Genomic DNA, 72,089 nt, shown 5'->3' with positions numbered 1-72,089 from the left:
TATAACCAGAAAATGAACAATTTTTTTAAGTGAATGAAAACAATTCCTCACATTTTTTTCATTTATGGAAAAAAAAAAAAAAAAAAAAACCTGGGAGAGAGACCCAGGAAAGAGCTAGCAAACATTGCCAACAGGTCAAAGTCTCTACATCTTTAACAGGAAGAGGTCATTTGACCTTTTCTCCACACCACTGCGTGCGTGGATTTCTGACCTCACTCCTACTTTCTTTATTTGCTGTCTGTGGAACATCAAGTTGTAAATCACCACCCCACTGCACTCTGACCCTGCTGGAAAAGTGTCCCCAACTTTATAAAACACACTGGGAGGGAGTTCCCTTGTGATGCAGCAGGTTAAGGATCTGGCATTGTCACTTCAGCAGCTCAGGTTGCTGCTGTAGCTCAGGTTCAATCCCTGGCCTGGAATCTTCCACATGCTGCAGGTCCAGCCAAGATAAATAAATAGAAATCAGGAGTTCCTGTCGTGGCGCAGTGGTTAACGAATCCGACTAGGAACCATGAGGTTGGGGGTTCGGTCCCTGCCCTTGCTCAGTGGGTTAACGATCCAGCGTTGCCGTGAGCTGTGGTGTAGGTTGCAGACGCGGCTCGGATCCCGCGTTGCTGTGGCTCTGGCATAGGCCGGTGGCTACAGCTCGGATTCAACCCCTAGCCTGGGAACCTCCATATGCTGCGGGAGCGGCCCAAGAAATAGCAACAACAACAACAACAAAAAAAAAGACAAAAGACAAAAAAAATAAATAAATAAAATAAAATAAATAGAAATCAAAATATAGGAGTTCTCGTGGCACAGGAGAAACAAAGCTGACTAGGAACCATGAGGTTGTGGGTTAGATCCCTGGCCTCCCTCAGTGGGTAAATGATCCGGTGCTACAGTAAGCTGTGGTGTAGGCTGGCAGCTGTAACACCGATTAGACCCCTAACCTGGGAACCTCCATATGCTACAGGTTGGGCCCTAAAAAAAAAAAAAAAGAAGAAGAAAGAAAGAAAACTATAAAGCACATTGTAGGTGGCTATTGAATTAAAGGCATGGAGTCTGCAGGGGAAAGATCTGGAAGTGGGATCCGTGTCCATCAGGTACTCAATATATAACCTCAAGCAGCATTAATTACACCAGCTAAGCCTGATTCCTTATCTGAAAAATGGACTAACAGCCGTGCCAACTGCAGTTTCCTCATCTATAAAATGATACCATTATGTATCTCCCTGGATTATGGTGAAGAGTAAATAAAGAACTAAGGTGCATACACCTAGAGGGCATTTAAAAAATGGTAGTTACGAGGATGATAACCATATGAGGATGGCACCTTGAAAATGACATTCAGTTTAGGTTGGGACATAACACCAGCACAGATCGTGAAGCATTCTCCTCTGGCCAGAATGCAGGACCTTTTGAAAAATGCTTAAAAAGGCCTTGCTGCAGTTAGTCTAAACTAAGTTTTTCCTGCTCTAACTGCCCACTAGTTATCTTTACACCTTTAAGTCCAATAGCAGGCAGCTCAAACTTGATATATTCAAATTTAGGCATCTTTTTGACTCTCACATCACCATGTCCTCTTTGCTGTGTATTTTGCCTATGTGTCCTATAAGCCAGCAGCCTGAGAGTCACCCTGAGGCCTTCCCCCACTCTCTGCCTCCCTAATATTTCACCTCCTGAATATGCCCTGAATCCTTCACCTCAGCACTTCCTGGCCACCATTGCCTTATCCAAAGCCTCGCCCCCTCTCCCCTGCACTATTGCAATCACCTCCTAGCACCCTTACTCTCTGATCTTTTACTCTCTGCTCCACCCTCCAGACATTCTTACCACACTCTTGATCATTCTAAGAAGCAATTTGATTATGCCACTTCTCTGACTAAGCCTTGCAAGGTACTGCCTATCAATAAACGGATTATCTCCAAACTCCCAGGCCAGGAGTACAGGTTCTCAACACTCTAACCCAATGATGAGAAACTCCTGTCATCTCAAGAATATTGTGGGAGCCAGACTCCAAGATGGTCCACTGTGATCCCCACCTCCTGATGGTCATGGCCTTTGGCAGGCTTCTCCCACATTGTACCAGGGTTGGTCTGGGTGACCAACAGAATGATAATAACATAGTCACTTCTGAGATTAGGTTATAAATGACTAAGGCTTCTATCTGGGACTGTCTCCCTTTCTCTTGAATTACTCGCCCTCCAGGAAGCCAGCTGCCATGTCATGTAAGTAACCCTATGGAGAGGTATGGTGAGGAAGTGAAACATCCTGCTAGTCACAAGAGTGAGCTTGGATATTGCTTCTCCCACCCCTTCAGATGACTGCAATCCAAGAAAACACTTGAGAACAATTTCATGAGGCACCATGAGGAAGAACCATCCAGTGAAGACTCTCCCAGATCCATGATGCTCAGAAACTATGTGAGATCTCAGACATTTATTACTGTAAGCGGCTGTTTCAGAGTAATTTGTTATGCAGCAATAGATAATTAATAGGAAAAACATCTTTCTCTTGTACATTCCTTTATACGTGGTACCTGCTTGTCCATTGCCACCATGCAAGCCTCAGCTTAAAGAGTCACTTAAGAAAGCTACTCCTCCTCCCCGCCCTTCCTGCTCTGTCATTTGTGTTCACATAACACCTGGTACTTAATGCCGCTGTGGCACATGTCACATTTCCCTCTATGGTAGTCCGAATAATGGTCCCCCAAAGATGTTAATGTCCAGAACATAGCAATGTTACCTTACATGGGAAAAAATGGACTTTGTAAGTGGATTAAGTTAAGAATCTTGAGATGGGGAGTTTTCCTGGATTATCTGGGTGAGCCAATCATCATAGAGCCCCATGTAAGAGGGACCCAGTAGAAAACAGAGTAAGGGGAGAGGGTGACATGGTCTTGGAAGCAGACACTGGAGTGATGTATCCTGAAGATGGAGGAGGGGGACACAAGCCAAGAATACAGACAGCCACTAAAAGCTAAAAAAAAAAAAAAAAAAAAGGCAAAAAAACAGATACTTCTCTAGAGGCTCCGGAAGGATGTGGCCTCCTGACACCTTGATTTTAGACAAATAAGATCCATTTTGGATTTCTGGTCTCCAGAACTATAAAAGCACAAATGTACAAATGTATATTATTTTAAGCCACTGAATTTGTGGTCATTTGTTACAGCAGCTATAGAAAACGAATACATCCTGTATTTATCCCGTCCCCACCCACCACATTACACTAGACAGTCAATTCCTTGAAGATCATGTCACATTAATCTGTTCTCAGGACCTAAAACAATGCCTGCCACACATTAACACTCAATAAATATGTGTTGGTTAGTCAAATAAATGAACTAGTTTAAACTTTTTAGGTTATAACTCAAATATTCCACTGTATAGTCACCCCTCAGCAGAGGATTGGTTGCAGGACCCTTGCAGATATCAAAATCCTCAGAAGCTCAAGTCCCTTATATAAAATGGTGCAATATAGTCGCCCTCTGTATCCACAGATTCCTCATTTGTGGATACAAAAGCCAACTGTGTAATTAAATGTAATGTCTTCCTTCAAGCAAATTTGTTTTCCTGGTAAAAAGCCATTAATTTTCACAGATCCAGACAGGAATATAATTCTGTCTAGAAAAAAAATTCTCAAAGGTTTATTCTTGGAGCAAAATTGAATGTCAGAGGTTTTCCCTCAGGTGTGATGACTGAGGTGGTATATATTTCTGCAGTACATCCTTCTTTCTTTAAGTGCTAGTACTAAAAGAGGTATGAAACTGTGGGCAGAGGCCAATGAAGTAACTCAAATATAAGTAAAGAGCTGGGATCTAGGTGGTAGCACCTGCATTTCTGGTCATTAGCATTTGATCTACAGAGATTGCCTCCACTCTGCCCTTAACTCTCCATGAGACCCAGAAAAAGCCACTTATTCTCAGTTTTTTTCACCTGTATGGTTAAGTGGTTGATTAAAGTTCATTCAGTATTTCATTTAAAAAATATTTATTGAGCACCTACTACATTCCAAGTATAGTTCTAGATGTTGAGAACATAGCTTTAAACAAAATTCCCTGCCCTCATGGATTCTAAAGGGGAAGCTAGACAATAAATAAAGTAAATGCAAAAATACACAGTATGTTGTGTGGTGGCAAATGCCTTGAAGGAAAATAAATAAGGAAAGGGATTCAGCAAATATAGGAGTGGAGGTGGATGAGGAATTTAATTTTAGCAGGGTGGTCAGAAAGCTTTGTTAGAAAGGTGAAGTTTGAATAAGTCCGTAGAAGGTTAAAGAACAAATCATCCAAATAATTGGAAAGTTTTCTAGGAGTGGAAACAGCAAGTGCAAAGGCCCTGAGGCAGAAGGATGCCTGGTATGCATCTATGTTCAAAGAATAGTAAGGGAGCCACATACATGGAATGTGACAATGGAATATTACTCTGACATAAAAAGAATGAAATTCTGCTATTTAAAACAAGGTGGGAGTTCCCATCGTGGCGCAGTGGTTAACGAATCCGACTAGGAACCATGAGGTTGCGGGTTCAGTCCCTGCCCTTGCTCAGTGGGTTAACGATCCGGCATTGCCGTGAGCTGTGGTGTAGGTTGCAGACGCGGCTCAGATCCCGAGTTGCTGTGGCTCTGGCGTAGGCTGGCAGCTACAGCTCCAATTAGACCCCTAGCCTGGGAACCTCCATATGCTGCGGGAGTGGCCCAAGAAATAGCAAAAAGACAAAAAAATTAAAAAATTAAAAAAAAAAAAGAAACAAGGTGGATGGAACATCCATGTGCCACACCTGTGGCCCTAAAAAATCCAAAAATAATAAAAAGAAAGAAAGACAGGGAGGGAGGAAGGAAGAAATGGGAGCTGAGTCACAAAGTAAGGTAGGTACCATGTTGCTCTTTCTCCAATTTCAGAGAATATAGGGCATAACAAACTCACCAACCAAGCCTATGCCACTGTGTTGTGGTTAAAAGCTCAGCTCCAGTCTCTTCTAGGTCAAAATAGTCTATTTTCTATGGGGTTTTTCCCCTTCTCATTCCATCTGACATACATGGAAGGCTTAGACAATGTTCGCAAGGGTGTTCTTTCAATTTGCTCCAGAAGGAGAAAGCTGTTTAGAGGCAGAACTGCTGTTCAGGTGATGAAGTTTAAGCTTTGGGGTTTTTCACATGCGTAAGCCTCTTCCAAGGCTCTATATTTAATTTTGTATTTGTACTTTGATTTTCCTTTCCTCAAAGAGGGATTCTTCAAATTGCACAAACTTTAGGACCAACCAAAGCTAGATCTCCCTGTATTTAGGAAGACAATTTCATCGTAGACCTCTCTTTGGAATAAAAATAACTGATTTGGGAGGAGAGAATTGGACACACCTGTCTGTTAAGCACACCTGGAGAGAGCTGGTCATTTATGCTGCAGAAAAGGAGCTGACCCTGCCCAGCTGCCACTCTGGAAACGTAACATTATACAAAGAGAATTACGCAAGAAGGGTTTTATGTTTGTCCTTCCCAAATCTGTTTGGTCATAAAATCAGATGTGTTGCTTTTTAAATGGATAGATTCTTGGGCCTCACCCTAGATCTACTGATTCAGTCTCAGGCAGAGGGCCCAGGAATCTTTATTTTAAGAAAACTCCACCTGTGGAATGGTTTCTGAAGCATAATTTTGAAACAATTCTGGTAGGAAGAGCAGCCTCAGCCACAGAATTTCTGAGCTGTTTGTAGTGGAGAGAGACACTCCATCAAGGATTTATATAGTCTGGGTATCTCTTCTGCTACCCTCAAAAAGCTATCCAGTAAAATGAAGGCCCAGCATTGCCTTCCTAAGACCAGGCCCAGGTAAGAGGAGATAGACTTCAAGATGCTGCCTTCAGGTGGTCTCCAAGGATGAGCTCTTGCTCCTCTTCCAGGAAGAGTACCACCTTCCGCACCTGCAGGGACCTGCATTGGAGCAGTGGGAAGCTTTGCTTCCTGGACTCCCAGCTTTCACACCTGGCATGATTCTGGGGGCCACCAGGAGAGGCTGAGGAGAGTGAGCAAGGGCATCTACCTATAGGACAGAGCTGCAGTTTAAAGAGGCAGGGTGATGGGCTCAGGGTTACCCAACCAGAAGATTGGTAGATCAGGGATGATGCAAGCCTCAAAGCATCAGGGAGAAATAGGCTTAGTTCCACACAACTAAGAGAGTTTGTGTCACAGGGAATTAAATGCACAGAGTCTAACCAACTGAAATGAAAAAAGAGCTGAAGGCACTCATTTCTGATTAAGCGTCACACTCTGGTGGGGAGGAAGGTGATGGGGGATGGGGAAGCAAAATCCTACTCAGGACCTCTCTGCAGAGCTGCAGAGTGGAGGGTGCAGGGATGCAGAGGGAGCCTGTGCAGTTGCTGAGAACTCGTGGCATTACCACTTCCAGTCACGTGGGCCCCAAGAAAGCCTCCTTAAGCAGTCCATGAAAGGGAAGTCATTAAAGGAGAGAGGGTTGGGTGCTTCCTGGTGGCCTATAGGACTAGGTGCTTTCACCCCTACTGCCTGGATTCAGTCCCTGGTCTGGGAACTGAGATCTCACATCAAGCTGCGGCATGCCTCTACCAAAAAACAAAAGAAAAAATGAAGGAGAGAAGGTGAAGGGGAAGCCTTGGAGAGGGGGTTAAGAGAGGGCAGCAAGCCACAGTGAGTTAAGGAGGCTAATCCAGAGGCAGAACCTCACTCCCCGCTGACTGTGGTGGGATGGACCCCAAGGGAACCACTTTGATAAACTCTGTTACCTTATTCAAAGGACTCAGCATATATGGAGCCCCATGACCTTGTTTATCATTAAAGAGGTAACATAAGGAAGAAATATATCTCTTCTGATTCACATGGCACCAATTTACAGGGATTAATAAAACAGTTTAAATCTCTCAGTAATACCTCGCAAATTTTGCAAATCTAGAATGTAGCAAGGAATCAGAGATGGGTTAATACTTGGAGGACAAATGTACCAGAAGGAACATGAGGTGAAAGGACTGAGTCAGAGGCACTATCATCTTCTATTTTCAGAAAACAGCAGCCTTGGATACAAACCAAAAGGCAGGCAGTGTGCAGGCACTGGCCCTGAGACCAAGCCCACATCAATCTCTGGTCACAGCTGCACACAGAGATAGTAAATCGCTCCTTCCCCATCTGAGGAACTAAGATAAAGACTGCATGACACCATAGTTCTTCCACAAAGAAAACTTGCACCAGTGGGCACTCTGCCTCTGGATTGAGACGCTTTCTGTCCTCCTTGTTGATCTGCAGCCTCTAATGCTAAATTCTTTCCCAGCCAGAAGCCTGCTTGCCATACTAATTGCCTCTGGAGGTGCTCATCATTCGAGAACTCTCCTAACTTGGCTCAGTGGAGGCAGAGGCATAACCCAAGCAAGAGCCTTCACTCTCTGACTTCAAATTTGGCTTTGTTTTTCTTTCTTCTAAACCTGGATCCATGGCAACCCTGGCCATCCATCCATCCACATTCGTCTAAGCAGAAAGTGTCAGCACTAATGCCATGTGCTGGGTAGAAAGTGTCCAAGACACTGATGAAACAGATGTGAGTGTAGTGCTACCACTATAATGGTAGAACCATGAACTTGATACCTCACTCTCTAAACCTCAGTGTCCTCAACTTTAAAATGCAGCTGAAGCTAGGTACCTTTTAGAGTTATTTGGGGAATTAGAAATAATATATAAATTACCTACAAAAGCTTCATAAGTGATATTTATTACCATTATTAGAGACTGTTAAAGGAGTTACTCAGATGACCCAGCAATCCCACTCTTGGGCAAAACTTTCCTTAAAAAGGACACATGCACCCGCATGTTCATTGCAGCACTATTCACAATAGCCAAGACATGGAAACAACCCAAATGTCCATCAACAGATGATTGGATTAGGAAGATGTGATATATATCCACAATGGAATACTACTCAGCCATTAAAAAGAACAAAATAATGCCATTTGCAGCAACATGGATGGAACTAGAGACTCTCATCCAGAGTGAAATGAGTCAGAAAAAGACAAATACCATATGATATCACTTATATCTGGAATCTAATATATGGCACAAATGAACCTCTCCACAGAAAAGAAAATTAAGGACTTGGAGAAGAGACTTGTGGTTGCCTAAGGGGTGGGGGAGAGAGTGGGATGGATTTGGAGCTTGGGGTTAATAGATGCAAACTATTGATTTTGGAATGGATTAGCAATGAGATCCTGCTGTGTAGCACTGAGAACTATGTCTAGTCACTTATGATGGAGCATGATAATGGGAGAAAAAACAATGTATTCATATATGTGTAACTGGGTCATCATGCTGTACAGTAGAAAAAAAATTGTATTGGGGAAATAACAATAAAAAAATTTTTTAATAAAAATAAATAAATAGAACAGGGTAATTTAAAAAAGGAGTTACTCAGTGTACCTGAATACACTGAAGTTTACAGTGTAGTGCTATTAGCACTCTAATATAAAAAAACAGGGGGGGTTATGGAAGAGCAGAGGGGAGGCTTCTAAACCAATACTGGGTGAAGATGCAAAGTGAAGTTTCAGGAGTTCCCGTCGTGGCGCAGTGGTTAACGAATCCAACTAGGAACCATGAGGTTGCGGGTTCAGTCCCTGCCCTTGCTCAGTGGGTTAATGATCCGGCGTTGCCGTGAGCTGTGGTGTAGGTTGCAGATGCGGCTCGGATCCCGTGTTGCTGTGGCTCTGGCGTAGGCCAGCGGCTGCAGCTCCAATTTGACCCCTAGCCTGGGAACTTCCATATGCTGCGGGAGCGGCCCAAAGAAATAGTAAAAAGACAAAAAAATATATATAATAATAAATAAACAAAGTGAAGTTTCAGAACTTTGAAGGATAGGTAGGTGTTAACTAGGTGAAAAGGTAGGCAGCGTGTTTCTGGGCAGGAAAGCAGCATGTACCAAGGCATGGAGGCATGAAATGCCATCAAGCACGATTTTGGAAGAAGGTCCATATAATGGAAATAAAGGAGGGGTTAAGGGGAATAGATGGTGGGAATGGATAGCCATGGCACAGAGGGATGCTCAGGGGCCAGAGCATGAAGGGCCTGTGTGCTAACCTGCATTTTAAAATTTAGTGCCTCAGTATAAATCTTCAGAGTAAATGTGAAGAATAATTTGAGGAACAATTTTGAGTAATAAGAGTATGGGCTCTGGACTCAAACTGTCCATCTTTGAAACAAGTTCCTGCCACTTCCCAGCCAAGTGATCTTGGGCAAAGTATTTAACCACTGTGGGCCTCAGTTTGCCCATCTGTAAAGTAGGAATAATAGTAGTCCCTGCCTCAAATAGAAGCTGTGAGGATTGTTTAGTGCCTGGGGAGATCCCGTGGTGGCTCAGGACACAGGTTCAGTTCCTCCACTCGGTAAGTGGTTTAAGGATCCAGCATTGCTGTGAGCTGTGGTGTAGGTCGAAGACATGGCTCGGATCTGGCGTTGCTGTGGCTGTGGTGTGAGCTGGCAGCTGCAGCTCCAAATCGACCCCTAGCCTGGGAACTACATTATGTCATGGGTGCGGCTCTAAAGAATAAAAAAGACAAAAAAAGACAAAAAAAAAAAAAGAACAGTGCCTGGACAGAGTAAGCACTCGTTAGTAGTGACCAGTAATTAAGGGTGCAGTTGGTATGGGAAGGCCGTTTGGCTTCCAAGTCACTCTCCATGAGATGGTCACTTTCACTGACTTCTTGGCTCTGACCCTATGGACAAGGATCAGCTGTCAGTTAAGCCACGTGAGTCACAATCACTCCCAGTTACTCAGTTTATGTAAAAATAGCATTTGCAATACTCACTTGAGCATCAAGGTTGATTGTTAAGCCACAAACAGCACAATTATTTTAAGCACCATGGGCCAAATCTATATTCTGTCATACTTAGGGTTTTTTTTTTCTTTTTTCTTTTTTTATGCCCATCCATTTCTTAAAATATAAGACATTCAGTGCTTGCAAAATAACATACGCAATACGTATGCAAAGTATGGTGACAGAGCCATGAAATCACTCTTCTGGAGCATAGCCAATACCACTGAAGCTCCCTGTGGGCTTGCTATGGTCCGAATGTTTGTGCCCCCCCCCCCAAATTCGTATGTGGAACTCCTAACGCCCAAAGTGATGCTATTTGGGAGCTGATTAGGTCATGAAAGTGGAACCTTCTCGAAAGGGATTAGGCTCTTTATAAAGACCCTTCTGTCATGTGAGGACATAATGAAAAGAACCAGGAATGAGCTCTTACCAGACACCAAATCTGCCAGCACATTGATTATGGACTTCCAGCATCCAGAACTATGAGAAATAAATGTATGTTGTTTATAAGGTACCCAATTTGTGGTACTTTGTTATAGCAGCCCAAATATCTAAGCCAGTGAGGCTTGTTAATCGGCATGTCTCACCCTCCCCACCAGAGGCAACCACAAGGCTGAATTGTGCTTGTTGTTCCTTTACTTTTATTTATATGTTATTTTTATGCATCTTTAAGCATCATATTGGACTTTTAATTTTTTTGAATTTTATATCAATAACACTCCATACTCAGTACTGTGTAATAACCTATATAAGAATTTGAAAAGGCGTGGATATACGTATGTGTGTAACTGATTTACTTTGCTGTACACCTGAAACTAACACAACTTTCTAAGTCAACTTGACTCCAATGAAATTTATTTTTGAAATAAATAAATGATTTGCAATGTATGAATTTGTCTGCCACTTGCTTTCTCGCTCAATATCATGTTGATCCATGTGCCTGTGGTTTGTTCATTTCACTGATAGATATTATTCTGCAGTACCATGAGGATTTGGGTTATTTTCAGGGTTGTGTGTGTGTGAGTGTGTGTGTGTATGTGACTTTGAACAACACTGCTATTATGCAAGTGTTTCTCTAGTGTATTATATAAGTTTTCTATTGCTGTTTTAAAACATCACCTCAAAATTAGATATTTCAGTGGCTTAGAACAACAGAAATGTATTACCTTAAAAGATCTGGAGGTCAGAAGTCTGGAATGGGTCTCACTGTGATAAAATCAGGGCGTTGGTGGGGCCATGTTCCTTTCTGGAAGCTCTAGGGGAGCATTGTTTTCTCCCATTTTCTAACTTCTAGAGAATGCCTGCATTCTTTGGTTTGTAGTCTCTTCAATCTCCAAAGCCAACCATGGCTGGTAACATCTTTCTTATGTGTTATCTCTATGGTTTTGCCTCTCCTGCCTCCATCTTCTGCTGTCACGGTTCATTGCAATTATTGGGCCCACCTGGATAATCTAGGATATGCTCCTCATTTTATGATGAACTGATTGGCAACCTGAAATGTACCTGCAAACTTAATTCTCCTTTGCCATGTAACCTAACATATGCACAGGTTCTGGGGATCAGGTCATAGATGGATATCCTGGGGTAGCAGATATTAGTCTGTCTATCACAGTATAAACCTAACTGTGCAACTGCTGAATAACAGAGTATGTAGAGCTTCAACTTGATATGATAATGTTGACTTATCTTCCAAAATAATCATACTAATTTATACTCACACCAACAAAATAAGAGTTCTGATTGCTCCTCCCCTCACCAACACATCCTGCTCAGACTATTAAAATTTTGTCAATCTGGTGGGTGTAAAAACTGTATCTCAGAGTTTTAATTTCTATTTTCCTAATATTGAGCCTGAATATTTTAACATGTTGGTTTGGCCATATGGGTTCCTTTTTCCGTGAAATGCCTGCTTTTCCATTTGGTTGCAAGCTTTTTTCGTGAAGTTTGTAGAGATTCTTTATTTTTCCAGATGTTAATATTTTAGTCAGTTAAATGTGCAACAAATACCTTTATTTGTGGTGTGTTCTGATGAAAGTTTCTAATATTATTGTGCTCAAATTTCTCAAATATTTTTCTTTACCAATTACATTCTTGCTTTTTTTTTTTTGGTCTTTTTGCCTTTTCTAGGGCCACATCTGTGCCATATGGAGGTTCCCAGGCTAGGGGTACAATCAGAGCTGCAGCCACCCGCCTACACCAGAGCCACAGCAACTCAGGATCCGAACCACGTCTGCAACCTACATCACAGCTCACAGCAATGCCGGATCCTTAACCCACTGAGTGAGGCCAGGGATCGAACCCACAACCTTATGGTTCCTAGTCAGATTCATTAACCACTGAGCCACAACAGGAACTCCTCTTGTGTCTTATTTAGAAAATTCTTTCTGATCTTGTTGTCATAAAGAAAGTCTCCTGGAGTTCCCGTCATGGCGCAGTGGTTAACGAATCCGACTAGGAACCATGAGGTTGGGGGTTCGGTCCCTGCCCTTGCTCAGTGGGTTAACGATCTGGCGTTGCCGTGAGCTGTGGTGTAGGTTGCAGACGCGGCTCGGATCCTGCGTTGCTGTGGCTCTGGCGTAGGCCAGTGGCTACAGCTCCCATTCGACCCCTAGCCTGGGAACCTCCATATGCCGTGGGAGCGGCCCAAAGAAATGGCAAAAAGACAAAAAAAAAAAAAAAAAGAAAGTCTCCTATATTTTCTTGCAAAAACTTTAAAGTTTTTCCTTTCATAGTTACGACTTTAGGAGTTCCCGCTGTGGCACAACCAAATCGGCAGTGTCTCTGGAGCACCAGAAAGTAGGTTCAATCCCCAGCTCACACAGTGGTTTAAAGGAGCTGGTGTTGCTGCAGCTGGGGAGTAGGTTACAGCTGTAGATTGGATCTGATCCCTGACCTTTGAACTCCATATGTGATGGGGTGGCCAAAAAAGAAAAAGACAAACAAACAAACAAAAAAAACATAGTTATGACTTTAATCCACCTGAAGTAGATGATTTTTGGCATAATTAAGGCAAAGATCCAATTGCATTGTATTTTTCTCCCATGAGGATAACCAATTGTCCCAGTGTCAAGGATACTTATCTGTAATGCCATTTCCATCATATATTAAGTTCCTTCATATGCCAAGCCTCATATTCAGGGCTTGCTGTTATATTCTTTCGGCCCATTTATCTCTCCCTATGCCAGTTTCATAGTGTGCTCAGTAGAATACCTTTGTAATACATCTCACCGTTTGATAAGACAAATTTCTACGACCTTTGGTCTTCTTTCAGGGTGCCTTAGCTATTACTCACCATTTATATTTACCCAAAGTTTGCTTTTTTCCTACTCAACTTTAGAATTATTTTGGGGTTTTTTTGTGCTCAGATTTTCTTTCTCAGATCACTTTCCTTCTTGATGCCATCCATAGAAATTCCTTTATGAAGAGTTTATTGAGGGAGTTCCCATTGCGGCTCAGCAGAAACAAATCTGACTAGCATCTATGAGTATGCAGGTTCGATCCCTGGCATGGCTCAGTGGGTTAAGGATCTGGCATTACAGTGAGCTGTGGTGTAGCTCACAGAGGTGGCTCAGATCTGGCATTACTGTGGCTGTGGCATAGGCAGACAGCTACAGCTCTGATTCAACCCCTAGCCTGGGAACCTCCATATGCCGAGGGTGCAGTCCTAAAAAGACAAACAAACAAAGAGTTTATCGAGGAGTTATCGCCGTGGAGCAGTGGGTTAAGAATCTGACTGAAGCGGCTCATGTTCAAAGGTGCAGGTTCAATCCCCACCTGACACAATTGCATAAAGGATCCAGCATTGCTGTAGCTGCATCATAGATTGAAGCTGTGGCTCGGATTCAAGGATTCAATCCCTGTCCCGGGAACTTCCATATATTCAACTTGTTCAAGTGTTTATCTAAACTACCTCCATTTTGTCCCCATTTTGAAAAGTAGTTGTGGCAGAGAATGTACTTATCAAATAGCCACATGGTTCTCTTCATTTCTCAATCTCTTTTGCAGTTAGCTTAGGACTTTGTGACTCATTCTGACCAAAGGACTGCCTGGAAGTGACATGTTTCACTTCCAGACAAAGGCAGTTAGAGCATGTGCTTCTCAATGTCTCTGTCTCTCCTGAAATGAATGATCTCATAGGTCCTACAGCTGAGTAATGCTGCTGCAGAGCAGAGCCACTTTTCAGCCTGAGAGCCTGAGTGAGTGTGTGGAACAGAGAATCCACCGAGCTTTACTGGATGCATAATATGAGAGGTAAAAAATTCTATGTGAGGGTTACTATCCTTTGACACATTAAAAATATTCTCCCACAATCTTTTGTCTTCCATTTTTGTTGCTGAGAATTCAGCTGTCTCATTATCATCCTTTTGCCGGTAACCTCTATTTTTTTCTTTGGCTAATTTTAATATCTTTTCTTTGTCTTTGGCATTCTGAAGTTTTACAACCGTGTGTTTAGGGGGGTGTGCGTCAGTTTACATTTACCTCACTGGGGATCCTTTGGGTTTTAGAATCTGAGGTTGCTATCTTTCATAATTCTAAAAATGTCTCACTCATTGTCTCTTCAAATATTGCTTTAACTCCTCCCCTGTCGTGTTCTTTTGAAATTCTAGTGGGAGGCATATTGAATCGTCTCATTCTGTCCTCCGTAACTCTTAATCTCTGTGCCATGTTTTCCAGCAATTCTTTCTCTAAACTATGTTTTGTGTAAGGTCCTCCATTTAAGCTTACAACTCCCCACTTCTCTCCTCGGCTACAGGATCCTCTGCTGTTAATTCTTCCACTGGGTTTTTAATTTCAATCATCTCCTTTTTCACGTCTAAAATTTTTATTTTGTTTTTTCTAAAATTCTTAATATTTTTAAATAGCCTCTTTCTCCTTGCTCACATTTTTCTTTAACATGTTAAATACACTTGTTTACTTTTAAATTCATCCAAGCATTTGAAAGGTGACACGTATTTTATCACTCATGTTAAGCACTTCAGAGGAGTCCTCTGTATTTGTTTTTTTGTTTGTTTGTTTGTTTGTTTGCTTGCTTTTTAGGGCTGTACCCACAGTATATGGAAGTTCCCAGGCTAGGGGTCAAATTGGAGCTACAGCTGCAGGCCTATGCCATAGTCACAGCAACTCGAGATCCAAGCCACATCTGCAAACTACACCACAGCTCACGGCAACACTGGAGGCCAGGGATCAAACCTGCATCCTTATGGATACCAGTCAGATTCATTTCCACTGCTCCACAATGGGAATTCCCAGTCCTCTGTATATTTTAACTTAATATTTTTATTGCTTCTCATTGCTTATATATTAGGATACAAAAAACTTACCACTGGATGCTCCCCTGCCCTAGGTGTCTGACCCTGCATCCAGTTTCATTATGGGTACAGCTTTTACTATTCAAGATCCATTATTGCAGATAAACTGGTATCACCCTATGGCTACTATTTACTGTTTTTCTCCTGCTGCTGAGTCTACCTCTAATGGGCCATATTTCTACAGCAAACGTCATGAATTTAACTCGGTGGTCTACAATTATTTCTAACTCTTGGAGACTTACCTTCTCCTTTTCATATCTCTGGACAGCTGCTGTGTTTTGGAGAATGTCCAAAAGTTTGACCTTTGGATAAGGGGATGAGACTGTACAAACTTCTGCTTCTTAATACCATCTGCCTGGGAATAAAAATCTCTGGATGGGAAGAAATAAAGGAAGGATGAAGATAGGTTTTGGGAAATTGGTGTATATGTACATCCCCCTCTAGAGAACGTGAGGGCAGGTATCTTGTATTCCAATGATGAGTTTTCAATGATTAGGGGCAGTTTCAACAGATAGTAGAGCTTTTATCTACTTATTGCTATAAATCCTGGCTTATCAACTATATTAATATTATCGTGCATTTTCTAACTGATTTATGGCTTATAATCAGGTGTCAGTAAAAGACACCACCACTCTTGCAAACTCTCTAGACTAGATCATTGCAGCAGTGTTCATTTCATGTGACAAAACAGACCCCATGCTTTTAAAAACAAACAAACAAAAAAGCCCTAGATTTGTTTTCAGGTATACACTTGGCACTTTCTATAGGTGTGATGGCCAACAGTACGGGGGGTATGAATCTTAGGTACAGCAATGTTCGCAAGGAATGTTTACCAATAGTTACAAGTTTTTCATTTAAAGATATGGATCTGTCTTCAGTATCTGCACATCAAACTTACATTAGTCTCTTATCAAACTTTCTACTGTCCAACTGTTGGATTGCAGCCCACAGGCCTGCAAGTCCTGTACTTGCCCAGCCTTGAAGAGAGAGCCTGGAGTCAGCAACAAAGACTCCCATGGTTTAATGGATAGATAATCTTCCATATCTTAAGCCAGGTCCTAGAGCGACACCCCACTGTGTGTGGTGGAAGGCTGCAGGGAAAGGGAGGTTACAGGTTATAGGTTGGCTCATCAGTTACCAGGGAAACCAGCAGAGGAGCAGCCCCACCCATCACCACCCCTTTGATAAACTATCACAGTGGAGAGACAGTTCTAATCTAAAGGTAGAACAGTCTCTTGCTGGGGCAGGCGGCAAGTTCTTAGGCTTTTACTGATTAGGCTCTGATTAAGAGGGAAGTTCAGTCAGGTGAGTAGCGTAGAAGTGGGGACATACAGAGAGCAAGAGAAAAGCCATCTTGGGGGTTTGACACTACACTCACCCATAGCAAATCTTGATTGAGAGAACTAACAGTTACAAAACATTGTTGAAAGAAATCCAGTGTATCTGTAGTAGTTTCTTAAGGCTGCCATATTAAAGTACCACACACTATTAAAACAACAGAAATGTATTCTCTCATAATCTAGAGGCCAGAAGACTGAAATCAAGCGTTGGCAGAGCCAAGTTTCCTCTGGTGTGTCTTCCTTGCCTCTTGAAGCTGCATGTGGCCCCAGGTGTTCGTAGCTTGAGGCAGCACAACTCCAGCCTACACCTCCCTCTTCCTGTAACCCAGCAGGACCCTATGGGGCCCTCCTGGGGCAGCCCTTCCCCCATACCCTCTGCTTTAGCTCCTCTCTGAAGTATCTAGATAACAGTCTCTGATGCTAACAGTTTGTGATGCACACTTCCTGAGCTGTTTCACAAATGTGAAAATCTGCTCCTCCCCCCATGGAAGATTTTTTAACTGCTTGAAGACCTAGAGCACAGAGCACTCAGGCCTCCTGGAGCCTAAGGACTGCTGCCTCGCCATCAGCCAATCAGGGAATTGTGCACTCTTACCTCCCTCACTTCACTTTTAAAAATGCTTTTTATGTGATAATCTATGTGGACAAAGAATCCAAACGAGAATGGATATATGCATATGTATAAATGAATCACTATTGTACAGCAGAAATTATCACAACCTTGTAAATCAACTCTACTTCAATAAAACTTAAAAAATTTTTTAAAGGTGGGAGATCCCATTGTGGCTCAGTGGTAACGAACCAGACCAATATCTGTGAGGCCTCGCTCAGGGGGTCAGGGATCCCGTGTTGCTGTGGCTGTGGTATAGGCCAGCAGCTGCAGCTCTGATTCAACTCCTAGCCTGAGAACTTCCATATGCCACAGGTGTGGCCCTAAAAAGCAAAACAAATAAAAAATAATAAATAAATAAATAAAATTTTAAAAATGGTTTACGATTTTGGTTTGGGGAGTTTGGGCTTTTGCGGGGGCACGAGCCACCCACCTCCTTGCTTGGCCCTGCAATAAACCTTTCTCTGCTCCAAACTCTGATGATTTGTTTGTTTGGCCTCACTGGGCTGTGCATACTCACTGTGCACACAAACTTGTGCTGACACCTGTGCCAATTCTGTTTCCATTTAAGTTGCATTCTAAGGTACTCAGATTAGGGCTTCAACATGTCTTTTGTGGGGATACAATTCAACCCAATAACCGCATTTATTTCTCCAAAGAGAGGAGTTTATCTTCCAAAAGGGCTTAGATCATACTGTCTTAGAACCACAGGAATCTGTTTTTTCTGGACTACTTTGGATGCTAGCTTTTCACTTTTTTTGTTTTGTTTTTTTCTTTTTAGGGCTGCACCTATGGCATACGGAAGTTCCCAGGCTAGGGGCCTAATCAAGGCTACAGCTGCCGGCCTACACCACAGCCACAGCAATGCCAGGTCCTTAACCCACTGAGTGAGGCCAGGAAGCAAACCTGCATCCTCGTGGACACTAGTTGGATTTGTTTCTGCTGCACCACAATGGGAACTCATGCTTTTCACTTTTCATTAAGCAGTGCTAGGAGAAATAGCTTAATGAGTGCCACAAATGTATTTACTAATAAAATTCATTAAGAACTTTGCCCCATTTGGTTTTTTTTTTTTTAGAACTCGGTGTTACAAAAAATGTCCCTCTGACTAACTTATAGATTTTTTGCTTAGAGTCAATGAGAACCATTTATCTGATTATGTGGGTTTGTTTTTTTTTCTCTTGTTTCGGTTGCCAGGAAGCTCAAAAATTCAGCCAAAACTTAATTGTAATAATTTTGTAGGATACTGCAGCTACATATCTGTATTTTTATTTCTTCTCTAGTGTTCATATTTTATTTTTATTTGGATGTTAAATAATTTTTAACATTGCTTCTTATATTATTAAAGTCACAAGTACTTTGTTGAAAAAATGTAGGTAATAGCCGACTTCCCATGTGGCTCACAACAAATGGAGGTAACAGGTAGAAAAAAAAAAGAAATAAGTAAATCTCCATCTCTCTCCCTCTGTCTCTCTCACTTTCTTTCTCTCTTTTTCATTCACAGCAGATTTTCCTCTTGTCCCAGCTTATCCATCACTGAATGACTGACCCATGATTATGAGCCATCAACATTCTATACTCCAGTTTACATTTTAAGCAAATGATTCAAACAGTACCCAGGTAAACAGAGAGGGGGAGGCAAGACAATGACTCACTTTATGTATGTATTTATTTTTTTATTTATTTAGTCTTTTCTTGAGCCACTCCCACGGCATATGGAGGTTCCCAGGCTAGGGGTCAAATCAGAGCTGTAGCCACTGGCCTGTGCCAGAGCCTCAGCAAGGTGGGATCCAAGCCGCATCTACAACCAACACCACAGCTCATGGCAACACTAGATCCTTAACCCACTGAGCAAGGCCAGGGATTGAACCCGCAACCTCATGGTTCCTCATCAGATTTGTTAACCACTGCGCCATGACGGGAACTCCAACAATGATTCACTTTATGCCCGAGCAAACCAGTTAGATCTCAGTGACTTCTTTCAAAGATTAAAAAAAGAAGCCCCACTCCCACCCCAAATAGCATGGGACCCACGCAACAGTAAAAGGGAAAAGAAATCTGGAAAAGCTGAGGAAATAAACAAGGAAAAGAAAAATAAATCACTGAAAATCACACTAAGAGCACCAAGGAATAGAACTTAAGTGGAAGAAAATTCAACATGGAGGACAACATATTGAAAAAAATGCCACAGAATTTAGCAGAGCATGACAGAGAATGAAGGCGATCACAGAGAAGATGAAAGACATGGACAACAGACGATGGAGAAGTGACCTATGAACAACTGCTGTCTTTGAAGATGTGAATGGATAAGTGGAACTGAAAACATTTACATAATAGAATTTTCTGAAATAAAGCAGATCTTAAAATTACACATCAAAAGAGCTTACCTCATTCCATGAAAATTTAATAAGAGCTTTTTCCTAGAACTTCAAGGATTGGGGAAAAAAAAACCTACAGTTATCTAGGCAGAGGGGAAAAGGTAATCTTCAGAAACAAAGAAATTAGACATATTCCAAGCACTGTTAGATGCTAGAAGAAAATGGAACAGCGGTTAATGAATATGAAGGGGAAAAATATTCTATACCTGGTCTAACCACCTTTCATGTGTAAAAATTCCCAAATATGTAAGAATTCAAGAAATATAACATTTATGCACTTTTGAAAAATATATCAGGAAAAAACTTCAAGACAATGAATAGATGAGTAACAGTAATGAATTCATGAATGAGAAAATCATGGGGTACAAAATGTCCAAATCTATTTATGCATAAATTATGTTTAAATAATCAGGATTCTAGGTCATAAAAATTAAATATTGTTATAATGCTCAAAACAAAAATTACATAATGCAAAGAATATTTTGATGATAACAGGATGAAACAATAATCATATTTGCTCTCCAAACTAAATAAAAAGGAAAGAGAAGAAGACAGCCTAAGAGAATTAATTTTGTCTTTCATCACCACCCCATTTCTAAGGTAAATTGAGCAATATAAATCTAGCATGTTTAGTACACTTTACCACTACCAACTGCCAGAGTGTGGTAGGTGACCTTCTAACAGGGCTCCCAGTGGTCCTCACCTCCTGGTATTCATGCCCATATAAAGACTGGATGTAATGACTTGCCAGTAACAAAAAAATGTGGCAAAATGATGAATTCATTCAGTAATTTTGAAATTAGGCTATAAAAGACTTCTGTCTTGCTTGCAGCCTCTCTCTGATTCTTCTCACCTAAGTGCTTTGATAAAACTGGCTGCCGTGTTGTGAACTGCCCTATGGAGAAGCCACATGGCAGGAAACTGATGCTGTCAAGGGCCCATAAAGAACTCATCCTATCAACAACCTCAAGGGTCAGCTTGAAAGCAGATCCACCCCATGTCAAGCCTTCAGAATGAAGCTCAGATAAACATCTGTGAAAATTGGAGTAGTGAAAACCCTGAAGCAGAGGACTTCTGCTTAAGCCATACCAGGCTTCCTGACCCACAGAAAGTCCAAGATTTAAAAAAAAAAAAAAAAAAAAAAAGCGTGCTGTTTTAAGTTGTTTAGTTTGGGGATAGATAACTAATACACAGAGGAAGATAAAAATAAAAACAAAAACACGGGTCATAAAGCAAAAACAAAGAAACAGTAAGGATTCAAAATAGTAACCAGACAACAGATAAGATTAAACATATCTAATTAAACTAATTTCAAATGGATAAACTATTTTGAAAAATAGTAAATCACTTTATAATAGCAAAGGATACAGCTCAAAATTGTCCCCAATCCCAGAATTTTCCCATGTCAAATAACAGCATTAAAATGCATAAAGCAAAACTTCAAAAAATAAAAGAACAAAATGAAATGTTAGATTTCAGTGAATTTTTTAAAAATCTTGAAAAATCAAGAAAAAATATGTGTAGATATAAAGGATGTGAATAACATGATCAAAAGATTGATGATAATATCTGCTATATAAATGATAAATACTTATAAGTTCAATAGTTTGCAAAGAAAAAATACCAATATTTTAGATATTCATGTAACAAAGAGAATCCTATGCACAGGAGAAAAAATACAGACCAAACATTTAATAGGAATTATTCTGAGAATAGATTTATTTATTTTTTACTTTCTATTACTTCTAATTGCTTTAATTTTTTACTACATGCTTCATTTGTTTTCATAATAAATAAATAAATTTTTTAAAAGTTGCTTCTTGGAGTTCTCTTTTGCGTTACAGGTAAGCATCTAGCATTTTCATTGCAGTGGCCTAGGTCGTTGCTGTGGTGCAGGTTCTATCTCTGGTCTGGGAAATTCCACATCCTGAGGGCGTGGCTCCAAAAAAATGTTCCTTCTCCTCTTTAGAATGTTCCTGAATAATTCCATTATCTTTCTTCCCTTTCTTGTGGGAAGAACTGTTTCATTTTCCTTCCAGGAATAAACAACTCAAAGTTTCATCTTCTCTGCAATGTTATTCCATCAATTATCCCCTCTGTTTTAAACTTCCATGTTTCTGCTTCTAATGGCTTCTGCACTTCACACTATAAACATAGCTGTTTCTTGTCCCCAATCCCAGAGCAACGCTTTACATTAAGGGCCCCACTTCCTCCTGGTCTTCTTTGCCAAAATTTTCTCCTGCATCCTCCCTTTCTGCAATTACAAATCAATCTCTTCTAGACATATATTTTATTGAATCAATATTATTTATGAGGCTTTGTGCTTAGAGTAATTACCATTCTTGCCCCAAAAGCCTCAACTCCAATAAGGGTTAACTCCATCAAGAAGATCAAGGGCAGAGGGAGAGAAAATTGTGCCCTCTAAGTAAGTCAGAGCTTCTCTGGCAAGAGCCATGCGTGGACACAGTCCAGGGCTGAGCCTTCCCCTCCCAAGGGCTTCAACATTCCACCAACATGGATCAAGAGTCCACATAGTTCTCAGACCTCTTTGCCTCCATCCAGAGTCAAGGAGCCCAAACACTCATTACTAGTCTCTGTACTCATAGCCTTCCCATCACTTTATTTTTTGACTGCTCGGGGACCGATCTCAATATTCTCCTTATCCCTGTCTATGCAGGTCACCACAAGAAGCCCCAGACTCCCAGGTCCCACCTGAAATATTTTTCCCACAAGGCTCCAATATCCCCTAATCTGTCTTCACCTTCTAGCTTCCCCAACCCTTAAACACTTCAACGGTTCCCTCCGGAATTCACCAGTCCTCTTCCGCATCACTTTTCATTGCCCACTTTAGTTCAAGCCACTGTTATTTCTTGCCTCAATTACTGCAATAGCTTCTAGCCTATTTGGCTTCCATCACTCTTCTCCATGATATATCCTAGAGAGAGCAGCCAGAATAATCCTTTATAAATATGCCTGACCATATGCACATTGAAGTATATGGAACCCCTGGCCATTGAGGACCTGCGGTATAGGACAGAGAATTCTCCTCAATATTCTTGAGCATATATGTGGGAAAGGAATCTGAAAGAGAATGGATGTGTGTTCATGTATAACTGAATCACTTTGTTGTACAGCAGAAATGATCATAACCTTATAAAACAACTATAATAAAACTTTTAAAAAGGAAAAAAAAATTAATACGCCTGACCACGTTATTACTCTGCTCAAAACTCTCCAGCAGCCACCCGTTTTATTAGGCATAAAACCCTCTAAGCCCTGCCTCCCCTGTTCCAAGCCTGCTCTTCTCATTCCTCCTGCTTCTCACCCCAGTTCTCTCCAAACCAGCCACACTGGCATCCTGGCTGTTTCTTGAAAACTCCAGGTATACACTTACCCTGTGACCTATGCCTAACTCTTCTCTCTCCCTTGAAATATTCTTCCCTTATAAGTCCCCAAGACCACACTTTTAGCAACTCCTGATCTTTCCTTGAATGCCACCTTCTCAAAAAAAAAAAAAAAAAGCACTATACTTAACATTTCAACCCACAGTCTCTCCTGCATTCCCAATCTCCTTTATCTTGCTTTATTTTATCATAACATTTGCCACTTTCTAATATATAGAATTTACTCATTTAGTTTATTATTTATTGTCTTCCTCTCTCACATTCACATTAGAATGTAAGCTCCATAAGGGCAATGCACGCTTTCTGTTTTATTTATTGATGTATCTCAAGTATCTAGAATGGTGCCTAGTAAACAGTAGGTACTCAAATGATATTTGTTGTCTGAATACATTGTTCGTAGCCCTGTCAAACCCAATTCCCCTTTTAATAGCAGATACAGGGTAATATCCTCTTTAACATTGTGAAGGGAAAGTCACAAGCTGCCTGTACATGTATTTTTTTTAATTCAAGGCAATGCATTAGCTGTAATATAAAGGAGAAAGTAAATGTCTGATTCAACATGGAACCCCACTCAGGCACGCCTAAACACACAAAGACACAATGAAGTGGTCAGATGTTGAATCCATCTGTAGAATCTCCATGGAATGGACAGCACAAAATGGACTGTACTGGGGATTCAAATTCCAAGAACGGCATTGCCATTTTACTGTATGCAAAACACTTTATGTTTATATGTAAAATAGATTATAGGCTCAGGTAAATACAACAGATTTTTCACCTACATGAATGAGCAGTGGGACAGTCAAGTCACACAGGATGTGGGACAGTTCTTCACTGGGCAGAACTGTCTGGGCATTGACAGATGTCTAGTATCTTTGGCCCCATCAATTACATTCCAGTAGTTCCCTGTTCATAATCACTGGGACAACCAAAATCACACTGGTAAATTTCCAAACTAACTCCTGGGGGGCATTTCCATCCCAAGAGATCTTGATCTGTGAATCCATTGGCCTCTTTTCTGTTGTCACTAGCTACCTCCCTTTGGCATCTGGACTTGTTGACAAGCTCCTCCTCACTTCTCTTTCCTCCTTTGGCCCTACCCTGCAGCTCTTCGTTCCCCGTCCCCCAATTCCAGCCTGGTGTCATTGTCTAACTCCTCACCTCCCCCTGCTCATCTCTGCTGCCCTTCCTTTTTTCTCTCCACTTTATCTTCAACAACCTTTCCCAACCTTTCATTGTCTCTCAGGTTCTACTTCTACACATGCTATCCAAATCCACACTTCCAACTGCCACTTTCTTTCATACATGGAAAGCCTCAGGTTAAGTATTCCAAAATCAGTCATTTTCCAAAATCTCTTATTCTGTCAGTTGTACCTATTTATGTGAATGACAGCATCCCCTTAATCTAGAAATGACAACCATCTTGCATCCCTACTCCTCACTTCCACATCCAATTGACTGTACTGCTCTGTCCATTTGCCCCATGAAGTGTCTCATATCTGCTTCCTTTTTACCACTGGTTCAAACTATCATGACCTATAACTTGGAATATTGTCATAGCCTCCTAACTGGTACTTCTACTTCAATTTATCTTTTGAAACTTCCACAAAAGGAGTTTCAGCAGATATTAGTAATACTTATTAGTTTTTAGAAATGATATTATTTGCTCTTAGCATAGTGCCTGGCATTTAATAAGCACTCAATTACAATGTTTAATTGTAACATTTGTGTGTTCACTATATGTCAGACACTATACTAAATGCTTCTCCTTTCTTTAAATCTGCACAGCCACAGGACAAAATACGAACTAATCACTATTTATAATAGGAACTATTACTGTTCAAATTTTAAAGATGAGGAAAAAGAGGTTTGGGAAGGTTAAATTACTTACCCCAGAACCAGCTCCAACATGGCAACACCAGAATTCTAGTTCTATTGGTCTTCCCAAATCCCTGTTTTTGCTTTATTTTTGTTTTTTAATTTTTTGGATACAATTTTCTCATATTGTCTCTAGCCTAATCACAACCTTCTCATCAACCTCTATATATCTGTCCTTTCTGCCTTCCAACCTGTAGGTTCTTCTTTTGGCTTTACTTATGTCCATATTTAGTAAAGATCTATTATCAGCTATTGAAAGAAAGTCCTTCAGAGCAGGCTCCCCTCTTTCCTGCTCTGAAGGACTTTCTTGCAGTAGCTGATAATAGATCTTTACCCACCACATCTGGCATAGCCCTCCTTCTTCCCACTTCCAAGTGCTAAGGGAAGCGGTGGAAATGAAAGGAATCGTGCAACCTCCGCAGGTATAAATACCAAAAACTCCCTGCATCTTGAGTTTTTCTCTGCGTAACTCAGGGATGCTTTATGGTTTTAATATAATGAATTAAGTAAGTAAAATATGCTTTGTAAACTGTAGAGTGAGCTACAAACGATAAAGTGCAATCATTCCCTCTCTCTTTGCATGCCCAAGGCTTCAACTGAGTAAGCAACAGAATAGCAGATGTGTGTTCAGGATGAAGGGAGAGTAGGCCCTAAATAATATGGACTTGGCCCGGGAACAATCTCCGCGTCATTACTGCCAAAACACAGCTTAAAAAAAAACTTCATCAGAGTTGCCACGTGTTAGTAAGACAGGAAGAAAACAGTATTAGCCTGAAAAACCCCAGTTTAAATTATTTCTAGGAGTGTTTCCTACCCTCTTTTCCCAGGAGGTTTTAGCTCTTGCAAACGTCCTCCTTTGCATGCTCAAGGCCCCTTCCCGGCCTCCCAGCTGCCTAACGGCCGCAGCCCTCCAACCCCCTCCTGGCCCGCGGAGACTACAAGTCCCGGCGTGCCCTGCGCGCCCGGCCGGCTGCACTGGGGCTGGGCGCGTGGCTGCTGCCGAGCTCCGCGCGGGGGAGAGCCTCCCGGCGCCGGCCATGCGGGGAGGTAAGTGATCCGCTCGTGCTGCGAAGGCAGTGGGAATGCGCCCGCCCTGTCCCTCTCCAGGATGGAAGGAAACGAAGAAAGCCGCAAGAAAAACTGCCCTGCCCTCCCTCGTCTCTGTGTGTCCGGTGCTCCTGCAGCTTGTTGCACCCACGAGCGTGGAATCTGTCACCCTGGAGTGGAATTAGGTGCAGAAGCGAGCCCTGCCCAGCGGAGAGCTGCGGCTCGCCAGGGGCTGCGGGGCAGAGCTCGCAGGATGGGACCGGGTGGTGGCACGGCTCGGCTGGGCGCACAGCGAGTGCCACACCCCCACACTCCCTTTCCAAAGACGGGCTCCCCCGGGGGTCTCCCAATCTCAAAGGCGAACACTTGCTTCTTGAAAGTCGTAGCCAGAAGCTTTCCCCTCAGTCCACAGTGGCTCTCAGATGGGACTGCTAGTCCAAGAGAATCTCTGGCAGTCCCCTCTCCTACCCCCTGCCCTCTCCCGCACCGCCCCCTCTCCAGGCCCCTCCTCACTTTCCCTTGAGACGCCTTTGGGGACACGTTGAGCTTGGCCTTGCCCTCGGGCGACTTCTCCAGATTACTTTTGCAGCCAGGGTTGCTCTCTGCTTGGCCGGTCGGATCCGCCTGCGGGCCGATCCCCAGAGGCAAGGTGGTTCCTCTGGGAGAACACTGGCTCTTGGGGAAATAAATGCAGATCAGTAAAAGGAGCTGATTGAGGCACCAGTTTCCCGTCCTTTCCGACCCAGCTCCCCTCCTGAGCCCATTCCCAAGTGTCCCCTAAAGTTCTGCTCCAGAATCCCAGCAGCAAGAGGATCTCTGAAGTTATTTTAGCACATCCCATGATACCCTTGATCAGAAGGTCTTGTTGGTTTGCACCTCCGTCTCTCACCCTACTTGTACACACCACACACACACAATGGGCACTACACATTCTGCAAATACACGAATGCCAACCCACTACACACACCACACATACTCTGCACATACAACACCCACTCATATTAACACAGCACACATTGCCTTTATGCTGCTGCACTGCACAAACATAGACACCACAGTACACACAAATACACATAATTTCTATTAGCAGAGAAGAAGGTTGATATCAGTTTGTTGGAGGGAGTGAAGAGGAAGTGGTTGAGTACTTGTATATATACTTAAACCCACAAATGTCAGTTTATTCCAAAGTTGGAAACTAGCTAAGTGAAAACTCCTCTTATCAGAATTTGTGGCTCATTTTTTTTTTTAATGGGATTGATTTTTCACTTTCTGAAACCCATACCCTTGTCTAACAGGCAATCTTTTTTTTTTTTTTTTTGTCTTTTTGCCATTTCTTGGGCCGCTCCTGCGGCATATGGAGGTTCCCAGGCTAGGGGTCGAATCGGAGCTGTAGCCACCGGCCTACACCAGAGCCACAGCAACGTGGGATCCGAGCCGCGTCTGCGACCTACACCACAGCTCACGGCAACGCCGGACCCTTAACCCACTGAGCAAGGGCAGGGACCGAACCCACAACCTCATGGTTCCTAGTCGGATTCGTTAACCACTGCGCCACGACGGGAACTCCATAACAGGCAATCTTGATCATAGCAGGCAGTACAGGAAGGGATGTCCTTTTCTATGTGGAGGAAGTAATTCTTGGAGAAACTTCACAGAATCCTTCCTCCTGTGAATATATCTAAGGAAGAGTTGATATTAACTGTAATTTCTTTACATCTTATCTTGTTCTGAGCAGAGGCATGACAATGCCATCAAGACAAGATACTCATCCTTTGTGTGCAACCCCACCCCCACCCCAGCAATGCCAAATCTGAGCCGCATCTGCAACCAACACCACAGCTCAGGGCAATGCCAGATCCTTAACCCACTAAGCAGGGCCAGGGATCGAACCTGCGTCCTCATGGATGCTAGTCAGTTTCATTTCCACTGAGCTACGACGGGAACCTCAGCCCCCTTCCATTTGAATTTAGTTGGAAAACAGTTTAGAAACTTCAGGTCAAATCCAGAAGCATTATGGAATCTGTTGGTGAAAGAGCACTCATCATTTTGATCACTGATGATAAACAAAACAAACAAACAAAAAAAAAACCCCACCTATTTAACCCATGCTCAAAAAACCGTATTCAAAAATATAGAAACATTTAAAATTCTGTCCTAAATTATTCTTGTTTGCTCTTTCAAGGGAGCAGTGGCAAAGATGGGCAGAGAGAGCACTAACATCTTCCTCAGTGATGATCTTTCAAGAAGTTAAAAATTTCTAATGCCATTTCTGAGATACGTAAGGGGAAAAACTTTGGCTTTGAAATTCAGGTTGCAAGTTTAGATCATAGATGCTGATCTTCTAGTGCCCTTAGAATTACTAAAGAAAAAAGAGACCAGTGGCTTGCTCCTCAATTCAGCTCGAAGTCTACTAAGTATACAGCAGCAGATGACATTTCTAGGATCCTTCTTGGGACACTTGTTCTCTGCCCTACCTCGAGAGGTTTTGTTGACATCTTGACCTAAAAATGCATAAATATTGATTGATGTTTATTTCAATGATGACCATTTATGTTTCTTGTGGATGTATATCATTTTTGTGCAATGGGAATGTTTCCATTGAGCAGCAGTTCCCAGTCAAGCAAGAGAACAAGTGAGATGGACCAGGGTAAATTACTCAAAATTAATTCAGGTCACTTTTTGAATTGGGAGTCAGGACGGTGGTGGAAGATATTATGAATCTGGGCATTAGCACAAGATCTTTTTTGGTAGGTAATTAATATATTGTATCAGGTGCTCCTAGAAAATTAGTGTCTTTATATGTGCTCTTTATATGCCACTGGGATACAAAGTTAAAATTAAACCTCCCAGACTAATTGTTTTTGTTTTGTAGATTAAGGTTTTGTTTTATTTTGGAGTTTTGCCAACTTCTCTGGGAGGAGGACAGCCAGAATTAAAAAATGTGGGCATGACAGGGAGATCTGGTCCTCTACTTCGCATCTTCTCTGAAATATGTTACTTCCTGCATAATGAAGTAAAGGCATTTTCTGCTGGGCAGTGCTCTCCTCATTCTCTCAAAGAGATTACTTAAAAGCCAGCCCTGGGAACTTTGTGAGTCTCTACTAGGAGGAAAATGTAACACAGCACTGCAAATTTCTGGGTGTTCAGAGGGGATAGCTGTGAGCATGAGCACCGACTTTTCTCTTATTTTTTTTTCTCCCTCATGGGAGAAAAAGAAAGAGTTTGAGACAAGACATTCATCCTTCAAACAACAGCGAAGACATAGGATGCAGAAACAACAAAGGGGAGGGAGAAAATAAGAGGCTATTGCTAAGAGCCTGTTTTGCCTTGAACAAGACAGGTGCAGGGAGAATTCTGCCTTTTGGGGATGTGTGGTTCATTCACTTCCACTAACTGTGCTGAAGGTAGTTAGCAAAAGTGAACAGGCACACTGTAGCTTTAAAAAGTCAGCCATGAACCAGAAGGCAGTTGGTGCAGCTTGTGTGTGATTCCTAACGTCATGTTGGCTGAGAGCCAGCCTGGTTTTATTTCACTGTGTCAAATTGTACCTCCTTATTGAATTCCTTTGCCAGCCTACTTTGTGAAAGAAAACATTGGGGTTTCTTTGGCTGTTCTTGATAAGCCTATAAAAAATGACATGTTTTAGTTGCTTCTAGGTAGGTTTTCTTTTTACTCTTCCACAAAAAAAGAAAATAGTAATAATAATAAGACAATGTAGTGTGGTGTTGCAGGGTATCATTGTGAGTGTTTTGTTTTGTTTTGTTTCTGAGATGCTTAGAAAATGGTGAATGTTGTAACAGTTTCCAACTGAAGTGAAATCATTCTTTTGGTGTGGAGCAAGCAGTACTATCTTCTATCTACTCTGTAACGGTGTGTGGATGTATGTTATTTTCTGTATGTATATTAAATGTTGGATTTCTCTATGAACGATCTAAGTGGTTTAGTAACTGGAAGTTTGTGTGTGTGTGCGCCTGTGTATCAGCAGTGACGATTATCCCACACTTACAAGTATTGTTTGTTAATCATCTACTTCTCTAACAGTAATAGAATCTTGTGAATATACTAAATGATGCACTTGTCATGTCAGAGTAATCCCTAGAGGAGGAGTGCCGAAGTAGAAAGTGATTTGAGAGAAAACGTATTTAATTTATGGCTTCAGCTATAGAAGAAGAAGCATGGTTCAGAACTAGTTTTTTTTTTTTTTTCTTTTAAGCAGTTTTGTTCATGGCTTTTTCTTCTTGCTAACTGCATATTAATTGTGGATGGCTTTTATTTCTTCAGTCCTCATCCTACTAAACAAAAAGACAAAGTGATGGACGCTACTATATCTCCTTGAATGTTGTGATGATTTTTCCTTAAATCGAAGGAGCTGCCCACCCTCTCTTACACACACACACCACACACACACACACACACACACACGCATACACTCCAGCATCCCCTTTCTGTATTAAGGGCTATCTGACATTTTTGTGAGCTTCCAGCTGTACCACAGCATGGCCATCTCACAGACAGGTTTTTGAGGTTTTCATTGAGAATGTGAGGTAGGGGAGTACTTGCTGACAAAAGCTTTAAGTGCTCTTTTGCATCTCGATGAAAAAATATAGGAGCATTGGGAGTGGACCAAAAAGACAAATGCAGTAGGAAAAAAGAAATCACAGCCCATGGTGGGCAGGGGAGGAAAAGGGGGATTGTTTTTCTCGACTTTGACTCCTTTATGAGTTGCAATGTCTTAAGTGAGAGCTTGGCACCGGGAGGAAGCTATGCCAGTTCACACAGCACTTGTTTTGAAAGAGGATTCAATTTCATTTGCAAATGCTCATTGTCAAGGCGGGGAGTGCCAGTACAGATGAAAGTCTCCTCCAATTCTTTAGGTTTAATCACATCTCTCCAATCACTGAGGGAACTGGAGATTTAAGCAAACATACGTGAACTGGTGTGAGGCTGTAAAAGGGACCATTATGTTTCCGATTCAGAATAGATATTCTTCTCTCACTTTCTAAGAATTAAACACAAGCTTTTCTCCCTTATTGATTAGTTGCTGAAGTAAAGGAACCCTGCAACCTCCCCATGCTATCTGTTGACATGGAAAACAAGGAAAATGGCTCTGTCGGTGTAAAAAAGTAAGTGAAACTGGCTTGTCAGTTCTGCTTCTGCAAACAACAGAGGGACTTGGGTTCTATATTTATACTTCTTATCTATGCTAATACACTGTTTGGGGGTTGTCTTGGTTGACTGGTCTGCACTGGCCACCAGCCTCCCCTCTCCACCCCCAGCCCCCGTTGCATTTTTCTGTATTCCATTACTAAGACAGAGATGATTCAGACAGCACACTGTGCATAAAAGGTTAGTGTATCAGGCTTTGGAACAGGGACTGTTGAAGATTCCAGTCCTGCATTCTGTATACTGAAACAAAAAGAAGCAAACATAGGCTCTGCCTTCCCTAGTCCATAGGCTACAAGGGGATGGGGGTGGGTTAGGGAGAGGAAAAGAGAGTTCAAATCTTTTAAAATAAATCACCCCTCTCAAAACTGAAAGCTATAGGGAGGAAAGAGAGCATCAGTAAAAATACTAAGTTTAACAACTTCTCTAAGGTTATGAACTGTTCCTTGGATGTGAAACATACTGTATACCACAGTGTTCTCTTTTTACATCTGTTCTTACCCTGAAACTTGTGATTATATTTGTTGTGAGTTACATGCTTGATTCTTCTAAATCGGAAAATTTAGTCACATTTATGTGGCATGTTCTGAAACATGCTACCTATTTCAAACTAACCCATAAGATATCTGTGAGTATATAAAAATGTGTATTGTCTTCTAGAAGTTATATTTAAGCTATAACCACTTTGCTTACAAGGAAAAAGTAAGTTCCAAGACAGTGTTGTCTGTTTCATTTTTTCCATGTCATTTAATTTAAAATTGCCTTCCACTTGAGCTTTGGAAGAAACTAATTAAATGTAATTCATAGAAGCTGTGATATCTAAATGAGGTAATAGTGTGTTACATATGTTTATGAATAGATGGTGTATTTTACATTAATGTCACATTAACCTTAATAGAATCTGCTTTTAAAAATTCTCCTGTAGTTTATATATTAGTGCCATGCTGTCATGTGTATCCCCATTTTTTAAGTTTGGGGTAGGTAAATGGAGGAGGAATGAAAGAAACTTTTTTTTTTTTTTAATGTGTTAGGTCATCTGCTTCTATAGCACTCTGAGCAGTGATAAAAATGTCCTACACGGAGTTCCCGTCGTGGCGCAGTGATTAACGAATCTGACTAGGAACCATGAGGTTGCAGGTTCGATCCCTTGCCTTGCTCAGTGGATTAATGATCCCGCATTGCTGTGGCTCTGGCGTAAGCCTGTGGCTACAGCTCCGATTCGACCCCTAGCCTGGGAACCTCCATATGCTGAGGGAGTGGCCCTAGAAAAGACAAAAAAAAAAAAAGAAAGAAAAAAAAGAAAATGTCCTACACTTCTACCGTCCACAGTGGTAGCCACAAGCTGTATGTGACTCTTAAAAACTTGAAATTTGACTAGCATAACTGATGAACTAAGCTTTTAATTTTACTCAATTTAAATCAATTTTAAAAGTTAACAGCTTTATTGAAATATAAATGACATACAGTAAACTGCATGTGTTTAAAGTATAAAGTTTGATAAGTTTTGACATTTTTATATACCCATGGAACCATTACCAAAATTAAGATAACAAACATATCCATCACACCCAAAGGTTTCTCATAAGCCTTGGTAATCTCACCTTCCTGCCCTTCCTTGCCTCCATCTCCCCAGGCAATCACTGATATGCTATCTGTCACTGTAGGTTAGTTTACATTTTCTAGATTTTTATATAAATGGAATTATTCAGAATGGAGGGGGAGGAAGGGGGATCTGGCTTCTTTCACTCAGGATCATTAATTTGGGATTCATTCATGTTATAGCATATATCAATAGTTCATTGCTTTTTATTACTGAGTAATATATATGTATGTATATATATATATATTTTTTTTTTTTGTCTTTTTGCTATTTCTTGGGCCGCTCCCGCAGCATATGGAGGTTTCCAGGCTAGGGGTCGAATTGGAGCTGTAGCCACTGGCCTACGCCAGAGCCACAGCAACTCGGGACCTACATCACAGCTCACGGCAACGCCGGATCCTTAACCCACTGAGCAAGGGCAGGGACTGAACCCACAACCTCATGGTTCCCAGTCGGATTGTTAACCACTGCGCCAAGATGGGAACTCCTATTACTGAGTAATATTTTATTGTATGGGTATATAATGTGTCCCCACTTGTTTTGTTTATGGCTGCACTGGTGGCATATGGAAGTTCCTGGGCCATGGATCGAATTTGAGCTGCAGCTATGGCAACGCAGGATCCTTTAACCCACTGCACCAGCCCAGGATGGAACATGTGCCTCTGCAGTTGGATTCTTAACTCATTGTGCCATGGCAGGAACTCCTGTTCCTGATCTTAAGAGAAAACATTTACTCTCTTCTTGTCTTTGTTCTTCTGTATGCAATGTCTTTTTTCTGTCTACTTTTACAGTTTTCCCTTTATCATTGATTTTTAAGCAATTTGATTATGAAACATTGTAGTTTTCTTCATCTTTCTTTACTTGAAGTTTGTTTTGTTTTTTGGCTTTTTGGGCTTATTTTTCATCAAGTTAGGAAATTTTCAGCCATTTTTTTTTCAGATATTTTTTGGTCCCCTCTACTCCTTTGGAAGCTCCAACTATGCATTTATCTGATCATTTGATATTATCCTGCAATTCACAGATGCCCTGTTAATTTTTGTCTTCAGTCTTTTTTCTGTGTTTCATTTTGGATAGTTGCTATTACTTTTCCTTCAAGTTCATTAATATTTTCTTCTGAAATCGTGTAATCTTTTGTTAATCCCACCCAGTGCTTTTTTCATTTCAGAAAACGTAGTTTTCATCTCTAGAAGTTCAATTTGGTCTTTTTTGTCTGCCATATCTTAGCATATTCTTCCCTCTACCTTCTGAACATGTGAAATTGAATCACAATAACTATTTCAACGTCCTTATCTGCTAATTCTGGCATTTCTTAGTCAGTTGAGTTTGAGTTTTCATTATGGGTCACATTTTTCTGTTTCTTTGCATGTCTGGTAATTTTTGATTGAATGTCAGGCATTATACTTTTATCTTGTTGGATATTTTTGTATTCCTATAAATATTGTTGATCCTTGCCCTAGGATGTGTGTAAATTACTTGGAAATAAGTGATTTGATCCTTTTAAGCCTTGTTTTTAAGTATTGTAAGACAAGACCAGAGCTGCATTTAATCTAAGGGTACTTTCCCCCTTTTATTGAGGTAAGACCCATCTTTATACTCTAACCAATGCTCCTGAATTATGAGATTTCACTAACTGGCAGATGGAAACAATGTTCCTATCTGTGTATGATCTGTAAGGATTGCTGTTGCTAATTCTTTCCTGTTGCTCTTTTCCCAGCCTGTTTCCTCACATGTTTGTGATAATCAGTACTCTGCTAAGCACATGAAGGGAAGCCTCTGCAGATCTCCAGAGTTCTGTCTGTGCAGCTCTTTCCTATCTAGAACTATGCCCTGCACACAGCCTAAAATCTGTTTCCAGGCAGTAAGTGGATAGGGCTTACCTTGCCTGTTTCCCATCCCTCAGGGATCACTGTTCTTTATTGTCTGTGCCCAGTGTCTTGAGTGTTACTCTCATATATCTTGCCTATTTTTTTAGTTGTTTTCGGCAAAAGGGTAAATCTGGGTTCGTTTCTTCATTTTGACCAGAAATAGTTAAGTTCCAAGTGGCTGTTGGCTTACCTATTGGGCAGGGTAGAGTTTGATTATAATTCAGAATCCCTAAAACATAGTCTTAAGGCTCTTTCCGAGATCTGCCCAAATTGGGGCTTATAGTGCTTCCATTTTGTTTTCCAGGTTTAGCAAATATAGTTGCTTTACAGGAAATGCACTTCACTAAGCATCATTGCCAAAGCAGCCTAGGATAATGGCTCTTATTCATTGGCCACGTGCTCCTGATCAGAGCTTTAGTTATGCAAGGTTACTATTTATGGAGTCCCTTCTATATGTCTGGCACTCTGTGTGAGTCTTGTTAATCCTCACAACCATATTTTGAGGTATGTGCTACAATTCCCATTTTATAGCACATGGAGAAACCCAAAGCTTCTGGAGTTTAAAGACTTTTTAAGAATTAACAGCTAATAAATGCTGGCATTAGTATTCAGATTTAAGTTTGGCTCTGATGCCTTAGTCCATCCTTCTGCACTGGGGTAACTAGATTGTCAAAGGTGGCTTTCAGTCACTTTTACCACAGGCATGGCTCTCATGACCATGAGGTTATAGAAGCCTGTCTTTATCTTTGTCTCTAAGACTCATAGATGGAGGAAAATATTCAATGACTATAATTTACCAAAAATAGGACTTCCCTTTCTAAAATGGCTTACTTTCTTAAGTACAGAATAAAGTCTAAGTACACTAGGCCAGTGATCTCTCAAATGAGTTTGTATTACTTGGAGAGCATGTTAAAATACAGAAGGTTGGGCCACACCTCCAGAGTTTCTGATTCAGTGTTCTCAAGGGCCTGGGAACTTGCATTTTAATGTATTTTCTGGAGATGTTGATGCCAGTGTCCAATTTGGAATTATTTTCAAGTATTGAACAGTCAAATACTTTATAACCCAACAGATCTATTTCTGGATATATACTATATATGCCAGTGCTGCCCAGTAAAAATGACAGTTGAGCCACATATGTAATTTTAAATTTTCTAGTGGTCATAATTGAACAAATGAAATTAATTTAATATATTCCATATTTGACTAAAAAAATTCAAGATGTTATCATTTTAATATGTAATCCATACAGCATATTATCAATGAGATAGTTTGCATTTTGTATGCTAAATTTTATAAACCAACTGTGTTTTATACTTAGAGTATATCTCAATTAAGATGCAAAATTTTTATTATAAATTCTCCATCTCTATTAAATTTCATAAAATTTACAACTGAAAAGGTAGAATTACATACCCTAATAATTCCAAACGTACTTAAAATTCCCAATAAACGAATCAAATACTAAAAAAAGTATTTATTTTACTATATGCATTGACATAACTGGTTCTTCTTTTTTAGAAGATTTGATTTGACTTTGAAGCAATGCATATCAGTTTCAAAATTATGTCTGTCCAAGTCAAATAAATTTACTGATACTAAAGTCATATTGTTAATATTGAATTCAAAGGAATATCGCATATATTTATAAACAACTAAATTTATCAATGTCAGTAAATCATTCCTCAAATTCTTCTTAAAACTGACTTACATTAGAGGAGTTCCCGTCGTGGCGCAGTGGTTAACGAGTCCGACTAGGAACCAGGAGGTTGCGGGTTCGGTCCCTGCCCTTGCTCAGAGGGTTAACGATCCGGCGTTGCCGTGAGCTGTGGTGTAGGTTGCAGACGCGGCTCAGATCCCGAGTTGCTGTGGCTCTGGCGTAGGCCGGTGGCTACAGCTCCGATTCAACCCCTAGCCTGGGAACCTCCATATGCTGCGGGAGCGGCCCAAGAAATAGCAACAACAACAAGACAAAAGACAAAAAAAAAACTGACTTACATTAGAAAAAAAGTTATTTTTATTGTATCACACTCTGAAAAGTTTTGATTTCAACACAAAATTTTGTGCTTGTTTAGCTAGGTTACAAATCAGCATTTCCTTTTTTTATAGGAGCTTCAAATTAAGCTCATTTACATGTAATCTGATATCAATGAGAAAATATAAATTATTTTGCCTTTTTGTGTTTAATTATGGAAAGCATTTTTTTTGGTTTTAGTGAAATCTAGAATTGGACTTAACAATACATCTTTGTATATTTTTTTCCACGACTTAAACAACATGTATTGGCAAAGAACATGGATCATTAAATTTATTGTGTTCTATTTCTTTTAAGAGTTCCATTGTCTGGCATTGATCCATAGCTTTTGCAAATATTTACTGAATGATTTAACAATAGTATCCATGACACTTTTCAGGAACCTGCTTAAGAAAACTGAACATGAATATACAGTAGAATGAAGTGATGAGAAAAGTGTATCTCTCATTTTAAACTTACATTAGGAGTTCCGGTTGTGGCACAGTGGAAACGAATCCAGCTAGGAACCATGAGGATTTGATCCCTGGCCTCTCTCAGTGGGTTAAAAATCCGGTGTTATGGGAGTTCCCCTCGTGGTTCAGTGATTAATGAATACAACCATGAGGTTGCAGGTTCAATCCCTGGCCTTGCTCAGTGGGTTAAGGATCCTGCATTTGCCCTGAGCTGTGGTGTAGGTCACAGACATGGCTCGGATCCAGCATTGCTATGGCTGTAGAATAGGCTGGCGGCTGTAGCTCCTATTCGACCCCTAGTCTGGGAATCTCCATATGCCACGGCAGCTGCCCGAGAAATGGCAAAAGCCAAAAATAATCCGGCTGATAGGGTGAGCTGTGGTGTAGGTCGCAGACTCAGCTCAGATCTGGTGTTGCTGTGGCTATGGCATAGACTGGTAGCTGTAGCTCTGATTGGACCCCTAGCCTGGGAAATTCCATATGCTGTGGGTGTGGCCAAAAAGCCAAAAAGCCAAAAAAAAAGGCCGTATCTAAGATCAATTGATTCAAATTTGGGAAAACACAACTACTTTTCTTTAGCTTCAGTTGAGTAGTGGAATATCAAAGACACTGCCCAGTTAATACTTCTGGTCTGCTTTGTCTCAAAAGACCTCCAAATTTATGAACAAATATTGTCAATTTATAGCCTGAAAAATTAAACTCATAGTTTTAATATTTTAAAATATTTTATATCTGTCAAAGAAAAAATTCAGCTAGATTTGGAAAAAGTAACTCCTATCCTGATGGATGGTACTTCTGCCACATTAGGTTAAAAAACCTGGGTTTAGTGTAATTTTTTTTTGCATTTTAGGGCCACACCTGTGATATATGGAGGTTCCCAGGCTAGGGGTCCAGTCAGAGCTACAGCTGCTGGCATATGCCAAAGCCACAGCAACGCTGGATCTGACCCACATCTGAAAGCTACACCACAGTTCAGGGCAAGGCCAGATCCTTAACCCAGTGAACAAGGCCAGGGATCAAACCCGCATCCTCATGGAACTAAGCAGGTTCGTTAACCGCTGAGCCACGACAAGAACTCCAACCTTAGATATTGTTAAAAAGATCTTATATTCTTCAGGCAATTGTCTGATGGTTTGATTGAAAATTTTCTTTCAGTGAACGAATTTTTTAGTATTTTGTCATAATATTCTAATAAAACTGAACATAACCACATATCTATTGAAAAAATTGTTTTTCTTTTTTGTGCAAGAATCCAAGCCATTTACAGCTGGACAAGTTTCTAAGCTCAGATTCTGTTTAAAATCACTTCAAAATGTTTTGTTGGATGTGTAATTTTGATGACAGGTGACTAATGATATTAATTCTTTTTGATCTTTGAGAAGCAAGTTACCAAATTCATTATGTCTTTGCTAAAATCGTCTCTTAACATTGTCCATTTTTTAACACAACAAACAAGGAGCTTTTTTCCTTTCGCCCTGCTCCAACAAATTGCAATTGCTGTTCTTCATGAAATTCCCAGTATACATTCAGCTGGGCTTCTTTTCCTTTACTGTCTGGTTCTAATGTTAATTTCTGTATCTCCTTTGAATCTGCATCAGTAGTAGGCCTCCTTTTTAAATTTTAAAATTCATCCGCACTTATTTTTTAAGTAAAAATATTTAATTATATTACAATTAAAATAGTAAGACTCAACTTAATTACCAATTATATGAAGAGATTCCCATTACTTGTGCAATCTATATCAAACACATTACAATGTTACATGGGTGCACAGAAAAGATCATTTGACTGGAGTCAGTCTGTGGATACCAACTAGATTGGCCGTGTGTTTATGTGTAATACTAGAGACATGCATCTGATAGAACTTCAACTCAACAGTAGTGTCCTACCTAGGTGATACAACAGTTAAAGTGAAATGTTGTCACACCAAAACAATGAGATTGTGTTTATCAGAAACATATTTTATACCAATCAAGTTTTTAAATTTAAATGTAAACTGAGTAAAATTAAAGAAAACTAAAAATACAGTTTCATAGTCAAATTTTCAATGCTCAGTAGCCACATGTGATTAGAAGCTACCATGTTGCCAAGAGCAGTTCTTGCACACATGCATCAGGAGAAAGGTTAACTGGATTTGAAGTTGAGGATGATGATTACCTAGGGTTAGAGATGCAGGGGTGGGAGAGGCATAATTATTGTCAAGACTATAGTTTAGTTGTTTTGTTTCGCTTAAAACAACAGTTCATTCTTTTTTTGCTTTTAAATTTAAAAAAAAAAAGTATAATTGATTTACAATGTTGTGCCAATTTCTGCTGTAAAGCAAAGTGACTCAGTTAAAGACTATAGTTTTTATCGGAGTTCCCATCATGGCTCAGTGGTTAACGAATCCAACTAGGAACCATGAGGCTGCGGGTTCCAGCCCTGGCCTTGCTCAGTGGGTTAAGGATCTGGTGTTGCCGTGAGCTGTGGTATAGATTGCAGACTCGGCTTGGATCCCCCGATGCTGTGGCTCTGGAATAGGCCAGTGGCTACAGCTCCAATTAGACCCCTAGCCTGGGAACCTCCATATGCCGAGGGAGCGGCCCTAGAAATGGCAACAACAACAACAAAAAGACAAGATTTTCAGAAATCCCCAAAGTCTGGGCAGTTTCATTTCCATTAAAACTAACATGAATCTTTTCAAAGTGCATTAAATGTTGAACCTTCCCAAGCTTGGTTCTTGGCCCAATTCTCTTGTCATCCTCTCCCAAGGTTTCAAATGGCTTCTGGCTCCTGAATGTGTACCTCTAGCCCACTCATCTGCTCTGAGCTCTAGACCCATATTTCACATTAAATCTCCACTTGGATATAGATGGCACCCCACATTCAACATGTCCAACTAAACCTAAGGGTTCCAGTTAAGTGCAGTCACCTCCATCCATCCAGTTCCAGCATACTTCCGTTTCTGTGGCTCTGGCATAGACCAGTGGCTACAGCTCCAATTTGACCCCTAGCCTGGGAACCTCCATGTACAGATACTCTCTGTGTCCATATACATATTATGTATGTAAAGAACACATAAGCTTTTCTTGAACAAATAGAATCATAGGATTTTCTTTTTATGGATTTCAGATGCACATATTTTGGATTAATCATAACCATCACACATGACACTCATCAATGATCTATGTTTAACCATGTTAAATCCATGTTAGATTTTCAATAAATTCTACACAAAATTATAAGTATTTCACAGGTATATGCATATCTGTACAACTCATAAATATACAGTGGGAATTTCTTTTCCCATTCACTTAGTCTTATTCTCTTTTCCAACAGTTGGTTTTTTTCCCCTTCTTCCCTTCTCTCCTAGGATAGAGAAGGAACCAAAGTTCCCAAACAATAGATGTTTATAATAAGTTAACAGCTTTTCAGAAACAAGCGGTCTATCTCTCCACCACCACCATGCCCTCACCCCACAGTGGAGGTGCTCCATTGCATAGAAAGTTTACAGCAACAGGAATTCCCGTCTTGGCGCAGTGGAAACGAATCCAACTAGGAAGCATGAGGTTGTGGGTTCAATCCCTGGCCTTGCTCAGTGGGTTAAGGTTCCAGCATTGCCCTGAGCTGTGGTGTAGGTCACAGAAGTGGCTCAGATTTGACTGTGGTATAGGCCAGCAGCAACAGCTCCAATTAGACCCCTAGCCTGGGAACCTCCATATGTCGTGAGCGTGACCCTAAAAAAACAAAAGACAGAAAAAAAAAAGAAAGAAAGTTTACAGCAACAAAATTTAACAAGGACTTTCAAAGGAAGCTATTTCTTATCAATATCTCGCCTTTTCTTGCACATGTATTTTACAATCTTCCTCTTCCTGTTCAGATTTTTTAAATTTCGGAGCTAACATTTATTTTATAAATTAGTAAAATGATACTTTCTTAGTAATGACTGTTATAACATTTTAAACTCACTTTAATACTAAAGTACTAACTTTTTATATTGAGATACAGTTCACATGTAACGTATTAGTTTCATATGTGCAACGCAGTGATTCATTATTTCTACGTATTGTGAAATGTTCACCCCAGTAAGTCTAGTTAACATCCATTGCCATACAGAGTATAATTTTTTTTTCTTGTGATGTGAACTTTTAAGATCTACTGTCTTAGCAACTTTCAAATGTAGTATCAATACAGTATTATTAACTACAGTCACCATGCTGTATGTTATATCCCCACGACTTAATTTATTTTATAATTGGAAGTCAGCATCTCTTGACCACTTTCACCTATTTTGTGCGCCCTCACCCCCTTCTTCTGGCAACCGCCAATCTGTTCTCTGTATCTCTGATGTGGGGTTTTAAAGTTTCTTTAAAAAAATTTGGGGAGTTCCCGTCGTGGCGCAGTTTTTAACGAATCCGACTTGGAATCATGAGGTTGCGGGTTCGGTCCCTGCCGTTGCTTAGTGGGTTAACGATCCGGCGTTGCCGTGAGCTGTGGTGTAGGTTGCAGATGCGGCTCGGATCCCGCATTGCTGTGGCTCTGGCTCTGATTCCCGTAGCCTGGGAACCTCCATATGCCACAGGAGCGGCCCAAGAAATAGCAAAAAAAGACAAAAAAAAAATTTTGTTTTTACATTCCACTTGTAAGTGAGGGTTTGTATTTGTCTTTGACTTATTTCACATTGCATAATGCCCTCAATGTCCATTCATGTTGTCAAAAATAAGGTTTCCTTCCTTTTTATGGCTGAATACTATTCCATTGTATGTGTACATATATATCATGTTTAATCCATTTATGCATTGATGGACACGCAAGTTGCTTTCATGTCTTGACTACTATAAATAATGCTGCAACAAATGTCAAAAGGGGCCGTCCATATATCTTTTCAATTTAGTATTTTTGTTTCCTTCAAATAGATACCCAGGGGTGGAATTGCTACATTATATAGTAGTTCTATTTTTAATTTTTTTAGGACCCTCCCTATTGTTTTGCATACTGGCTTCACCAATTTACATTCTCTACCAATAGTGCACAAAGGCTTCCAGGCTAGGGGTCTAATCTGAGCTGTTGCTGCCGACCTGCACCAGAGCCACAGCAATGCCAGATCCAAGCCGCATCTGCAACCTACACCACAGCTCACCAAAATGCCAGATCCTTAACCCACTGGGTGAGGCCAGTGATGGAACCGCAACCTCATGGTTCCTAGTCAGATTTGTTTCTGCTGTACCATGATGGGAACTTCAATGTTTCCTTTTCTTCCACATCCTTATCAGCATTTGTTATTTCTTGTCTTTTTGATAATAGCCATTCTAAAGGACATGAAATGATATCTCATTGTGGTTTTGGTTTGTATTTCCCTGATGATTAATGGTATAGAGCGTCTTTTCATGTGCCTCTTGGCCATCTGCATGTCTTCTCTGGAAAAATGTCTGTTTGAATCTTCTGCCCATTTTTAAACTATATTGTTTGGTATTTTTGCTTTTGAGTTATATGTGTTCTTTATATCTTTTGGATTAGCAAATATTCTCTCTTATTCAGTTGGTTGCTTTTCATTTTGTTGATGATTTCCTTTGCTGTGCAGAAGATTTTTAGTTTGATTTAGTCGCATTTGTTTATTTTTGCTGTTGTCACTGTTGCTTTTGGAGTTGGATCCAAAAAATTCAAAACATGTCAAAGAGATTACCACCTAGATTTTCTTCTACAAGTTTTATGGTTTTAGGTCTTACATTGCAATCTTTGATCCACTTTGAGTTAATTTTAATTTTTTGTGAAATTAAAGTCTCATTCTTGTGTTTATAAGAGAGTAGTTCAGTCTCATTCTTTTGCACATGGCTCTCCCATTATTCCAACACCATTTATTGAAGAGAATATCCTTTCCCTGTTGTATATTCTTGGTCGCAAATTAATACTAACTTCTGAAATAGCCCTCTCTGAAGGCTGTTAACTATTAAATATTAAGTTAATTATTAATTTAAAGAAGTTGTCATTTTTCCCCCATCTGAATTAGAGGATTAGGAGGTAAATGATAGAAGTAAAATATTAGAGTTAGAAATTACTATTGGTATTGCTAGAATTCAAAACTATACTTCACTGTTGAATTATCACAGACTTTTCATATAACAAAAATAGCAATGTTTGCTATTATCTCATAAAGAAATCCAACAGTATTTACAAGTACTGCAATCCACTCATCAGTCAGGTGTTTAAGGGAAGCAGTCTCATGCAAGGTTAAACAAATAACCTCAGAGAATATTTGGTTATTTGCCTAGAAGTCCTGCCAGGCTCCTCAGGGAAGAAGGAAGAGGAAACTATTAAAAGTTATTGTATGTCTGATCACTGGCTTCAGCTTTTGTTCATTTACTCCTATTCCTTCCTTTTGTGTTGTCAAATAAATAATCAGCAGTCCTTAGCTTTGTGTTTCTTGAATGCAGTGAGGAGGTTGTATCCAGCTTTCTAGGAGTTCTTGAGTATTCTGTTTCATTCTGCTTTCCCACACCTTGTAACCACACCACCCAGTGCTACCTAAACATGGTGAATAATGGCTCCTGGTATGGTATTCTTTCCAGGGAATAGCAGTCTGAAACAGGAAGTGATTGTGATGTAACATGTCACTATACTAAAAGCATGGGGAAAAAAATAAAACTCCCAAGACCTTTAAAGTGGCTAAATACCAAACACCTCTTAACAGATAGTTTGTTAGGAAGGAGGGAGGAAGGAAGGAAAAAAAAGGGAGAAAAGAAAAGGTGGGGAGGGAAGGAGGATAAACTGAGCCACTAATTCAAGCCTGGAAAATGACCTTTCCAATCAGGATCTTATGTTTTCACCCTTCTGCAAGTACATTTAGCGGGATAAGTTTGAGTGTGGCACATATGGATTCTTGAATACAGATAATATATGGTAGTTAATAGTGATGTAACTGGTACAGTTTTATTTTTCTTAGTGAAGGTAAAATTCATTCCTTAGTATTTTGTGGCTGTCTGCTCATTCTGGTATATGGTATATTAGTTCACTCAGCTGCCCTAACAAAACACCCATAGACTGGGTGGCATAAATAGCAGAAATTTATTTCTTACACTTCTGGAGGCTGGGAAGCCCAAGATCAAGACACTGGCCAATTCATTTCCTGGAAAGAGCTCCCATCCTGGTCTCCAAAAGGCTTTCTTCGCTGCATGCATGCAGATCTTATAAGGCCACCAATCTTATTGGATTAGGACCCCTTATGACCTCATGTAACCATAATTTCTCTATCTCCTAAAAGCCCTCGCCCCAAATACAATCATGTCGAGGAATAGGACTTCAAAATATGAGTTTTGGGAGTGGGAGAAACACAATTCAGTCTTATATGGTCATATGATAAATGTTTGATTACTTCCTTAAATGACAACTTGGGTTAAGAATCGAGCCTGTTCACTTTTTTGATTTGTACTATTTTTGTCCATTGCAAATAACTGCCTTAAAGAAGTGTACATTTCAAAAGAATCAAATGCATAGAACCATAGAGTCAGCCAAGCATGTCATCGTATTTTAAGCATGAAAACAACAGGATTCAAAGGCAGCAGAATTCACAAACATACATTATATGTCTTTTATACATTAGCAGCTTTGAAGCATTGCTATTTTCTACTTAGCTTCTGGCTTGCTACTGATAGCAATACCAAACCTCTGAGTTTGCCTAAGCATTAAAGTCACACTAAGTCCTTTGAAATGGTGACCACTGTGCCATGGCTCAGAATGGGTGGAGGCAGAAAGGGCTTCAGGGTGCCTGTATGCAGTTGTCTTTAGTATTAAAATTAGGTTATGAAACATTCAAGGGCCTGGCTCATTGTAGGCAGATTAAAATTAATTAATTGATGATTGCAATGGTAGATTGGTTGGGGTTATTAGGAAGGAAGCATTTAACCAGGATCACTTAAAAATGAGTAGGGTTCTAATTCTTGGAAGTTGAGTTGAACAGACAGAGCTTTGAGTAGCGAAACTAAAGCTGTGGATATGGGAAAGTCCAGGATGTTGACCAGTTGAATTTCAGTATATACTTGGGGTTGGAAAGAAGCCTGGAAAGTTATGTTTGAATTAAATCCCAGAATGCCAAGCTAAAGAATTTGGAATATACAGAAGAGTTATTTGCTTTTTTTTAATAATTTCTTTGGTTGGGTATGCTACAGCTGAACGCAGTCAACCCTTATTCAGATGGATATTAAAAAATGAAAAATGTCTTGTCAAGAAACTTTGAATAAGGCTTTCTCTTTTTTGGCCTATCTTTCAGCCACAGCCCTGCTTGTTAGGGTGAAGGAAGCAGGAGAAAAAACTGGAGATAAAACTAGAGCTCATTTGGTTGCTTCATTCTTAGTTATGTCATAGCCAAAGAGATCAATGTTCATTTATTACAATCAGAATTATATGCCTTTTAGCCAAAGGCTGTTTTAAGATCTGGGCAAAGAGTAGGTTAATTTAATTTTGAAAATAAGTTATAAAGATCAAGGCAGTACAAAGGTAAAGTGCATTTCTGCGTGGAAACATAAGTAACATTGAGAATTAGCTTTATAAAAGGAGTAGCATGATAAACATATCACTGTCATTTATTAACTAGTATAAAGTAACTTTTGCTTTAAATGTTAAAGCAGAAATGCAATTCATAAGTATAATGGAGTTTTGCAATCACATATGGACTGTATTTATCCAGAGTTCCGTTTTGGTTTGATCAACCCACAGAATCTATAATATCATAAGTACTGTAAAATACACACATGCTAAATTCCAAGAAAAAGTTTCAACTGTTATGCACCTGCCTCCATTAATATATAAAGGGGAAACAGAGACTTTTGCTAGCAGCACTTAAAATCATAATGTGCTAACTTGAAAACGTTTATAATAAGGTCTCGATCTGCATGTATCTGCCAAATTTGTTATTTATTGCATTTCTGTACTTGTAATTGTGTGTCTTTAGCTCTCTCTAAAAGTGAGGTGATTGTTTAATTAAGGAATAATCAGTTCCCAGTGTGTATTATTCACACATGATGTAATTTTTATCAATACATGATGTACCCAACCATACGCACAGGTACTAAAAGGTGACTAAGTTAAATGGAAACAATGATTGATTAAGTGATGGGATTGGAGACAAATTCTGCCCTTCATTTCTTGCTAGTTTTGTTAATAAGGTAAAATGCATATATGTATATATTTATTTATATAATATATATAAATGTACATTTATGTATATATTTATATAATATATATAAATGTATATTTATGTATATATTTAAAGTCTCCATGCCTAGAAAAATGTTCATATCATCTTTATACATTATAGTCTAAGAAATATTCTGCTATGATGATAATAAATAATAAATATCAAATGACAATGGAACTTTTATATCTGCCATCTCATTTCATCACTGCACAATTAGCAGCCACAATGGGACCCATCATCTGGGAGGTGTTTTAAACAGCACCATTTAAATTCCTCCTGGAAGTTGACATGCACAAGTTATAAGGAAAGATTGCAAAGAATGGTCTATTTAAAAGAGAACAAAGTATCTCTGGCCACAAATAACAGTCCTTGAGAAGGCATATGGCTTTCCCAGTGGGAAAAGGTGATGCTTATATCCATTCTCTGAAATATTCTCATAATTTTATCTGGCCTTGGCCCTCTGGCCTCCCAGCCCATACCATCATCTTGCCTTGGATCATCTCCAGGTTTCTCCTTAAAACTCTATTGCCGAAACCACGGGACAGGTCCAGAAAAATCATCCATCATTCTTTAACATAAACAACCTAGAAGTGACAATGTGTGCCCGCATGTATTTGCTTCTGCAAGCCATCTTAGGGTGGAACTTAGGATATGTTTGAACCAGTCACTACCTTTCAAATTGCATTAAAAATCTTCAAATGTCCTAGTCAGGCAGAACTCCCCAGGCCCTCCAGTACAGGCGTCTTCAGTAGTACCAGATCACTCCCTGTATGCTGTTTACATGTCTGCCTTCCCTCACCAAGTTGCCAGCTCCTTGAAGGCAAACACTGTGCCTTCCTATCCTTGTAATCCTGCCTCTAGCAGAGTACTGAGAAGACAGTCAGCTTTTAGTAAATATTTGTTGTATCAATGAGTATGGAGTAGAAAAATCATAGATTTGGAGGCAAGCACATATAGAATCCAACCCTGCCTTTATATACTGTGTGAGTTGGGTTGAATTTCTTAACCTATCTGTGCCTTCATTTCCTAAAAACTGGTTACAGTAGCCAGTTCATGAGGAGCTGGCAGGCTGATAATAGGTGGTGTGTGAAGAGCATATTGTAGACGAGAAGTGCTCTCTGGCTATTAGTCTGTTCACTTAACCGATCTTTACTATGTATCATCCATATACAGCAGTCAAACCTGTGCCAAGTGCTGGAGAGCTGCAGAGATGGAGACAGTTTCTCCTCTCGGGATGTGAATGGTCTAACATTGCGATTTTACGTGATTTTGTCTTCTGGGCTATGAGGCTGAAACAGGCAGATCAGACATTAGATGCATCGGTTGGTTTCTAACTTCTTGTTGCTCCTGTGTGGATCCCCACACCCCAAGTATGAGAGATTCCTCATTATGTCTGCTCTTCATGGTACACTGCCAGCGGTTTTGCAAAGTCTTTGTTCTCCGCTGCATTGCTAGTTCTCAAGAATATTTCAGAACTGAGGAAGTGATGATGTCACATCCCAGCAGAATAAGAATCAGGAAAGCCTCCCATCCCAAAATTACAACGTGGCAGACTTTGTTATCACAATTAGATAACTATTCTTTATGAAGAAAGGCAACTAATTGAAGTCAGCCACAGGGAGAGTGAATTCAGATGTTTTCTGGGGCACTTAAAAGTGTATGCGATGGGACTCTGTGCTTACTGTTAGAAGCGAGCTGATTAGAAAACTTAAAAGACTTATTAGAACAATGAACTCCTTTCCAAACATTTTTCAAGCCCAACTTAAGTAAGAGAGGGAAGGAAAATGGTACTTAAAAGATAATCCCCAGTGTCACCACGTGATTGCTTGTGTTAATGGGAGGAGGGAAAATGCCAGCATGTGGATAATTTTTTAAAAAACCCACTTAGCTTTGATTTGAAAATACATGTTAATGTTTAACAATGTCAGGGTGGAAAAAAGTTTTTACGCATGTACATTGCCTGTTAAATTGTAGGAAGGTGTGGGGGGGAGAGGGCACATGTGTGAATGCATGTGAGTGAGCATGTACATGAGTGCATATGTACACGGGCAGCATTTGTAAATTCACCATCTCTATGCCCCAAAGGGAAATTATTTCTTACTAGTGAGCATTGACTCTAAATGTTTTCTTTTTCTTTTTCTTTTTTTTTTTTTTTCTTTTTACTGCCACACCTGCGGCATATGGAAATTCCCAAGTTGGAGATCCAATCGGAGCTGCACAGCCACAGCAACACAGGATCTGAGCCACATCTGCGATCTATGCCGTACCTCACAGCAACACCGGATCCTTATTCCACTAAGCCAGGCTAGGGATTAAACCACATCCTCACAGAGGTTATGTGGGGTCCTTAACCTGCTGAGCCATGACAGGAATCCGGCTCAAAATGTTTTCAAATTAAGTACTTTGTTGATACGTCATTGATCACCTGTGCCATTGATTAGAGATTCTTTTCTTTCACTAGGGGAGAAGTTTGCTTTTTTAATCAAATAGCACTGAGTTCCCACCATGAGAAAAACCTATCCTGGGAGTGAGGCAGAGGTATAGCTTGACCCTTGACTTTTAGATATTTAAAGATTTTCAGAAATCCCTGGAGTTCCCGTCGTGGCTCAGTGGTTAACGAATCCAACTAGGAACCATGAGGCTGCGGGTTCCAGCCCTGGCTTTGCTCAGTGGGTTAAGGATCTGGCGTTGCCGTGAGCTGTGGTATAGGTTGCAGACACGGCTCGGATCCCACGTTGCTGTGGCTCTGGTATAGGCCAGTGGCTACAGCTCCAATTAGACCCCTAGCCTGGGAACCTCCATATGCCGAGGGAGCGGCCCTAGAAATGGCAACAACAACAACAAAAAGACAAGATTTTCAGAAATCCCCAAAGTCTGGGCAGTTTCATTTCCATTAAAACTAACATGAATCTTTTCAAAGTGCATTAAATGTTGAACCTTCCCAAGCTTGGTTCTTGGCCCAATTCTCTTGTCATCCTCTCCCAAGGTTTCAAATGGCTTCTGGCTCCTGAATGTGTACCTCTAGCCCACTCATCTGCTCTGAGCTCTAGACCCATATTTCACATTAAATCTCCACTTGGATATAGATGGTACCCCACATTCAACATGTCCAACTAAACCTAAGGGTGCCAGTTAAGTGCAGTCACCTCCATCCATCCAGTTCCAGCACACTTCCGTTTCTCTATTCTCATGTCTAGTCCATTACTAAGTCATGCTGATTATGTTGGTTAAATATTTTTAACCGAAAAGGACATGCTGCTGTCCTTTTCTACTCTAGTCTCGGTCACCATGCTCTCTTACTTGGTCCCTTCTTTCCTTCTGGCTCTTCTCCAAGGCTATCTTTTTAAAAATGTAAGTCAGATCAGCGCCCCTGCCCCATGACATCAGACCGTTTAACAAGTCCCTGTCACAAAAATGCACGATCCTCAATGTCATCTCCGGGCTCCTTTGGCTCTATATACTCCTTTCACAGAGCAGGTAGGATTTCATCAGAGACAAATGAGAGGGGTCATTCAGTGACTGGAACAGCATGTGGACAAGCTTTACCCCTGGATGCAAAGGGGTGCGAATGGGGAAGAGAGATGATGTATTGGGGCCATATTGTAAAGGGCCTGGTATTCCTAAATCAGGGGTATGAATATTATTTGCCAGCCACCAGAAATCACTGGACCACTCTTAATATCCATGGATTAAAAAACAGTACTCCAGGAAATACTTTAAAGGTTTATAAAGAAAGCAGTGACTGAGCCAATGAGAGTAACAATCTTCTGAGCCCAAGAAACTCAAGATCATCATGCACCTGAGGCAGGTCCCGTGGGGTCTGGGCCTCTGGTTGCAGTGAACTGGTCAGGCCTGCCCTTGGGACATGGGTAGAGCCCAGGCCCACACACTTGCATTGCTCTGCCCTGACTGCTGTCTGAATTCGTATTTTGCAGTTCCGTGGAGAATGGGAGGCCACCTGATCCTGCTGACTGGGCCGTGATGGATGTCGTCAATTATTTCCGAACAGCAGGATTTGAGGAGCAAGCTAATGCATTTCAGGAACAGGTAACTCAGTCTAGAGAAACGCACAATGAACAGAATCACCTCCTTTCTACTCAGTGGGCAGAAGGAAGTAAGGAGAAAGGGGGGTAGAGGGCAGTTAGGGGTCAGTGAGTCTCTCTGCGTGTCCTCCAGGGCAAGTCCTGATCCTACTAGCCTCCATGGAACTGAGGGTTGGGGCGGGCACGGAAGTGACAAGCTAAGGATTCCTTTCTGCATGAGAAAAACTCAAGCTTAAGACTTGGCTGCAGCTGCAGAGAGGAGGGTTAAGATTCCTCTACATCTGCATCTTCTTTTTTAAAAAATTTCCTTAAAAATTTCATTGGAAGTATTGTTGGCTTCTAATGCTAGTTTCAGATGTACAGCAAAGTGAATCAATTACATATATATAAAATATACATATATTGTACCTTATATATACACACACATGCACATATATATATCTCCATTGTTTTTCAGATTCTTTTCCCATATAGGTTATTACACAGTATTGAGTAATTTCCCTGTGTTGTACAGTAGGCCCTTGTTGCTTACTCATCCATTGCATATATAGTAGTATGTACATGCCATCCCAGCCTCCCAGTTTGTCCCTCCCCACAATATACATCTGCATCTACCTTCAACACTGAAATGCTACAAAGCAGAAAAGAGAGAAAAAGGAGGGACAAATCTGGCTGAGACACACAGCCCTGTCTGCTGCTGGCCTCAGCACCCCAAGCTGTTAATTAAGCCTCCTCCAGTTTCCAAGTACTGAGCAAAGATGAAAGAGCACAGGATTTAGACTCGAATCCTGGTTCTGACTCTGTGTGACCTCAGGCAAGTGTCTACAACTCTCTGAGTCTTGATTTCACATCTGTAATGTGAGGCTCTCAATGTCTAATGTGGGGTGGGGGTGGTGCTGTGAGGATTGAAGGACAGTGAAGGCACAGTGCCCAGGATAGGTGCTGGCCCAGTGTGGATGCCCCCCAAATGTTAACTCCCTCCCTCAGGCCCGGGGTTGGTGCTGGAGAGTCAAAGGGAGGAGGAATGGTTCCCCCGACACCCCCCTAATTGTCTGGGTAAGTCCTGATTCCATTTTCCAGGCTGGGCCAACTTTGTAGGGATGGTGCTCAACTTGGACTGTGAGGAAGCAAATTGGGGTACACGTGGTCCACACCAGACCAGCTCTGTAGGGAAACACAGTGTTCCCATTTCCCTATCAATGAAGTCTGCAGTTTTCTAAGCCTTAACTTTTCTTTTCTCATATTGTAACATAACTGAAAGAATTATAAGCTGAACAATGTGTTTGGCTGCTTCTGCCACATCTCTTCAGCCAGGTCTTCCTCTCTCAAGCTGGGTTTGGACAAGTGCACTTTTCTTTTCTTTTTTTTTTTTTGTCTTTTTGCTATTTCTTGGGCAGCTCCCGTGGCATATGGAGGTTCCCAGGCTAGGGGTCCAATCGGAGCTGTGGCCACCGACCTACGCCAGAGCCACAGCAACGCGGGAACCGAGCCGCGTCTGCAACCTACACCGCATGCAGCTCACGGCAATGCCGGATCGTTAACCCACTGAGCAAGGGCAGGGACCGAACCCGCAGCCTCATGGTTTCTAGTCGGATTCGTTAACCACTGCGCCACACCGGGAACTCCTTTTTTTTGTTTGTTTGTTTTTTTGTTGTTTTTGTTTGTTTGTTTTGTTTTTTTGTCTTTTTGCTATTTCTTGGCACTTTTCTAATATCATGTGTTCCAATTTCTGGATTTCCTTCACCCAATAGTCCCTTCAACCTGATCCCTCTGCATATGAATTTTTGGTTAATTTGAAAATTTGCCACAATAACAGCTGAAATCACTTTACACCCACAGAAGAGCTAAAATTATAAAGATTGATTCCAAATGCTCGTGAGGACATAGAGCAACCACACTCTCCTACGTTGCTGGCGGAAGTGTAAAATAAATACTCATATGCCTACCCCAGGATCCAGCAGCTTCATTCCTGAGTATTTACCCAAGGGAAATGAAGGTATATGTCCACCAAAGATTTGTGCAAAATTGTTCTTGCTAGCTTTATTGGTAATAGTCCCAAATTGGAAGCCTAATTATCCATCAATAGGAGAGTGACTACACAAACTATGGCATGGTTGTGCAATGGGATACTAGCCAGAAATAAAGAAAAGGGAAGTCCTGACATTTACAACCACTTGGGTGAGTCTCAAAACACTGTGCTGAGTGAGAAAAGCCTTATGTAAAAGCGCTCATTCGGAATGGTTCCTGTCTTTAGTCCATGCAGGCTGCTATAGCAAAAATACCATTAACTGAGTGGCTTAGAAACAGCAAACATTTATTTTTTCATGATTCTCCAGGTAGCAAGCCTAAGATTAAGATGCTAGCAGGCCTATCTGGTGAAGGCCCCCATTTCCTAGGCAGCCCACATTTCATTCTGTCCTCACGGGTAAAAAGGGATCAGAGAGCCCTTCTGGGGCCTATTTTATAAAAGCACAAATACTCCTGAGGGCTCGTCCCTCATGGACTAATTTGCCCCCAAAGGACCCACCTCTTAATACCATTTCTAATACCCCTACGGCCCCTTGGTGGTTAGGTTTCAACATACAGATCTGGGGGAGAGAAACACTCAGAGCATAGCAATTACATTTAGATTAAGGATGAGAAAAGGAAAATGGCCCAGGGCAAGGAGAAGAATAGTTGCTTCTGGATCTGTGGGAGTGGGGAGTGACAGTGAAGGAGCATGAGGGAACTTTCTGAGTGATGGTAGTGTTTTGTGTCTTGATAACAGTTTGGGTTATGGGTATCCACACTGGTCACTGCATATGCACAGGTATACGCAAATGATCCGGATTTGTGTATTACATAGGAAATAAATTTGACTTCAAAAGGAAAAGAACTCTAAAAAACAAACCAATTAATGGTAGGCAAATTGAAGTGTTTACGGAAGAAGCATACTGATGTATACAGCTTACTTTGAAATGCATCAAAAAGTATGAATTGAGAGATGGGTAGAGGGATGAGTAGATGGATAGACAGATGATAAAATAAGGAAGGAATAGAGTTTCTGCTGTGGTGCAGTGGATTAAGAACCCTACCAAAGCAGCTCTATCCAATGCAGAGGTGCAGGTTCGATTCCTGGCCCAGTGCAGCAGCTGTGCCTTAGATTCAATCCCTGGCTTGGGAACTTACATATGCTGCAGGTGCAGCCATAAATTTGGGGAAAAAAAAAAAAAGAGGAAGGAAGGAAGATGTGAATTGTATACTCTGGGTGGTGTGAATGTGGGTTTCACTCTAATATCCTTGCAATTTTATGTTTGAAAACTTTTGTAATAAAATTGTGAGGAGAAATAGCTGAGGTTGTAAAGTTGAAGGCTGATCAGCTGAAACATATTTTATTTTGGCTTAATTATATAAGGTCCATTTGTGTCACTGCAGTTGAGTAACTCATTTCTAAAATTAAATTTAAATAATATTGTGAAATGTTAACCAAAAAAAAAAGGACTTAGCTAAAAGGTCTCTTGGCCAGATTCCCAGCTGCCCCAAAGCATTTTTCAGATTGAGCTTTTGCTTAGACTCCTCTGGGGCAGGTGTCCCAGATTGGGGATGGGGTGTCCTCTGGGCCTTCCGGATTCTGCACAGGACCTCTGAAATGGAACTGGCTAGCCTGAGCTTGGCTTAGGAGGAGGCCTTTCCTCCCAGGGATGGCATCACGTGAGCACCAACTGACACTGGCAGGCAGAAGGAGCTGAAGCATCTTATTCAGACATCCTTCATTGGAGGAAAGGAGCGCCATCTTGCTTCTGCAACTCTGAAGCCTGAGATGAATTCCCAGGGGGCTGGAGATTTGCAAGCATGGTCTTAAAACTTGAGTTCCTTCATTCTTATGGAAAGGTAATTGTGTGGGAAGAAGGCTGCCTTAAATTATTCTCCAGAAGTGCTTCAACTCTTCTTTTTGGACATTCTCATTGTCTTTCCTCTTGTCATTAAAGGAGGTAGAGGGCAAGGTGGGACCCCCTGGCCTGGCTCAGGCTGATAAGACAAGCAGCTGCTGTGATCTCCATGAGGACTGAGGATCAGGACCCTCTCCTATGTTAACTTGCCTTTTCCATCACCATGCTTCACAGGCCTTCAGTGTTTCAGCTCCAACGATATTCCTGGCAATGAACCTCAAGCAGTCACCAGTCACTCACCAAGTCCACCTCAGGTGGGTGGACTGCAGGCCACCTGCAGCCCAAACACACGACCCTTTCAGGCACTTCTAGGTCACAGCAACTGAGAAATAGTAAGAATGGGTGCATCCTTAAATCTCCTTAGCGTAGGCTTTGCCCTGCCATTTGATGGACACAGGGATGTGAACATCCCCTAAACCACCCCAGAAAGGGAAGCACAGCTGCCAAAGGTAGCACATCTCAGTGGATGTGAGTGCTTAGTTTCATGGCTCTTATGGATGGAGTATTTGTGTCCCACCAAAAATTCACATTGAAGCCTTACTCCCAATGTGATAGTATTTGGAGGTGGGGCCTTTGGGAGATAGATTTAGATGAAGTCATGAGGCCGGAACCCTTGTGATGGGATTAGTGCCCTGAACAGAGGGGACCAGAGAGCTCGCTGTTTCCCTCTGTGCCATATGAGAGTCCAGTAAGAGGGCAGCCATCAGTAAGATAGGAAGAGGGCCCTCATCGGTAGCCTGACTGCATTGGCTCTTTGGACTTTCAGCCTCCAGACTATAAGGAATAAATTTCTGATGTTTAAGCCATCTAATCCATGGTGTCTGTGATAGCAGCCTCGATGACTAAACACTGACACAGACACTGGACATGTCCACTGACATCCACTTTCAGGAGAGTGTCTGTCTCACAGACATTACTGGTACAGGTTCATAGTACATCACTAGATATTCTGTTTTTGTTGCAACCAGACTCAGAGATGGCTTTCTAGAAGCATTTTCCCATGGAAGATGTCAGGCCATTAAGTGAGATTTGTCCTAACTGCTGGAGTGGTGTCCTGTGTTCCTGTGGATCAACCTGGCGATCTTCGTGTAGCCTCCTTTTCTCTGTGAAGGCACTGACACAGAACAATTACCTCCATCAGTTTTTCTTCTGACAAACCTCTTTTGAGCCTCTGTGTGAGCCATAGGTACAGACCCAAAGAATTTTCATGAAGGAAGGCCCAGGCCCCTGCACAGCTACCTCCCCACCCTTGTACCAACGACCCAGTGTCAATGGTTTGTGTATTTGGGGCTGTATTACTGTTCCAGCCATTCCCCTTTCATGACCAAGGATGTCACTCTCCTGCATCCCACTGGCCTCATTAACATGAACTCCAGAGGACTCACTGGCCCCTAAGAGCAGAAGGCAGTGGGATCCCACTCTAGAGAAGTCAGTGATTATAGCATTGTCAGAATTCTCTCTCTCTCCCATGGACACAAGGGTGTGGTAGTTTTTTCCCCAGGTGTCTTCCCTCAGACAGACCCCTTCCTTAGGCTCTGGTGAAGGGTGTGAGTGAGATCATGACTCCTGGTTTCTTTCCTCCTGATTGACTCGTGGTCATCAGATGACCTGCAGACTTTGCCTTTCTAGGACTCCAATGTTTATGAAGTGAATGTTAAGAATCGAAATATTGCTGGAGTTCCCATCGTGGCTCAGTGGTTAATGAATCTGACTAGGAACCAAGAGGTTGCGGGTTCAATCCCTGACCTTGCTCACTGGGGTAAGGATCCGGTGTTGCTGTGAGCTTTGGTGTAGGTTGCAGACATGGCTTGGATCCCGCGTTGCTGTGGCTCTGGCATAGGCCAGCGGCTACTGCTTCGATTCGACCCCTAGCCTGGGAACCTCCATATGCCGAGGGAGCAGCCCAAGAAATGGCAAAAAAGACAAAAAAAAAAAAAAGAATCAAAATATTGCCTAAGCTCCTGCTTTAGGAGTCAAGTGCTACCTTGTAACTGGCCCTCGGGAAGTATGCTTTCAATGCACAACACAGGGCAAAAAAAGCCCTTGAGATATTATGTATATAGATAGTTGTAATTGTGTATGTATATATAGTTGAATTTTTACAATTAGATGATAGAAAATTGGCACTTGCCCAGGGATTGTGGGTTGCCTGGTTTTCAAGGGTCAAAGGTGCCTCAGGAATTTTACTTTCCTAAGAGCTTTAGTTTTGAAAAAAGAATATTTTCACTAACCTCATCCAAAAGGCTCTCTTCCCTCACAGAACATTTAGGATATTCTGTTAAACTCTGAAGGCTATCTGGAAAGCCATCTCTATCGACAGTGATCTCACTTGCCAGCTAAGCTCGTCACAGCCACTTCACCACTCAAACTGGACCCTAACTTCAGGTCACAAAGACAGTGTGCCTCTTGCAGGGCAGTCACTTTTTTTTCCGTCTTTACGTACATGGCTCACACACACAGAATGTACATGAAGAAGATGGACGTGGAAAGCTGCCATTCAATCAATGTCGCATAATTCATATTATTGTTCAGATTCCTCAAACTGACAAGTGAGGGACATCAGTGAATATGTTTCTAAAACAAGATGTATCACTGAGATCATTTTTTTTCCAGAGTATCATGACACAATAATATGCAACTCGTGGTGACAAATTATTTTACTCCATTATCTCCTCACTTTCCCCAAACCACATGAAGAAGAACAATTTTATACTCTGAAATTAAGTAGTTTACTAGAAACTCCAAGTCTGGCATTTCTTTTCAGCTGGCTTATTGCTAATTTTTGATACATTTCTGAGGCCGCTGACTTCATAACTATAAATAGAATATTTTATTGCTGCAAATTGCCAAGTAACAACTAACTTCCTCAAATGGAGTAGTAAATTGGGTGACCAAACAGAGCAACCCAGAGCCTGGGTCCTAAATCACGGCCCAAGGGACTTTGACTGTGGTGATTCTAGATGGATACTTCTCATTAGACCCAGGACAAATCCAGGCTTGCAGAGGTGGGGGCGGGTGGAAGGGGGAGTTAAGATTATGCAATTCTATTAGCCATAAAAAAACAAATAAAATTATGCCATTTGCAGCAACATAGATAGACCTAGAAATTATCATACCAGGTGAAGTAAGTCAAATAGAGAAAGGCAGATATCATATGAGATCACTAATATGTGGAGTCTAATAAAAAATAATACAAAAGAACTTACGAAACAGAAACAGACTCAAAGTTTTGAAGCCAAATTTATGGTTACCAAAGGGGAAGCATGAAAGGGGAGAGGGATAAATTGGGGGGAGGGAACTGACATATATACATTACTATATATAGGATGGATGGGTAACAAGGACCTACTGTGTAGCACAGGGTAATCTACTCAAAACTGTGTGATAACCTATATGGGAAAAGAATACTGAAAAGCAATAGATACATGTATATGTATAACCCATTTACTTTGCTGTACACCTGAAACTAACACAACTTTGTGAGTCAACTATACTCCAATAAAATTTATTTTTAAAAGATTATACAATTCTAAAACACTTTCTTTGGAATAAAAGTACAAAATTATGAATACGAAATTGCTCAGGCAAAATTTAAGCTTCATTAACTTCATGGTAAATCCAGCTCTGAATCAGACCAGTTAAAATCCCAGTTAAATTTGGAAATAACTTGTATTACTTATTACAATACTATATATTATGATACTAAGTACTGAAAATAGTCAAGGTGCTTTGACACCTGATATTTCTCTTTTATTTATTTATTTATTTTTGTCTTTTTGCCTTTTCTAGGGCCACTCCTATGGCATATGGAGGTTCCCAGGCTAGGGGTCTAATCAGAGCTGTAGCCACTGGCCTACGCCACAGCCACAGCAACTCGGGATCCAAGCCATGTCTGTGACCTACACCACAGCTCATGGCAACGCCGGATCCTTAACCCACTGAGCAAGGGCAGGGATCGAACCCACAACCTCATGGTTCCTAGTCAGATTCGTTAACCACTGCACCACAATGGGAACTCCCGACACCTGATATTTCTTAACAATTGAAGGCTTCTAAAATGGTCAGAATATTTTGTGGTATAACTAATAGGGGAAGTAGCTTCTCAGACTCTGCTGATGTGTTCTTTCAGCCCAGTTTAGAGAAAAGGCAAAAAGCAAATGGGTTCATTTTAGATTCTACATATAAGTGATCTCATATGGTATCTGTCTTTCTCTTTCTGACTTACCCCATTTAATATGAGAATCTCTATTTGCATCCATGTTGCTGCAAGTGGCATTATTTTACTCTTTTTCATGGCTGATTAATATTCCATGGTGTATATGTACACATCTTAATCCATTGATCCATCGATAGACATTTAGTTTGTTTCTATGTCGTGGCTATTGTGAATAGTGCTGCTATGAACATACAGGTGCATGTATCTTTTTGAATTGCTGTTTCATCCAGATATATGCCCAGGAGTGGGATTACTGGATCATACGGTAGTTCTATAATTAGTTTTCTGAGGAACCTCCACACTGTTTTCCCGAACATGATGGAAGATAATATGAGAGAGTGTGTATGTATGTGTATATATATATATATATATATATATATATATATATATATATATAAAACTGGATCACTTTTCTATACAGCAGAAATTGACAGAACATTGTAAATCAACTATAGTTTAAAATTTTAAAAAAAGGCTAATGGGTAATGCTAACAATAAGAAAATAGCCAAGAGAATGGAAAGCAAAACTGATAAGAACCTTTTGAATTTTTTCAGTAGAAATAGATTTCTATAAACCCAAGCCCCAAATGGTTGTTCAGATCATTCATTTGAAATGACAAGTTAAAGACATTATCAGATTGCCAGGCACATGGTGCTTCTTTGGTTTATTCACTTGTTCAATTGTTTCCATAGCTTTTTCTAACACTTATGATAATAAATATGACTATTAAAGTAAAATAGTGGTCATTAGTTTAAGTATTACTTTACTATAATAAAGCTACCTGAAACCACTATAGGTATGAGAGCCATTTGAAGGAAGCATAGAAGATTCTGAGCAGAAGAAGGATTAGATACAAAAGCATAAGGACATGAAAAAACATGATTTATCTTGAGGATTCCCATGACCTTGGAGTAGGAGGTATAGAGCATGGAACAGCTAAGGAGAAAGCCAAAAGGTACAGAACAGTCCAGATAATAGTCTGTCCACCTGACAGGCCCTGGGAAACCACTGAAGGATGTTTTGTGGGGAGTGCCCTGATGAGATTTGTGTTTTTGAAAGATCGTTCTGGCAGCAATGTGGAGAGTGGCTTTGAAGACCAGGAGACAGAGGGCAGGAGACCTAATGTAATCGTTCCACTAGGAATGGAAAGGAAGAGATGCATTAGCAAGTCTGGGGAAGATGGTCAAGAGAACTCAGTAGATCATTGGCAATGAAGAGTGAAGATCTGTCCTGCCTTAGTCCCCAGACTGAGCTCACTGCTCAGGGTGGGAGAGGGGGGCAGCTTGGGTGATGACTGTCATGATTCTAGATCCGTTGGTTGCAGAATAGTGCTACTAACTGGGATGTTTGTGAGAAGTCAGCTTTGTAAGGAATGTAATGAGGGAGTTCCTGTTGTGACTCAGCGGTAATGAACCCAACTAGTATCTATGAGAATGTGGGTTTGATCCCTGGCCTCACTCAGTGGGTTAAAGATCCAGCATTGCTGTGAGCTGTGGTGTAGGTCACAGATGTGGCTCAGATCTGGTGTTGCTCTCGCTGTGGTTTAGGCCGACAGCTACAGCTCTGATTTGACCCTTAGCCTGGGAACCTCTCTCTATATGCTGCACCTGCAGCCATAAAAAGACAAAAAAAGAGTGGGGATATAATGAGCACAGTTTGGGGCACAGTCAATTTGAGGGCCTATAGGACATCTAAGTGGCTATATCTAGCAGACAGCTCAGGGAAGAGTAAGGCATAGCAACAAAGATATGGGAGCCCTCAGCAGTCATAGGAAGGGGTGAGGATGAGACAAAACATTTAAAAGGGGAAAGAAAAAATCCAAGGACAGCACCCTTGAAGGCACCACCATCTTAATTATTGGAAGAAGAAAGGCAACTGGCAAAAGCATTTGAGAAAGAACACTCAGAGAATTGGGGAGAGAACCAGTCAAAGGTTGTCCAGAGACCAATGAGGGGAAGAGACTAACAAAAAGTAAAAGGATCAGTAAGGTAAACCTCAAAAAGGTGAAGCCCAGTGGGGTCTGCAGATGAAAGTAGAGGAGCATGAGTAACAGTGTGGGGAGTGGAGGACCCTCTCCTTCAAGCTGGAGACTGACTTGGAGGCAAGTAGAGGGAGAACCAGCAGCTGGAGGGTCATGTAAGTGTGAGGGCTCCTTCCTAAGAAAGGAAACCCTCAAACTTGTTTACATGCAGGAAAAGTAGCCAAAAGAATTGGGCAGGAGTTCCTGTTGTGTCTCTGCAGGTTACGAACCTGACTAGTATCCATGAGGTTGTGGGTTCGATCCCTGGCCTCACTCAGTGGGTTAAGGATCCAGCATTTCCATGAGCTGTGGTGTAGGTCACAGACATGGCTTGGATCCCTTGTTGCTGTGGCTGCGGTGTAGGCTGGTAGCTGCAGCTCTGATTAGACCCCTAGCCTGGGAACTTCCATATGCCACAGGTGTGGTCCTAAAAAGCAAAAAAAAATGAATTGGACAGATAAAAATTGAATGAAATGGAGGACAGTTCAATGAAGCAGACTCCCTGAGGTTAAGGGAAGGGATGAGATCAAAAGAGTGTGGAGGAATAAGGAAATGGAGAAATTTGAACCCTCATGCATTGCTGATGGGAATATAAAATGATGCAGCTTCTACAGAAGACAGTTTGGCAGTTCTTCAAAAAGTCAAGCATTAAATTATCATATGACTGAGCAGTTGCACATAAAAGAATTGAAAAGAGGGACTCAGACAGATATTTGTATACAAATGGCCATTGCAGCATTATTCACAGTAACCAAAAGGTGGAAACAACCCAGTGTCCATGAACAGATGAATGGATCAACACATCATGGTACAAACATACAATGGAATGTTATTCAGCCATAAGAAGGAATGAAGTTCAGTGGATGAACCTTGAGAACATTATGCTCAGTGAAATAAGACAGTCAAATATTGTGTGATTCTACAAAGCACAGTAGATGTTATCAAGGGCTAGCGGGGAGGAATGAATTATCACTTAATGGGGTTTCTGTTTGGGGATGGAAGTGTTTAAAAATAGTGGCAGTGATTGTACAACATTGTGAATATAATTAATACCCCTGAATTGTACACTTAAAAATAATTAAAATGGCCTATTTCATGTTATACATATTTTATTGCAATAAAATGTGATGTTGGGTAATATACATGAAGATTCAACATGATCAATGAAATATTCAACTATTTTATTTAAAAAAAAAAAAGAATGTGAAAGGATTGATTCTGGGCAAGGTAGGGCTACCTTCCTCTGATGCTCCTGAGCTCTGGGAGTGAGGGCAGGATGTGTGCAGGTACAGAGATCACCTCTGTCCTCTGGGACATTCAGGGAGTTTGTGACAGTTTCTATTTCCTTTGCCAACCAAGAAGCAAGCTCCTCTGCCTGGAGTGGACAGGATGGATAGAGGTTTAATAAGGAACTAGGGGACAGCAGTGAGGCTTAAGAATGACCACCAATGAGAATGGGAGAGGGAGCTGACCAAGGATAGATAAAAGAACTCTTAAGGTATTCTATTCCCCCAGCTGAGATTGGTGCACTGCACACGTTTAGTGTTCATGGTCCATGGTTTCTTGATTTTTTTTCCCCCTCTGCACCAGATAAAGGAGTCAGAACTTGGATTGCTAGACTGTTCGCAGATGGAGCATTTGTGGCATGGGCACAATGGAAGGCTAAGAGCTTGAGAGGAGGATTCAAAAGGGCATGTGAAAGAATGGTTTCCAGGGCCAACCAGGGGATACAGACTTGGCACAAAAGAGGAGTCTGTGGGGGACTCATTACCCTGGAGAAAGATGAGCCAAAATGAAAAAGTGGGTAAAATGGGCAGGAGGGCGAGAAAGAGACTACAACTGGGCTTTCAGTGTTGCAGAGGTGGGACTCTTCTGGTTGATGGCATTATAGGAGTAAGTTCCAAAATTGAAGATAAAATTGTGGAAATGATTGGTGTATTACTGTAGACATCTGCTATCTACTGCTGTCACAGGCAGATGAAAATAGGTATAATGGCTTAAGTATAGTAGAAGTTTCTTTCTCATATGAATAGTCCAAGATGGTAGGTGGGAATGTTCTGCTCCAGTGCAATTCAGGGTCTCGGGCTGATGAGCTCTGTCATCTTCCACCAGAAGCTGTCTAGATCATTGGGCACTGATTATATCCAGTTGGTGTAAGGATAAAGAGCAAGGAGGAGTGCATGAGGGTGGTTTTATGGGCCAGGCTGGAAAGAGGTGCACGTCATCCCTTCACAGGTCATTGGCCAGAATGTGGTCACATGGCCATACTGAACTGCAAGGAAGTCTGGAAGATATGTAGTTATGTGTCCTGGAAAAAGAGCAGCTCTTGCTGCAGTTGAACTTTAAAGCCATTCTTTCAACCATTGGCTTTTGCAATACTGCTATTTAGTTTTGTTTTTAAGACCAGAGATAAATTTCAAAAAGGCTAATTTAAAAGAAGTGATGACGCCTGATCTGACCATGGATGGGAAGCCTTCACTCCTAACTCTGTTCCTTAAATCTCTTCTTTCTTATCAAGGCAGAAATCTCTGTAAACCAGTTTCCTCATTTGATGATGTGAGTTTCATTCTTTTTCCTTCATCAGAAATGTGTACATGATTTTTTTTTTTTTTGGAATAGAGCCCCTTTATCACCCACTTTGTGCCAGTAGCAAATATCCACAGGGAGACACTCATTACATTACTGAAGGCATTAGGCCTCATAAGCAGCCAAAATGAGTTTTGTGTCTGACTTAAATGCAAGACCCATGTTGCTTCTGACTCTTATTTTAACAAATGAAATAAAGACTTCTTTTTGAGTAAATGCAAATAGTTCCTGTCTGTAAACAAGATATTCAGTGTTGGTTTTTTTAAACTAATTGAAATAGCTCCAATATGTATATTATTTATCCCAAGTTTTCCACCAATAGGAATGCAAGGCATGCACAGCATCAGTTGATAGTCATTTGCTGATCATATTGAGGTCATAGTCACTCTGCCCACACCGAGCTGCAGAGGGCACAGAGAGGGTGGGGTATTATAGAGGATACCAATCCCAAAGAGAAATTCCTCCCCCAGAGGAGAGCTTGTCCTGAGAACCATGTGATAAGATTCAAAAGCTCTTGATGTAGACTCAACTGGTTCACCATCTTCCTTTCCAAAGTTATATGAAAATTCTTCAGAAAATAAACTCTGTGTCTTGGTGCACAAAAGTCCTCCAAAGAAACATGGTGAATTACTATAAAGTACTAGGGGTGCCTCAAAATGCTTCCTCCTCTGATATTAAGAAGGCTTACCACAAGTTAGCTCTTCAGGTACATCCAGACAAGAACCCAGGAGACCAGGAAGCAGCTGAGGAGAAGTTCAAACAAATGGCAGTGGCTTATGCAGTCTTGTCTGATGCCAAGAAACGCAACAACTATGACAAGTCAAGAAGGAACTGCATCGGAAGGGAAAACAGAAGAGACAGCAGGGACAAGGACAATTTAAAGGAAGAAGTTGAAGATAAGGACCTTTTCTCGGGAGATAGTTTTTCCACTGGCAGTGTGGATAGGGCCAAGCGATTCCACTCCTCCTTCTTTGAGGTGACTCCCATATTGGACACAGGATTTTCCACTTTTGTATCCCTGGGGTCTGGACCAAATTCCCCTTCCTCTGTGGCATTTGTTCCTTTTGTAAGCAGTGGGATGGGAAACTTCAAATTGGTCACCACTTGTAGCCAGATAATGAATGGCAAGAGAGTTGTTGTAAAGAAAGTTCTAGAAAATGTGAGTTGGAAGACTGATGTGGGAAACTAATGCCTGTGTCATCAGATCCCTTCACACCACTGGTGAGGAGTTGCCAACGTATTCTGTCATAGGGAGACTTTGCTGTGAGGCTGGTGAGTCTGATACTTATCAAAGACAGAGTTGGAATCTGAGAATGTGTTGAACTGGAATGGACAGGGGTTGGCTTAGTCTAGCCTTTCATTCACAGAAGTAAATCATGGGCCAGATGCTACACAAAGAACTAGGAAGCAGCAGGGTCTGGCCTCCGGCCCAAGTCTAAATTGAGCTCTTTCTGCCTGCACACTAGCTTCTGAGACAGCAACCACCAGAGATATGGCCTTCTGAGATATTTGCAGGACCCTACCATCATAAATCCCACTGACTTCTTTTGCCTGCCTTTCCTTGCTGTTATGCATTGCTTCTTTCCTGATGGCCCTCTTGTTCTCTTCCTGACCTTTCTCTTTGCTGTTTCTCTTCCCACCTCATTTTCTGTCTCCCCATACACTTCCAGTGAACCATATCACAATTAGGCTTTGTTGAAAGAGTCACCTACATGTAGATGAATGTTGTCAGAGAAAGAGTGAAAAGTGAAAAGTAAACGGGATAAGATTTTTTAAATATACTCTTTACAATAGCATTTGAGGGCTCAATAGAAGTCAGGAAATCTGCTTTACATATGTTATCCCAGAAATCTTTTCAGCAGTGAAATACAGTAGCTACATTTACCCCCATCCTATAGATAAGGAAATGAAGCTTAGAGAGATTAAGTAACTTGCCCCAGGCCCCACCTAAGAATCAATAAAACAATGTCCTACTCTAAAAAAAAAAAAAAGTGCTTATCTACTGAGCTGTAATATCTATGGGTTCTACTCATTTATTTTTAGATCTAGGGTCTTGCCCTCGATGGAAATTTATACTAGTCATCTCTAAACCTTACTTCCATGCATGAGTACTTCCTGGAACGTAAATATGCAAGCATTTTGAGTATTACTACCCAACAGGCACTGGTTATTCCAACGCAAAAGATAGAAGCAATATAAAAAGTTTCACTGAAACTAACAAATGATTGTCCCTTAACATAGAAATGTCAACAGAACCCCAAGATGTGAATTATATTTTTGTTTTGGATTTTGGATTGTTAATGCAAAATCATGGGATTCTTTATTGTTGTTGTTTGTTTAACTAGAACTGGTTACATTCTAATGGCCTGATTTATGCTAATAAACAGACCAGGCTCCAGAGGAGTGGCTTCCTGTGGAAAGTTACTGACGGAATCTGCATTAGAACCTTTGTCTTCCAACTTCCAGACTCATGCTCATTCTAGTATGCCATGCTGACTGGCAAAATTTGGATTTCATTTGCATTGCAGTTTTTTATAGAAGCTATGTAACAAATGATTAGCTTTCTTAATCAAGGAACTTTCCCGTGTTTGTGATTTTTAGAAGACACAGTTTTATGTAGTCTTTGAACTTGTTTGATCTCAGTGAATTTTCTGAACTTGAATAGGAATATGTCTGCATCCCTCTGGCAAAGGGTAGCTTTCAGGCAGGGAGCATACTTCCAGAAAGGAAGCAGAGGATGGACTTGGAATCAGAATGCATCCCATTTCTTTCAAAGCCTATACATTTTCACTTGGTAGTCATTGAGCACCTCCTATATGTCAGGCACCATGCTTGGTGCCTTACATGAATGAGTCATTACTAACCTCCAGAATTCTTCAAGGGTTTATTTCTATTTTACAAGTGTAGAAACTGAGGCTCAAGGAGGTTAAGTAAGGGCTATACAGTAAGTTGTGGACACAAGGTTCAGGCTGCAGTTTGCTCCACCTGGAAGCTCTCATTTCCATCAGGCCCTCTCCACTCCCCATCATTTGAGCTGCTATGATCATGGTTTAAGAGGAAAGTTTTTGTTGTAGTTATAAATTATATTCACTTCATTTTTTTTTTTTTCCCTTTTTAGGGTTGCACTTATAGCATACGGAAGTTCCCAGGCTAGGGGTCGAATTGGAACTACAGCTGCCGGCCTACACCACAGCCACAACAACATGGGATCCAAGCCGTGTCTGCGACCTATACCACAGCTCATGGCAACACTGGATCCTTAACCCACTGAGTGAGGCCAGGGATCGAACCTGCATCCTCATGGATCTTAGTTGGGTTCGTTAACTGCTGAGCCACAAAGGGAACTCCCCACTTCAAAAAAATTTTTAAATGAGAATTTCCAGATCGAGCTTTCTTGCACCAACCCCAGTCTGAGGTGAACAGCAGCATGGCTACCAAACAAAGGAAAATCAAATTGGAGCAGAAGACATGATTTTCCATTTTGTCTTAAAATCCAAATTTTAGCATTTTTCACAGACATACTTGCCTTTTGACAGAAATGCTGAGTTATGGAAGGACTCTTTGCCAACAAATATATCTTTTAAAAATTCATTTTCAGTTTGTTGAGGAAGTTTGCTTATTATAGAGAAATAAAGTCAGTGTCATTTCTTCCTGGTGCCAGTGTAAAATATGTAGTTAGTTAAATATGAGCAGACAATAGCAAAGGAAAGATGGAGAGCAGGAAGGGCCTTGTTGGGTTTTGAAGCATCTCAAGTGAGTCACTACTCATCTCAGTGTGTACAATTGATCATGAGCTTTGAAGTAACCTGTGACTCAGATTTCTGTGACCTCACAATGCTTTCAGAGCCGCTGCTATGGTTTCCAGGTGTCAGAGCTTCTCTGCCAGCTCTCATATGTGCAGCTTCTACTGAATCCCAATTCTCCTTGGGATTACCAGCTGCCTAAGTAGAAAAAAAATCCTTTAGGATTGGAACATCAATTCCTATGTCCTTAAATAATTGTCTACACTCACCCAGTCAACCAACTGCATTTTTATGCGCTCTGGTTTTGAAAAGATGTCTTGCACAAGTGAAGGTGAGACATTTTGTTTTCTGGTATTCAACAAAATAAAGGTTCCAAAACTTTAAAACACCATAGACCAGTTAGAAGTCATTCCTTGTTCTTCTACTTTTGTTCATGGTAGATGGTTGACGAGTGAAACGAAGGCTGTGGTCTGTCGAGAAATACTGACCCCTGACTGCATAACTCAGCCCACTTCAAGAGGGGTACCTCATGTGATCCTGTCAGAGCCCAGGTCCCATATTATCAGTTGAGAAGACAGAGGAGGAGGAGACTTGCCTAAGGTCACAAAGTGGCTATATCTTCAGCCCCCTAGCCCAGCACTATTTCTCTCATACACTCAGACCTTCAAAACACATTGTCCTCACAGCCTGGCCAAATCCACAAGAGTTTGGAGGAATGGCCCTCTTGGGGATAGTGCAGCAAACAGGCACAGGTTTATATAGTTGACACACGTCTCCTAGTCTATCTGTCAGGGGGAGGCGGGTACTGGCATATTTGGGTAATTTGGGTAAAATCACGAATGGGTGGGTGTGCTTATTGAGCATGCACCACTGGTCCATCACTTGAACTCTGGTCTTCTAAGAACCAGCTCAGTTTCTCCATACAATAAACAATAACAAAAAGAAGGGGGCATTCAGCATTCTTCTCACTGCTTCCTTTCCAAAGGTTTCAAACTACTTTCTATGTTTGGGGCCCTCATGTCTTTCATGAGAAGCCCATTTCTGTTTCACCCCAAAGCTTTGATGTCTCCAGGGCAGCTGGCTGTGGACCTGAGCAGAGTGGGGAGTGGACTCTGAAGAGGACAGGGGAGGGAATCTCTGGTGGGTGGAGCTCTCCCCTTGCTACCTTATATGGAATCTTGAGGATCCATTGAGAGGAAGTATTGTAGCATGAGAGTTGATATCCAGGTTGAGGCAGGATGGGTCTCCTTTTAAAGGTCAGAAATTCACAAAGAATGAGTCAATTTCCCAATGCCCATCCTTATGATGGAAAATGTTCCAGAAAACCTGAAACTCTGGTCTCCATCAGTCCATGTAGACAACACTTCTAAGTGTCAAGAGAAACAAACTAGTTATGAAATATATTGGCTTTTGGGTGTAGGCATAAAGGAGTTCAAATTCTGTGCTGCTCCTTCCTAACTTCTTGGGCAGACTGCCTTATTGCTTTGATCCTTGGTTTGCCTATAAAATTAAGATCATCATCCCTGCCTGTCCTAACTTATGGATTTGTGCTTGGAATTAAATAAAAATTCCACAGAAACTTCAATATACCTTATAAATGGAAAGCGTCGTTATTCCTTTCAGAATCAGCGTCTTCGATCCATCAGGGTGCATGCTCCAAGCTTGCTGTCAGGATTGTTTGTTTGTTTGTTTGTTTGTTTGTTTGTTTTAGGGCCGCACCTGCAGCATATGGAAGTTCCCAGGCTAGGGGTCAAATCAGAGCTGCAGCTGCCAGCCTATTCCATAGCCACAGCAACGCCAGATCCGAACCACATCTTTGACCTACACCACAGCTCATGGCAACACCAGATCCTTAACCCACTGAGCAAGGCCAGGGAAAGAACCCTCATCCTCATGGATACTAGTTGGAGCTAGTAGGAGCCACAGTAGGAGCTCCCCCATCAGTGTTTTAAGGTGTGACATTTGTGATGTGCTCCTAAAAAAAAAGACCAGCTATAGATTGTATTTAACCTTGAAATAGAGGATGGAAGATAAAAATAGAAGTTTCCATTTTTTTTTTTTTCCCATTTTGGCTCTAGTAAGAATAGTAGTGTTTTTTAGCCTGGAGACAATCAATATGACTTTTACCTTTGATTTTTTTTTTTTTTCATTCATTATCCTTGAGCTTTTGGACTTACATGTTGGCTTTTATGCTTCCATTATAGGAAATTGATGGAAAATCCCTGCTATTGATGACAAGAAATGATGTGCTGACAGGACTTCAGTTAAAATTGGGGCCTGCTCTGAAAATCTACGAGTATCATGTAAAACCTCTGCAGACAAAGCATTTAAAGAACAACTCTTCATAGTACAGTCCAGTTGAGGTCTTGAACCTCAAAAAATACATAATAACATAATTTAGTTTCATGTGATGAAACTTTGTAAACAGAATACATACATGTGTATATGTAAAGAATTTCAATCAAATGAAACGTTATCCTATTGGATAGACTAGGCAATCCATCGGCTGACCTGAACTCAGCCAGGAGGAGCAAGTACAACATGTGGACAGGATGGTTTACCTGGTAGAGTTTGTCAAATAGAATAATCTTTGATGAGATTAGAGACCCCTCCCCACAAAGAGGATTTTCTTCATAGATTGCTTTCCCAAATTCCTGGAAAAAAAAAAAAAAAAAAGAACCAAAAGGAATGAGCATCTTTCAGTTACAGATGAGGGAAGATGAAGAACACTTGGGGAAGGGGACAAAAGAGAGAGAGGTTGTGCCGCCCTTGAATTCCTCTGCTCCTTCGAGCTTGTATTATTTGGATGGAATTGCTGACACCCTTTTTTATAGAGGGTCCTCCACTTGACCTTATTAAGGTTTCACTGGGATATGCTGCGATGTTTGAAATGGACATGCATCATGGCCCCTTCATGAGCAGAACTGTAGCTCTGCAAAGAGAAGCTCTGTTGTGTATTGGGGCATATCCATCCACATTCAGCTAGCTTTCACGGGGGTAACGGTATTTTCTGCTTTGAAATTGGTTCTTTGTTTCTGAAGAAAGCATTTTTTTCACTTTATGGTTTGTATTTATAATAATTTGTTTCTGAAGAACTTTGCCAAGAGTTATAGATCAAAAAGCATTGTTACTAGTACAGAATATTTTTATATATATTTCTTTATGATGGTGTAATATTTTTTTAATTGCTCCAATGCTTTGTTTGATTTGAGTACTTGTTTTTAAGAACTTGAAAAAGTGGGCTTGCTACATCTCTGTTCAAAGAGACATTTGTTCAATCTCTGTGTGTCAATGCCTCGGTGAATTGGTTCTCTGTGGTCACAATAAAGCATTGCTTCAGTTTATTCCCACTGTAGTTTTGAGCTTTTCAATTCGGTTGCCTCTTCGGCTCGGGATTAAGGATTAAGGTCACTCCTTGAAATCATGGAGATAAAACTTAAGCCTTCTTTAAAAAAGAAGTAAACTTTAGATATAGACAACCTGTAGATCTATCTGTAGCTTTATCTTCTTTATAAACTGAAGTGTCCGAGTAGACCTTATTCCTTACCCCATCCAACAATCAATTTTAGGTGTCATTTTAGCTGAAGAGTTGTTTGTTTGTTTGTTTGTTTGTTTGCTGTAGACCAGTTGGGACAAGGGTGTCATGATTATTTTATTTTATCGAAATTCTGATGAAGGCTTTGGACCTTCCCTCCAGACGAAAGCTCACATTGCCACATACAAAACTTTGCAGAGTTGATGGACTCCCTAAAGTTCCCTTTTTCCCCTCACGTTGAGTCCTTATTTTAGAGAGTGTTGTAATCTCCCTCTAAAATATTGGAGATATTGTCTTTAAAGAGCAGAGAGTCTAAAGATGAGAGTGGAAAAAAACATAGGAAACGGTATAGTGAGTGGGGTTCAAAAATGTATTTCGAGTTAATTCAATTAACTTGTGTTCCTGGTGTGACTGAAACAAGTACTTTTTTGTTTTGCATGCCAAGTAGGAGAAGGGTTTATAAAAGAGACATTTTCCACTCCCAAGTTTTCACAACCTACAGACCGCATAGGACCTAGAGGCCGAATATAGTTAAGTACTGTGAGGTGTGGTAGTGATAAAAGGTGAGGATGGCACCTGCAGGAGACCTGGGTTCGGAAGAAGGGACAGGAGGGAGATAGAAGGAAGAGCTTAATTAACTTCTCTGAAGGAGTTTCCCACAAGCGAAATAGTGATGAGGTTTGAACCCTCTCTACTTCAAAAGGTTAGCCTGAGAAACCCCAGAGTCCTGCTTCTATGCCTCTACCTGATTCCTTCTATATTTGCTTAGAAAATATTTCCGTGTGAGTGATAAAAAAAAAATTGCTTCCCTCACCCCCATCCCGCCAGGTAATGTAAACAAACAGAAGCTTGCTTTTCTCTACTAAATGTCAGAACGGAGGGACTAGGGGCGGTAAGGCCCTCTGTGACGTTAGGGTCATAAGTTCCTCCTATCTTTTTGCTCCATCATGCATGCTATTGATTCCCAGAATCTCTTCACTTGCCACGGTGGCCACTCCAGCTCTCACCACCACCACTTGAATTCCAACCAGTAGAGAGAAAAAAGGGGGAAAAGAAATATACCTTCTTTCTTTAAAGACACTTCCAAAAAATTATAAGAGGAAGTAGTTATCACTTCCTCTTATATTTTGCCTATGCCTAAGCTGCAAGGGAGGCTTGAAATAATTATTTTTCTTAGACCTATGGCCCCAACTAAAATTCAAAAGTCCCGTTGTTCTATAGGCAAGGGAAAAGGGATATTCGGGGGCAACTTCCTGTTACCACTGTCAGCTGGCTGTTGAATACTCAGAGCAAATGACGCTAAAGTGTGTATTTAGTTGCATTTTTCCCTAGATTTGAACTTGGGGCTCACATTCCCTTCAGTATCTGGATATTTTTATCACAGTCACCTTCACAGCTACTGGAAGACTTGTTCACTACCCCCAACCTGACTCAACTAAGCTCTAGAACCAGACCACTCTGTAAATGCCTGTCAGGAGCGGGAAAGGAAACAGGGAAGGAAAATATCTTCATTAAAAAGCAAACTGGAAAAAAGCAAGTTATTCCTCAGTGTCTGTGGACAGCTTTCAGTCAAAATTAACAAATTAAAGATAGTCTGCCTTTCTTATACCCAGAATAAAGGGCTATGACAGACAGGCCTGAGTACCTTGGCAATAACCGAAGGTGCATTCAGCTTTTCCCCTCCCCCACTCCATCCGGGGGAAAAGCAGTGTGATCCAAATAGGCCATAGAGAGTCTGGAAGTACTTGAAATTCAGCAGGTAGGCAGCCTTTGTCTCCAGACAGTTATAAAATCAGAGATGTCTGATTCCTTTTCAGATCACACCAGATTTCTCTTATTGTGATCTGGGTCTGCAGATAGTGGCAAATACACGTGCTATGTAAGAAAGCACCTTGCAAGTATAAGTAGGAATGAGCATGCCTCGATGTCAATATATTTTATGTGAGAACTGCTTAATGTTGAAT

General features: G+C 41.0%; 2 protein-coding genes across 3 annotated transcripts; both read left to right on the top strand.

The window, feature by feature from the left end:
- Positions 1 to 25,606: 25,606 nt before the first annotated feature.
- SAMD13 (sterile alpha motif domain containing 13) lies at positions 25,607 to 69,934 on the top strand. Of its 2 annotated transcripts, none has more exons than XM_047794233.1 (4): positions 25,607 to 25,768; positions 30,807 to 30,891; positions 49,988 to 50,099; positions 68,795 to 69,934. In XM_047794233.1, exons 1-4 carry the CDS (start codon positions 25,759 to 25,761, stop codon positions 68,936 to 68,938), a joined length of 351 nt encoding a protein of 116 aa, XP_047650189.1. In that variant the 5' UTR covers positions 25,607 to 25,758; the 3' UTR covers positions 68,939 to 69,934. The 2 variants fall into 2 exon arrangements, with proteins under 2 accessions (XP_047650189.1, XP_047650190.1); XM_047794234.1 differs by lacking the exon at positions 25,607 to 25,768 and adding an exon at positions 29,321 to 29,424.
- Positions 63,079 to 65,915, top strand: LOC125134657 (dnaJ homolog subfamily B member 6-like). The gene has a single exon (XM_047794232.1). It carries the CDS (start codon positions 63,407 to 63,409, stop codon positions 64,034 to 64,036), a length of 630 nt encoding a protein of 209 aa, XP_047650188.1. The 5' UTR covers positions 63,079 to 63,406; the 3' UTR covers positions 64,037 to 65,915.
- Positions 69,935 to 72,089: the final 2,155 nt, after the last annotated feature.

The sequence above is a fragment of the Phacochoerus africanus genome, chromosome 8 (genome assembly GCF_016906955.1).
Source record: "Phacochoerus africanus isolate WHEZ1 chromosome 8, ROS_Pafr_v1, whole genome shotgun sequence".
NCBI classification, from domain to species: Eukaryota; Metazoa; Chordata; class Mammalia; order Artiodactyla; family Suidae; genus Phacochoerus; species Phacochoerus africanus.
The sequence above is the reverse complement of the archived record's forward strand: the minus strand, read 5'-3'. Positions and strand labels throughout refer to the sequence as shown.

What these genes read in the sequence shown, in the direction of transcription:
- SAMD13 (XM_047794233.1), top strand. An exon ending in GGCTCTGTCGGTGTAAAAAA is followed by an intron (nt 30,892 to 49,987) that starts GTAAGTGAAACT and finishes CGTATTTTGCAG; the next exon opens with TTCCGTGGAGAATGGGAGGC. An exon ending in CTAATGCATTTCAGGAACAG is followed by an intron (nt 50,100 to 68,794) that starts GTAACTCAGTCT and finishes CTTCCATTATAG; the next exon opens with GAAATTGATGGAAAATCCCT.
- LOC125134657 (XM_047794232.1), top strand. Translation starts at nt 63,407, where the DNA reads ATGAAAATTCTTCAGAAAATAAACTCTGTGTCTTGGTGCACAAAAGTC.